The sequence below is a fragment of the Mustela erminea genome, chromosome 11 (assembly GCF_009829155.1).
Source record: "Mustela erminea isolate mMusErm1 chromosome 11, mMusErm1.Pri, whole genome shotgun sequence".
Lineage (NCBI taxonomy): Eukaryota > Metazoa > Chordata > Mammalia > Carnivora > Mustelidae > Mustela > Mustela erminea.
Window position 1 is genome coordinate 101,695,504 of NC_045624.1, and position 71,929 is coordinate 101,767,432.

Sequence of the window (71,929 nt, forward strand, 5' to 3'; positions counted from 1 at the left end):
TGGTGGCCATTCTCATATTGCAAATGGGACGCTCTTGAAAGGTTCTCAAGGATAGGCCATATGTCATGTCACAAATTAAATCTTAATAGATTTAGAAAGATGCTATCATGATATCTTTGACATTTATGGGGTGAGTTAGAAATGAATAACAACAACAACAACAACAAAACCAACCATGGAATGTTCACAAAATTTTGGAAATTAGACAAGAAACTTTTAAATAATTGAAGGAATGAAGAAGAAATCACAAGGGAAATTTGAATAGACTTAGAGATAAATGAAAAGGAAAACAGAACATTACCAGAACTTATGGTTGCAGCAGTGTTGCTGACAAGGGGAACTTTATAGCCATAAGGCTTATATTAATAAATAAGAACTGACAATGAATTATATGTCGGCTAATTGAATTTAAATTAAAAAAATACTATATAAAATAAGTAAATAAGGAAGATTTCAAGAAACAACAAGTGTTGGAGAGGTTGTGGAGAAAAGGAAACCCTCTCACACTGTTGATGGGAATGCAAGCTGGTGTAGCCACTTTGGAAAACAGTGAGGAAGTCCCTCAAAAAGTTGAAAATAGAGATACCCTACAACCCAGCAACTGTACTCCTGGGTATTTACCCCTAAGATACAGATATAGAGCCAAGAAGGGCCATATGCACCCCAGTGTTCATAGCAGCAATGTCCACAATAGCCAAACTGTGGAAAGAGCCGAGATACCCTTCAGCAGATGAATGGATAAAGAAGACGTGGTCCATACACACAATGGAATATTACTCAGCCATCAGAAAGGGTGAATACTGACCATCTGCTTCAACATGGATGGAACTAGAGGAGATTATGCTGAGTGAAGTAAGTCAAGCAGAGAAAGACAATTATCATACCGTTTCACTCATATGTGGAACAAAAGGAATAGCATGGAAGACACTAGGAGAAGGAAGGGAAAAATGAAGGAGGGGGATCAGAAGGGGAGACCAACCATGAGAGACTATGGACTCTGGGAAACAAACTCAGGGCTTCAGAGGGAAGGGTGGTGGGGTGATGGGTGAGCCCAGTGATGCGTATTAAGGAGGGCACGTACTGTATGGAGCACTGGGTATTATATGTAAGCAACGTATCATGGAACACCTCATCAAAAATTAACAACATACTGTATGGTGGCTAACATAACATAGTAAAATTTTTAAAAAATGAAAGATTTCAAATTAATTATTACTTTACAATGTACTTTTTTTAAGTTTTAATTTAAATTGTAGTTACTTAACATATACTGTAATATTGGTTTCAGGAGTAAAATTCTGTGATTCATCACTTATATATAAAAACAAGTGTTCATCACCAGTACCCGCCTTAATACCCATAACCCATTTATTTTTTCCAGTTTTTAAAATTTAAATTCAATTTACTTTACCTACACTGTGTTATTATTTTCAGAGGTAGGATTTAGTTGCATACTGATGCTATAAACATTGGGGTTAGTTGAAAGATGCTTTCAACACAGTGTTGTTTCATTGAGTATAAGGCATTTTCCTTATGAATCCACACATACCTTTGAACACTTGGTCGTCATGAAAGAAGATGTTAGTTGAAAGATGCTTTTACACAGTATTGTTGCATTAAGTATAGGGCATTTTCCTTTAGTTTCCATGCATACATTAGAAAACACCTGTATCTTCATATAAGAACGTTTGTGAAAACATACCTATATCATGAGAGAACAGGTTAGTTGAAAGATCCTTCCTACACAATGTTGTTTCACAGAGTATAGAGCATTTTCCTTCTGCATACACATAAACTTTTGAAAAACACATCTATCATCATAACATCAAGATGTTATTTGAGAGATGCTTTGTAAACAATGTTCTTTCATTGAGTTAATTATAGGGAGTCCCAGTTTTGAACCCCGCATCCAGGGGTTCAGCTGGGAGTCTGCTCCTCCCTCTGCCCTTCACCTGGCTTGTTTTGTATTCTCTTTCTCTCAAATAAATAAATAAATAAGGGGCACCTGGGTGGCTCCGTGGATTAAAGTCTCTGCCTTCAGCTCAGGTCGTGATCTCAGGGTCCTGGGATTGAGCCCCACATCGGGCTCTCTGCTCAGCACAGACCCTGCTTCCCCCTCTCTCTGCCTGCCTCTCTTGCCTACTTGTGACTTCTGTCTGTCAAATAAATAAATAAATAAAATCTTTAAATATAAATAAATAAATAAAATCCATATGTATATTAGAAATCACTTCCATCATTTTTTAAAAATTTTAATATATGTATTTTTATTTATTAATACATAATACATTTTATTTATTAATACATAAAATGTATTATTTGTTTCAGGGGTACAGGTCTGTGATTCATCAGGCTTACACAATTCACAGCACCCGTCATAGCACATACCCTCCCCAAAGTCCATCACGCAGCCACCCTATCCCTCCCATCCCTCTCCCCTTCAGCCACCCTCGGTTTCCTGAGATTAAGAGTCTCTTATGGTTTGTCTCCCTCTCTGGTTTCATCTTGTTTCATTTTCCCCTCCCTTCCCCTATGATCCTCTGTCTTGTTGCTCGAAAACCTCATATCAATGAGATTATATGATAATTGTCTTTCTTTGATTGATTTATTTCACTCCAGTTCCATCCACTTCATTGCAAAACCACAATTGCAAGGTTGTGGTTTTTTGATGGTTTTATAGTATTCCATTGTATATACATATATACCACATGTTTATCCATTCATTTGTTGATGAACATCTAGGCTCTTTCCATAGTTTGGCTATTGTGGACATAGCTGCTATAAACATTCAGGTGCCCGTGCCCCTTCGGATCATTAGGGTATCTTAAGGGTAAACACCAAATAGTGCAATTGCTGGGTTGTAGGGTAGCTCTATTTTCAACTCTTTGAGGAACCTTCATGCTGTTTTCCAGAGTGGCTGCACCAGCTTGCATTCCCACCAACAGTGTAGGAGTGTTTCCTTTTCTCCGCATCCTCGCCAACACCTGTCGTTTCCTGCCTTGTTAATTTTATCCATTCTGACTGGTGAGAGGTGGTATCTCACTGGTTTTGATTTGTATTTCCCTGATGTTGAGTGATGTTGAGCACTTTTTCATGTCTCTGTTGGCCATTTGGATGTTTTCTTTTGCAGAAATGTCTGTTCATGTCCTCTACCCATTTCTTCACTGGAGCTTCGTTTTTGGTGTTGAGTTTGATAAGTTCTTTATAGATGCTGAGTACTACCCCTTTATCTGATAAGATATTTGCAACTATCTTATCCCATTGCTGCCTTTTAGTTTTGTTGACTTTTTCCTTTGCTGTACAAAAGCTGTTTCTCTTGCTGAAGTCCAAATAGTTCATTTTTGCTTTTGTTTCTCTTTCTTTGGAAACGTGTCTTGCAAGAAGTTGATGCAGGTCTCTGCAGGTCAGAGGCTCTGCTTGTGTTCATCCCAAGGAATTTGATAGATTCCTGTGACACATTTAGCTCTGCCATCCATTTTGAGTTTGTTTTTGTGTATGGTGTAAGAAAGTGGACCATTTTCATTCTTTATTTTTATAATTTTAAAATCCAATTAGCCAACACATAGTACATAGTTTCAGATGTAGTGTTAATAATGTATCAGTTCTGTATAACATCCAGTGTTCATCACACAACATACCCTCTCTAATGCCCATTACTCAGTTACCCCATCCCTCCACCAACCTCACCTACAGCAACCCTTGTTTTGTTCCCTATATTTGAGTCTCTCATGGTTTTTTCCCCTCTCCGATAACTTTCCATTCAGTCCTCCCTCCTTTCCCCTATTGTCCTCTGAGATGTTTCTTATATTCCACATATGAGTGAAACCATATGGTAATTGTCTTTCTCTGATTGACTTATTGTGTTCAGCACAATACCCTCTAGTTCCATCCATGTTGGTATAAATATTTGTCTTTTCTATTGGCTGAGTAACAATCCACTGTATGTATGTGTGCATGTGTGTATATATATATATGTGTATATATATGTGTGTGTGTGTGTGTGTGTGTGTGTGTATGTATATACATACATACGCACACATACATACCACCTTCATCTGTCAAAGGACAGATTAATTCTTCTGCATGTGGCTTTCCAATTTTCCCAGCACCATTTATTGAAGAGACTGTCTTTTTTCCTCTGGATATTTTTCCTGCTTTGTTGAAGATTAGTTGACCATAGCATTGAGGGTCCATTTCTGGGTTCTCTATTCTGTTCTTTTCCTCTACGTGTCTGTTTTTGTGCCTTTACCATATCCTCTTGATGATTATAGCTTGTAATATACATTGAAGTCTGAAATTCTGATGCCACCAGTTTTGGTTTTCTTTTTCAACATTCCTTTGGCTATTCAGGGTCTTTTCTGGTTGCCTACAAATTTTAGGATTATTTGTACTAGCTCTGTGAAAAAGTTGTTGGTATTTTGATGGGTATTGCACTGAATGTGTAGATTGTCTAGGGAGCATAGATATTTTAGCATTATTTGTTCTTCCAATTCATGAACATGGAATGTTTTTTTCCATTTCCTTGTGTCTTCCTCATTTTCTATAGTGTTCTATAGTCTTTAGAGTATGGACCCTTTACCTCTTTGGTTAGGTTTATTCCTAGGTATCTTATGGTTTTTGTTGCAATTGTAAACAGGATTGATTCCTTAATTTCTCTTTCTTCAGTCACACTGTTAGTGTATAGAAGTGTAACTGATTTCTGTGCATTGATTTTATATCCTGCCACTTTGCTGAATTCCTGTATGAGTTCTAGCAATTTTGGGATGGAGTATTTAGGGTTTTCAGCATAGTATCATGTCATCTGTCATTCACTTTGATAGCAAATAAGTGAGAGTTTGATTTCTTCTTTACTGATTTGGATGCCTCTGATTTCTTTTTTTGGTCTGATTGCCGAGGCTAGGATTTCTAGTACGATGTTGAAAAACAGTGGTCACAGTGGACATTCCTGTCATGTTCCTGATCTTAGGGGAAAAGTTCTCAGGTTTTCCCCATTGAGAGTGATATTGGCTGTGGGCTTTTCATAGATGGCTTTTATGATATTGAAGTATGTTCCCTGTATCCCTACACTGTGGAGAATTAGTCAAGAAAGAATGCTGCATTTTGTCAAATGCTTTTTCTGCATCAGTTGAGAGGATATTATGGTTCTAGTCCTTTTTAGGTTATTTTACACTTTTAATTCAACTAGCCAACATCTACTATATCATAATTTTTTATGTAGTGTTCAATGATTCATTAGTTGGGTATAATACCCAGTGCTCATCACATCATGTGCCTCCTTTTTTTTTTTTTTTAAGATTTTATTTATTTATTTGACAGACAGAGATCTCAAGTAGGCAGAGAGAGAGAGGAGGAAGCAGGGTCCCTGCTGAGCAGAGAGCATGATGCGGGGCTCGATCCTGGGACCCTGGGATCATGACCTTAGCTGAAGGCGGAGGCTTTAATGCCCTGAGCCACCCAGGCGCTCCCATCATGTGCCTCCTTAATGCTCATCACCAGTTACACCACTTTTGTCAATTTGGTGTATCACATTGGTTGATTTGTGGATGTTGAACCACTCTTGCATCACAAGGATAAATCCCACTTGGTCATGATGAATAATCCTTTTAATGTACTGTTGGATCTTATTTAAGAGTTTATCTATTTGTTCCAGATTGCCTAATTTCTTTGGTGTTGGTTGTGATCTCTCCTCTTTTGTTCATGATTTTATTTATTTGGGTCCTTTCCCTTTCTTTTTTGATAAGTCCAGCTAGGGACTTAGGGATCTTATTAATTCTTTCAAAGAATCAGTTCCTAGTTTCATTGATCTGTTCTATTGTTCTTTTGGTTTCTATTTCATTAATTTCTGCTTTAATCTTTATTTCTCTTCTCCTCTAAGACTGAGGCTTTATTTGCTATTCTTTCTGAAGCTCCCTGACCTCTAAGGTCAGGTTATGTTTTGAGACTCTTCCTGGTTCTTAAGAAAGGCTTGTATTGCTATATGCTTTGTTGCATCCCAGTGGTTGAATTGTCATGTTTCCACTTTCATTTGTTTCCATGAATTTGTTTAATTCTTCCTTGATTTCCTGGTTGACCCATTCATCCTTTAGCAGGGTGCTGTTTAACCTCCAAGTGTTTGGGTTCCTTCTGAATTTCCTCTTGTGATTAAGTTCAAGTTTTAAAGCATTGTGATCTGCAAATATGCAGGGGATAATCCACTCTTTTAATACCAACTGAGACCTGATTTGTGATCCAATATATGATCTCCTATCCTGGAGAATGTTCCATGTGCACTCAAGAAGAATGTATATTCTGTTGCTTTAGGATGAAATGCTCTGAATATATCTGGGAGTCCATCTGGTCTAGGGTGTTATTCAAAGCCCTTGTCTCCTTGTTCATCTTCAGCTTAGATCATTTGTCCATTGCTGTGCATGTATATTACAGTCTTCTACTATTGCTATATTATTATCAATGTGTTTCTTTAATTTTATTATTAATTAGTGAATGTAATTGGCTACTCCTAAGTTTGGCATAAGTATTTACAGTTCTTAGATCTTCTAATTGGATAGACCCAGTATGATATACTGTCCCTCTTCATCCCTTACTACACTCTTTGGCTTAATATCTAATTTGTCTGATATGAGGATTGTTACCCTAGCTTTCTTTTGAGGTCCATCAGTGTGGTAAACTGGTTCTTTATCCCCTCACTTTCGATCTGGAGGTGTCTTTAGGTCTAAAATGAGTCTCTTCTCGACAGCATATGGATGGGTCTTGCTTTTTATCCAATCCGAAACCCTGTGTCTTTTGATAGGAAGATTAAGCCCATGTAAATGAGCTGAATGTAAATTCAGAGTAACATTGAGAGTAATGACTTTAGTGCCATTGTATTGCCTATAAAGTCCCTGTTCCTATAGATTGTCTCTGTTTCTTTCTGATCTATGTGACTCTTGGACTCTCTCTTCACTTACAGGATCCTCCTTAGTATTTCTTACAGGGCTTTGTTGTCCTATATTCTTTCAATTTCTGTCTGTCCTGGAAGCTCTTTATCTCTGAATGTCAGCCTTGCTGGATAAAGTATTATTGGATGCATGTTCTTCTCATAGAATACCCTGAAAATATCATGTCAGCACTTTCTGGCCTGCCAGGTTTCTTTGGATAGGTCTGATGTTAGTCTGATGTTCCTCCCTCTGTAGGTAAGGAGCCTCCTGTCTTGAGCTGCTCTCAGTATTATCTTGTTTTCTCTAAAATTTACAAGCTTCACTATTATATATTTGCCTGTTGTTGATCTATTTTTGTTGATTTGGGGAGGGGTGTTGGACAGGAATGCTTGTTTCTTTCCCCAGATTAGGGAAGTTCTCAGCCATGATTTGCTCAAATACACCTTCTAGCCCCCTCTCTCTCCACTCCCTTTAGGATCCCAATAATTCTGACATTGTTTCATTTCATTTCATCATTAAACTCTCAAAGCCTTTCTTCATGGGCTCTGAGTTGTCTTTCTCTCTTTTCCTCAGCTTCCTTCCTTTACATCAGCCTGTACTCTAGATCATTAATTCTTTCTTCTGCCTATTGACCCTAGCTGTTAGAGCACCCAATTTAGACTTCATCTCATCTATAGCCTTTTTAAGTTCAGCCTGAGTAGATCTTATTTCCACCCTTAGAGATTCTCTACTATCACTTATGTTTTTTTCAAGCCCAGCTATTAACTTTATAATTGCTATCCTGAATTCCATCTCTGACATCATACTTCTATCCATATAGATTAGCTCTGTGGCAAAGAACATCGCCTCTGGTTCTTTCCTTTGTTGTGAATTCCTCCTTCTAGTCATTCTGCCCAGAGAATGATGTGTGAGTGGGTGAGCAGAGTCCAAAATATCAATCATAACCCAAGCAAAATACACCCCATACAATCTGAAGCAGTTGGAAACCACAACAGAAAAGCACACCAAACCAAACCAAAAAACAAAAACAAAAACAAAACAACAACAACAAAAAAAACAAAATAAAAGGGGTTGGGAAACAGAGATTATAATCTCACAAAGCAGAGTGATCCACTTGTTCCTGATTGAATTTTGGTCTCTGTGTTAAGACACTATATCTGAAAATTGCAAAGAAAGCAAAACTTACCTATCTAGCTATAAAATTAAATAGAGTGAAAAAGAAAAAGACTAGGATGAAGCATAAATCTATAAAATGTAGATGTGAAAAAATGAAAGTTAAAAAGCAACAAAATCACAAGTTGGTAAAATAAGAATTCAGTTGAAATGGGGAAAAGCTTTAAAAAAAAAGAAATGGAAAATTTGAGACCGAAGGAAAATGAGTCATGAGGTAACATCTGGAGTTCAATATACTATTTTCCCCTGGTGCTGGAGTTTTGCAGTCTTGTGGGATGCCTAAGTTTGTCATTCACCTGTTCTTCCAGTCTGTCTTCTGAGGGAGGGGTCTGCTCTGCTGCTTCTCAGTGTCTCTGCCTGGGCAGAGTTGCTTCACCCCTTGTCAGGGGGATGGGCTCAAGGTAAGTGGTTCCTCTGTGTGGCTTTTGCTCTGGAGGCTTTCCATGCTTCTTCAGAGGGTCAGAGCAAACACTCTGAGGGTTTGTGTCTGTATCTCTAGCGCAGAGGCTCAAGATCACAGTTCCCCTCTGCAATACACCCCCCAGGTCAAACAATCTCTATTTCTGTGTGCACCAAACCCTGCAGACTCCCGTGGTTCATGTCCACAGCAATCCTCCTGGGGGAGTCCCAGAGACCTGCAAAGGTCACTGTGCTTTGGGTCTTTGAGATTGTGTGCAGTTGTGGGTTCGCACTTGCACCCTTCTCCACTGCTCCCAGGTCCTGGCTAGGTGCCACCCTACTGTCATTTCCAGGGCTACTGCCACCCTGAGAGTGCTGCCCAGTAGTGGGTGCAGCCATTTCATCCCTCTCAGTGGATGGTAAATGGCCTGCATGTTCAAGTCCTTTTCAGGGTGCTGAGGCAAAGAGCAGTCTCCCTACTGGCCTGGCTCATGGTTTATGGAAACCCAAGCAGAGTGTCCCCTCCTGGGCTTGCTGACCATAACCCGTTTCCCCACTCCACTGCTTGGGCACTACACCGGTTCAGGCATCCCCATTTGTTCTGTGTCTCCCAGAATCCTGAGACCACAATAACCTACCTAGAATTCTGCCCTTTTCATCCCCTGAACCTTTTTCAGAAAGGGACGACTCTCACTGGAGCAGATTTCTAAGGGTTCCAAAATTGCACTCTGGTGTTATATCACTTTCTGGTAGCCAGCTTATGGACGGCCACTCCCACCTCCATTTATCTTCCAATATCTCCCCGCTGATTTATGATTCTGCACCTCTTACCTTGCAAAAAGCAGTCATTTTTCTGCTTGTAGAGTTTCAGATATATTTTCTTACAACTCAGGGTGAATCCGTGGATATTCAGAATGGTTTTATAGATAACCAGCTAAATTTGAGGGACCAGATGAATGAGGTTCCCTTATCTGCCATTGCACCTTCCTCAGATCTGTATTTTTTAATTATTAAACTTATCTTTGTCACATTAAAAAGCAGGGCAGTATGTTATTATTTGAAAATAACAGTAATTTTTCTGTGTAAGGCAGTTTATGCCAAAACATTTTTATATGTTCGCAAGTATAATTTGCAGTGTTATCAGGTCTATATGCAGCTGAAGAAAGAAGAGAAATGTTATAAGATTTCAAAGGAATTTAGGAAGTTGAGTTCATATTAATGTCTTGCATTTGATTAGTCTTTTAAAGTTTAGAAACCCTTTCACAAACCTGTAGATCAGGCCTTCAGTGCATTCTTTAGGGAAGGCTTTCCGAACTTCTTGCCTAGAAAAACTCTCCCTAGCACAGGATTTTAAAATCCACTTTTTAGCATTCTTCATTGTTGTGCTTTAACATTTATTATCTGAGTCACATTTTTCTTCCTTACTTGTCCACAAGCGCCAAGAGACTGATATGCACATGAATCACTATTAAAATTGAATCCTATTAAAATGAAGATTCTGGTTCAGTAGGTCTGAGGTGGGTGGGCCTGAGATTTGCATTTCTAACAAGTTTCTAGGCCAAGCCAAAGCCAAGGGTGCTGGTCAGCATCCCACATTTTGAGTATCAAGGAGTTAGTTGCCTTGGGCCTTATTCCCCTCTTCCCATTAAATTCCTGTTAATTACTTTTGCAGAGAGATGTGTCTATTTTTTCTTTTCCTTTCTACCCATCAACCTAGGTCCCCAAGGCTTTCTCTTCTATTACAGTCTCTCCTTCTATCCCCCTCCATCTGCAAAATCAACATTCTTAATAGACTGGCTTAGCACACTTTCCCAAAAGAAGCCTCCTCTTGAGGAACTCTAGTGTCATTGACTAAAATGTTTTCTTTTTTTCTTTTTCCTTTCTCCACTTGATTCCTTCAGGCAATGGACCATGGGATTTAAGGGACCAGCAAGGAACATTCCTTATTCTCCCTTGCAGTTCTGGGGACCAATTCAGTTACAAATGCAGAACAAAGATGCTGTTGTGATTTTTTTTCCAGTTTTATTATGATAAAGCTGGTTGGGCAATGTGGCTGGGATCTATAGCCAGAAAAGTTTGCTACTCTGCCCTCTCTTAGAGTAACTTCAGTTTCTTTTAAAGCATCAGGCCACCCCACTGCAGAGGAAGCGCCTACCCCTGTCATCTACCACATGGACAAACAAGACTCAGGGGCACCTAGAGGGTGATTGGGTTTTGCTGCCTAGTCTCTTTCTCAGCTTTACCACTAAGGCAGATTGCTCCTACCACAGAACTGGGTCAGGAGCAGAGAGGGCTTGAGGGCACTACTGTTATTTTCCTCCTGGAAGACCCCCTAACACTTACAAACACAGTGGGATCAAGTACAGGTACAGTACAAGACCTCCTAGCACATACAAGTACAGTGGTATAAAGGGCTTTTTCTAGTTGGACAGAAAGCCAAATGTGTTCTGAAATCTCAGAACCCAAAACCCCTTTTTCCCACTAACCTTCCAAGGAAGTCAAGATCCCCTTAAAGCGAAGGAGAAAGCAAAGGTCACCAACTTTTGGGTCCTTTATACAAATGGAACAGATGCTTGTGGCTTCTTCAGTGAAACCCTGGAAGAGAGTTAGGCTTGGAGATGTGGTGGGGGCGGGGGCGGTGACCGGAGGAAGGAGTATTCGGAGTAGAGACAGGATGGCCCAGTAGCCCCAAAGGAAGACGAAGGCAGTTGTAAACAGCAGAGTACGAAGGCCTGCTGATCCCCGACATGGACGGAACTAGAGGGTATTAGGCCGAGCAAAATATGTCGGAGAAAGCCAAGTACCATATTTCACTTATATGTGGAATGTGAGAAACAAAACAGGTAAACATAAGATTAAATAAGATTAAAATAGAGAGGGAGGCAAACCTGAAGAGACTTTTAAATATAAGGAACAAATTGAGGGTTGCTGGAGGGGAGGCGGTGGGCAAATAGACAAAATGGGTGATGGGCATTAAGGAGGGCCCTTGATGTGATGAGCACTGGGTGTTAGATGCAACCAGTGAGTCACTAAATTCTACCCCTGAAACTGTAATACAGTATATGTTAACTAAGTTGAATTTAAATTAAAAAAAATTTTTTTTAAGGGGCTGCTGCACCATCTCTCTGGCGTTCTCTCTCCCCTCCCTTCTCCTTCTGCCATCCTTGCCAATTCGTAACACTGATGGTTGTTTCCATTTTCAATCTCTTGACCATGCATGAAACGAGCTTGAGATGAGTCGTCATCAACTGGTAACCACATATCCCGTGACAAAGACTATGAGCAAACTTCGTCAGGCTTCTCCGAACCCTCTTCTCAACGAGGCCTTGATCTTCGGACTTCCATGTCTGTCTTTGTAGTGCCTAATGCAGCAGAAATCCTACTAAGTCAGTTCTGTAAGAATCCCTCATCCTCCCCCCCTGCAATCGGATCATGCCGGCCGGCCTTTAGCAAGAGCCTTATCAAGCTCATTTAGACAGAATCCCCCCACCCCTGATGTTTCCTCTTAGTAATTTTCCATCCTGACCCCCACCCTGCCCCTTGGCTATGTTATGCCCCACTTGCCCATGTTGTATTCGGAACTGAGCCTGGTTCTGTACTGGGGTCTGTTTTCCGCTACTGCAGGAGTCTTGAATAAACCCAGCTTGTACCACTCTCCTGTAAGCTCTGGTTTTGACACCCATCCCCACTTCTAGTATCAAATATGGCCAACATTTTTGAAGCAGCAGAATTACCAGGCCCAAAGGGGAGTTGCTATTGCACTACATTTTAATCATATTTGATGTTTACCTCATGCTAGATGCTATATAGCACACAAAAATAGATATAGTATTTCCTGGCCTCAAGGAATATTTGATGTGAATAAAAAAACAAGAGAACTAATTGGCAAATATTCATCAAATTATTTTACATGGCAAAGAAAGGAATACCATAAAGGATTTTTGGTATTTTACATTTAAATTAATATATATATATCTGCTTTATCTTATGGTATATGGTGTAGAATAATGGAGATCGAGGTAGAAAATCAATGACTGCCTAGCTCTGGAACTGGTCAAACCTCACAATGGGGTGGTAGTAGGCAAAAAGCAAGAGGGAGACACTTACAAAGGCAAGAAATCTAACACAACCTTTGAAGGAAATGCAACAGGACCACCACTGAAAGGAAAAGGCAGCTTCTTGGGAATCAGCTCTGCCTCAAGGTCAGCAGTCTCGCAACAGGAGCAATGAGTGCAGACAAGCCAAGGACTGCAAATATGAACACGTTTGTTGGGTCTCTACTGGCTGCCTCCTCCTTAGTCTCAACTTCATTTCCTCCTGGCAGCCTTCTGAGTGCTTTACCTACATTGGAAACCTGACCCACCACTCGCCTTTTAAACAGCACTCTTCAGTGCCTCTGCACAAGACCCCAGCTCCTTCTGCTGGCTTCCCGGGATCCCATGATCAGACTGACCCCTCTGGACTCCCTCCTCCAGACACAATGCTCTGGCAACACTGCTCCAGGGACTCACCAGGCCGCCTCTCGTATCCTTTACTTTGCTCGGGTCAGTCCTCTGCCGGAAAAGCCCTCCTAAGCGTAACCTAGTTGTCAAGATGGATTTAGAGGCTTTCCCTGAACCTTCCTGCAGATGACAGGGGGCGTATCTCCTTTCCTAGACCCATGACTTTACAGTGACTGGTTGGCATGACTTGTTTCCTTTTGACACTGTGAGTTATCGAGGGCAGCGTCTAGCTCTTACTCATTTTCAGGATCCCCAGCACCTACCTTACTGACCCAGTGAAAGTTTGTTGGGGGAAATAAAATTCCTTCAAGCAGGGAGGCTCCAACACACTCCTCTGCAGTGGTTTCCAGGCATGAGTGGGGTTGAAAGGCTGGTTCTGCTTTTTCCTGTCTGGGTGACTTTAGACAAGGTTTTCCAAGGTACTACTGAAAACAAACCTGGCCACACCCATCTGGCAGGGCTGTCGGGAAGAGTGAATGAAATTAGGTGAAGCATTTAGCCCAGTTTGACCAAGCATGGTTCCTTCTTCACCCCTCCAACATGTGCCCCCAACTTGCAAATCTCACTCTCAACACAGCTCGGGACAGTAAACAAAAAGCCTGTTTACCCAAGACACGTTTAATTGTCAGACTCGAGATGAAGGCCAGCTCTTTGTAAAGAGGAAACTGTGGTCCCGCGTGTGTCCTCGGCTCACTTCTTGGAGGAGCAGTGCTTCTGGATTTCTTCTGCGAGCCAGAGGCAGTGCAGGATGCGCTTCTGCTCGGCCGCCAGCTCCTTTTCAGAGAACTGGCCCAAGAGTTTCTGGACAAATATATTTTGATCTTTCAGAAAAATATTCTTATTGACTCCGACATTCGGCATATTCTCCAGAGACCCAGATTTAAAATGGAAGCTCAAGTGTCGGTTTCGTTTTAGACCAGGCCCTTTCTCCTCGACCCAGGTGAGCGGACTGTGAAGAAAAAAGAATCACAAACGTCAGGTCACAAGGGAGAGCCAGCGGATGCTCGCGGGCACCTGAGGCCCTGGTGACAGGCTTTCATTTTGCTCCCATCTACCTGGGAGCTGATGCTCGAGGGAGTGGCCCCAGGGGGCATCTGGACCTCCACCGGCCTCCCCAAGGCCTCAGGCGATTGTTCCCAACTTTGCTGCCCAACGTCCTCTGCTGAATTTTGCCACCAGGCAAGGGAATTCGTTCAGTGATTTCTGTGTGAACATCACTTTGGCTTTTCCTTTTGTGACTGGCTTATCCGTAACTCTTTAAGACAGTTTTTAACTCCAGTTAGCTAATCGACAGTATTAGATTAGCTTCCGTGTACAATACAGTGATTCAACAATTCTGCACATCACCCCGTGCCCGTCACAGGTGCGCGCTTTCATTCCCATCACCTGTTTCACCCATCCCCCGCCCACCTCCCCTTCGCTCTCTCTCCCTTCCTTTCTCTCTTTCTCATTTGTCTTTATCCTGAATCTCATACATAAAGGGATCCAGATAAGGGCTACAGGGAATGTATATACCACCTGAGATGGTGTGCAAAACTGTTTTCTCCCGGGACACCTGGGTGGCTCAGTTGGTTAAGCAGCTGCCTTCGGCTCGGGTCATGATCCCAGCGTCCTGGGATCGAGTCCCACATCGGGCTCCTTGTTCAGCAGGGAGCCTGGTTCTCCCTCTGCCTCTGCCTGCCATTCTGTCTGCCTGTGCTCGCTCTCTCCCCCTCTCTCTCTCTGATAAAGAAATAAAAAAAAAAAAAAATCTTTAAAAAAAAAAAACAAAAAACTGTTTTCTCCCTGTGTTTGTGCATTTTAATGGAAAGCAGTGCTTTGGTCACATTCTCCCATCCAAGTACTAACCAGGCCCGACCCTGCTTAGCTTCCGAGATCAGACGAGATCAGGTGCATTCAGGGTGGTATGGCCGTAGACTGGTCACATTCTCAAAGAAGTCTATGAGCCCAGCGCACACTCCAGAAAACACCTGCCTCCTGACTAACAAAGCACCTGTTTCTGTTTCAAATCTGCCTCCCCCCCAGCTTCCTGCTACGGTCAGCAGTCACAAAACCTAAAATCCAAATAGGACAGACTCCACTTCTCCAAAGTCCCTCCTTTCTCTAGGATTAACCTTTCTGTCTTTGTAGTAGATCAAAGCTGTGTTATCTGCTTAATGAAACACAGAGAAATCTCCTAGGTAGGCTCTGACCTAAAGAAGTTCCACTGAATAAAATGACAGTAAAAGACACAAAATCTGCTTTTTAAAAATATATTCTAGGGGCACCTGGGTGGCTCAGTGGGTTAAGCCTCTGCCTTCGACTCGGGTTATGATCCCAGGGTTCTGGGATCGAGCCCTACATCGGGCTCTCTGCTCAGCAGGGAGTCTGTTTCCCCCTCTCTCTCTGCCTGCCTCTCTGCCTACTTGTGATCTCTGCCAAATAAATAAATAAAGTTTAATATATATATATATATATATATATATATATTCTAAAAACAATATGGTACTGATTTAGGGATATTTTGAATGGAAAAAAACATTCACAGTTCTTTCACCTAAAAACAATCTTCAACTTGAGATAATCCTTCCAAATCTTTGCCTATATGCAGATGGCATACAAATCATCAAGTGAAAATACTTTTTGATTATGCTGCTTCTACTTGTTTTACAATATTTGTATGATCCTATGGTGGTGTTTTGATTATTTTTTCGGCACATCATGCACAACTGATAATATTTTAATACTGCCAAATATTTAAGCCTCTTCAATTTTAAATTAACACGAACGCTCTGCATTCAACATCGTCGCACATATACATGCATATATAGTTCTCCCCTCTTTTTCTTAGAACAAAGTTCTGGGAATGAGATGGCTTGTGGTTGGCCTCTGGCTACTTCTTTTTGCTTTCCCCTCCCTTTTCTTTTCCTAAAGCAATGAGTCAGGGGGAAGGACAAAGCAATTTTGTTGAATAACTGTGCTGACAGTTTTCAGTGTGAATAGGGAAGGTGTTAAATCTTGAGTACACTTCAAGTTCTCTAGCCTTTTCCTCTCCTGTCACCGTTCCTCAGATGTCCTCTCTCTTCTTCCTTTGCTCTGCAATAGGTCAGGCCTGGGGTGGGCAGATTAGACCAGTGTCACTAAGGAAAAAGGGAAGCTACCTTTTGGGTTTTTCTGCCTCCAGACTGATGGTCCCTGGTACGGTTTAAGATTTAGGTGTGAGGTTATAGGAAAAGGAAAAGGACCCAAGCAGGTCACTCAAGAATGTTTTGGGTGTTGGACAGAACTCAAGGCTGCCTTTGAGCTGGGAAAAGGGGTCCTCCCCTTCAGCTAACCTAGCTGCCTAAGGCCTACACTACAGTGTGGAGGTGTGTGTTTAAGAGGAAGTACATAAAGGGGGAGCCAAGCCAATACCTATGTCTGTAGGGAGACATCAGGAGAGATGTTGACAGAAAAACTTCCTTATTCTGTGGTCCTGTCCGTGAAGAACTTGAAAAGTCCTGGTTTCCTAATCTCCTACTCACGTTTAAGTGAGAATACTGAATGTTGGCACTTTATTGCCAGCTGAGGATGGGACGTGGTCCGCTCAAGCTCTGAGCCTAGACAACAGTTAGCTCCAGACATCCCAAACAAAAACGCAAGCTTTAAACTCACAGACAGCTTCTCCATGCTTCCTCTTGGTGAAACCTTCATTTGCAAATATCTGCATTTGTCAACGTGGGCATGGACTCCCTACAAAAATGCTTCCTACTTCTCACCCTCTCCAGGAAGGTGTTCAACCACATCCACATCCCCAGTATCAGCACAGGTCTGCCGGCCCAGCGGAGGCGGTGATTTTTAATGGTGCTCTCCCCCAAGGCCCAGAAGGACGAGCAGGCAGGGAAATGCACGGCTTCCATAGCACTCCTGCCGGCTGGTCTCGACAGGACAGCTGAAACCTGTAACTGCTGTACGCTGACTATCCACATAGGGTTTGGATTAAAGAAGTATTTTGTATCTTTTTACAAAGTGTGAAAACCGCTGGCAAGATGGAAAGAACATGGGCTTGAGAATCAGCTGCACTGGGGTTTCCTGGATGACCTTGGGATCTAAGACGGTGACATCTGCCCCGCTGCTGGGTGAGGACTGCCATAAGGGAAAGACAAGGTCTGATGACGTTTTGTAGGGTGTAACTTTCTTGTGCCCTTCCCATGCATTTTTGGGGAGAAGGTGTGACAACTTGGAGACAGGAGATAGGCTGCCTAAGTGTGACTCTCACACAATCACTTAGTTCTGTGCCCTTAGCAAGTTTCTTAACCGCTCTGAGACTCAGTTTCCCAGATGTGAGTAATAAGGCCACTTCAGAGAGTTGGTATAAAGATTATATGAGAAACTCTTTGTTAAAGGGCCATGTGCCTCACACATATAGTAACTGCTGTAAACAGTAAACATCCACTAGCACTGGCACAATGGGGATTCAAGTAATGATCTGTCTTGCTAGTCCTTTTACTTTAATTTTTCAAGATCATGCCTCGTCTCCTAATGTGTAGTAACAACCCTGGAAGGACATTTTTTGCAGCTTTAGGAAGCTCTGGCCTGCAGACTGGGACAAGCTTACTTGACAAGGTACGGTCAGCAGCCAAGACCGCATTCACAGGATAAGCTGGCTTCTCTTTGTCACGGGGCACGCTCTACCAAGGGCCATGTAAGCTGAGCAGAAACCCATGTGCTTTGAAGAGCTGCAGGTCAGCCGAGATTTCTATTCTGAAAGTTACTGAAATGATTCACGTATGAATCAATGATAGCCTATAAATCAAAAATTCATATTCAGGTCAGACAGAGAATCTAAGAGACAGAAGTTAAATTAAGGTGTTAAGTTAAAACTAAGGTGTTGAACCGCTCATCTAAAAAAAATTTGGTTATGGGGCGCCTGGGTGGCTCAGTGGGTTAAGCCGCTGCCTTCAGCTCGGGTCATGATCTCGGGGTCCTGGGATCGAGTCCCGCATCGGGCTCTCTGCTCAGCGGGAAGCCTGCTTCCTCCTCTCTCTCTCTGCCTGCCTCTCTGCCTACTTGTGATCTCTCTCTGTCAAATAAATAAATAAAATCTTAAAAAAAAAATTTGGTTATGCCTCAGACTTTTAAAAATAAATAATTATTACAAACTCTTACAAAAAGTTGGTCTCCCTTTTTAAACATTAATTTCCATGGCCAGTTTTGTTGGTTTTAACTGAGGTTGACATTTAACATGATATGAGTTTCAGCCCCCAGCTAGTTCTTGTTTTTTTTGTTTTGTTTTGTTTTTAAGAGTTTTATTTATTGATTTGAGAGAGAGAGAGTGTGTGAGCAGAGGAGAGACAGAGGGAAAGGGAGAAGCAGGTTCCCCACTGAGCAGGGAGCCCAATCCGGGTCTCCATCCCAGGACCCTGGGATCACAATCTGAGCCAAAGGCAGACACTTAACCCACTGACGCCCAGCCCACGGCTAGTTTTAAAAGCACACAGGCTTTAAAACATTTCATAGTGTGATGACAAAAATTAACATTAATGCTGTTTATTTACTGCTTTAACACTGGATACAAACAAATTAGAGATATTCAAACCATTCTGATCCACCTACAAAAACTTCTCATGTCCTTCCATATAACGTGAAGTTTAAGGAAATGCAAAACCTCAGATGTTACCTCCACCATAATTTCCTAATCAGTGAACATGAATATGGAGCGTATCACTCTACCTCCGCAGTTGTGGTGGTGTGAGATTAAAAGTACAATCCGTGAAGTACAAAGTATTCTACGAAACTAAGAATTTATTATAATACGGCATTTGCCATCTGCCCCAGGCCCTCGCATGATGCTTGCCTCCCTTTGCAATAATGACATCTTATTCCCTGTCTGACTCCTACTCAGATTTCGAGGCTGAGCAAAGCAACTTTTCCTCTGAGAAGCATCCCCTGGCCTCTCCAGGTTCCCCTTTCCTGAGTTCTTGCAGCACCCATGTGACCTCTAGCTCTTGCTACACATGCTGCGGGGACGCTCAGACCACAGCCACCATTCTAACACTCACAACGTCGGCGTCAGGGCCAGGCCCCACCAGTGTGATTACCCCAAATGCGGTACTTCGAAGCTCTGCCTACTTTACCTGCATCTATGACCTCTGCCTTTCCCTTCCTTGCCAAGAGGAAACTCCTCAAACGGACACAGATCAGACTTCATTCAGGAACTCAAATACTTTTCTCATTTTGTCAAAACCCACCTGTTTCTCTTATTTCCAAGAGACCCAGCTACCTGGAAACACATACAGAAACAGTACAAAACACGTGCTGTTTTAAATATTTTACAAAGCCTCAATGCTTTTCAAGGAAAACTATGAATGTGCTTTTTAAAAAAAAAAAAAAAACACTTGGTATAAAAAAAATAAAGAATTAGAACATTTTGGGAACAGTATGGCAGTATGATATAAAGCTGAGAAACAAAACTTTAAATTTTGGTCACACTGAGGGATGCCATAGGAAGCAAGCAGGTAAAATGTCAAGGGCAAGATCTAGGTTGTAGTTTTGGGAATTCACTGCAAAATTCGTCCAACTTCACCATATGTCTGAAACTTTCACAATAAGATGTTGGAAAAAAAAAATTCAGGTCACAGAGGTCACTGGATTTCTGCCACTGGCTGTGTGTGGCAAGTACTGCTTACTTGTGTGGCTTACACAACCTGCCCGAACTCTGTAAGCCTCTAGTTCCTTCCTGGCAAAGGGGCTCACGTCTGTCTTACTTACCTTACTTACAAGGCTGCTGTGCGGATGAAAGGAGGCAACCGAAGTGAAACTCCAGCACCTGTTCTACCTACAAATGCAGACAGCCCTTCTAGAGTCGGGGGTCGGGGGCTTAGGCCCGCCCAGGCTTTGTCTAGGTTCACCTCTGTGGACACACAACAAGTTTCCTGCCCCTCAGTTTCCCACAACCTACCGTTTGTTCTCTGTCTCCAAGTACACAGTCATTTTCATATACTGATCTTCCTTTCGTTCTTCCAAAGTGGCAGAGACGAGAGAAAGCTCCCCGAAGAGGGAGACCAGCCAGGTCAGGCGAGAAATGCCACTGAACGCAGGGAAGCCAAACCGCTCTTCTTCCAACGGGCTAGCTGTGGGGAATGACAGGTACCGTGGGACTGGGAAGGAAGGTGGACGGCAAAGTGGGCTTGTGGGCAGAGGCCGCAGTGGGGCAAAGCAACCTCACTTCCCGGAGTGCTGCACAACGTGACCACTGATATTTAGTGCCCAAATGAAAACTCTTTCCTAGAAGCGTCTCTCTTCTGCCTTCTTTACTCAACTCCATTGTGTTAGGAGGAGAAGACATTTTATTGGAAACAGTCATTCATCTAGCCCACGGGATAATAAAAATATTTTAGGCTTCTAATATATATATGTGTGTGTGTATGTATATATATATATATATATATATATATATATATATATATATATATTCGATATCTCCAGATATGGATATGGATGTATAGCTTGCAGACAGAACATATACACACTTACATTTACAAACATCTACACCCTCTTCAGTTAGTGACTTAAAGGTTTGTAAAAGAAGAAGAATCAAGGTATTTTAGCCCAGGTCTATATTCCTATAAATACCATATAACTACCAGTATAAATGACAATAGGGTGAAGGCACCAAGATACCTATGAAGAAAACAACAATACTTATAAATATGTCAAAAATCAAGAAAATTGATATAGTGTTAAGTGTTTCCTTAGTCTTCATAATCTCCTATATAAAAGTACATTCAAAAGAATATTTGTGTGAGGGGCGCCTGGGTGGCTCAGTGGGTTAAATCCTCTGCTTTCGGCTCAGGTCATGATCCCAGGGTCCCGGGATCGAGTCCCACATTGGGCTCTCTGCTCAGCAAGGAGCCTGCTTCTCTTGTTCTCTCTCTGCCTGCCTCTCTGCTTGCTTGTGACCTCTGTCTGTCAAATAAATAAATAAAATCTTTAAAAAAAAAAAAAAAGAATATTTGTGTTAGAAATATGTGTGGCCAAGACAGTGTTCCTGACTATCCCTGGCCCAAATTTTAAACATAATCCAAAGCTAAAAGGCTACAGACCTGCTATGCTGTTTACAAACCACTGATTTCTTATAAATTTGAAACTGACTTGAAATCCCTAATTATGACTATGCTTTAAAAAAGGTAAGTTATAAGTAAAAGCCAACAAATTTATCTGTTTCATAGACAACACAGTTTGAAAACATGAGGACGTAAGCATCAAACTCATAAAAGCAAGACTTCTCCTCCTCAGTGGGTCACTCTCTGGTCTTATGCTTTGGAGAGGATGAGAGCAGCTGTCAGATGTCTGAGCCATGAAGTCAGAGGCCTGAGCCCCGGTCTGGCTCCACCACTAGGCTCCCCTTGTCAACTCTGTGAAGCTACTCACATCTCTGATCTTCCTTTTTTCCTGTATAATGCAGGTATTAATACCCACTTTATAGGATTTTCATATGAATTAACATGAACTAATGCATATCACATACTTAGCACAGTGCCTTGTATAGATGAATGGTTATTATTTGTTACAACGACTCTATTGTTAGTTAAACAATGAAGGTGGATTTCGAAATGATGTCCCACTGTTATTTTCTGGACCTGGACGTTCATAAGGAGATGAATGGTTTTACCACTTAACGCCTGGCCACATCAGGGTTTTGCTGAGGAGAGCCCTCAGGAGAGGTGGCCCTGTTACCTTAGGGTAGAGCCAGATAAGGAGTCCATACAAAGGAGCCTCAAGGATGCTCATTTCCTATTGCTAATGGAGCTACTCAAGTAATGACCAACTTTATGTAATCAAATATACAGTGGATCACATAGTCTGGCTGCAACCAATGTCCTTGTAACTTATTAGAGGCAGAAAGGGGCCATGCATATTCTAATTGCTCTGCAGAGAGAATAAAAATGTTCTCCTCCCCAAGAACCTGTCTCAGTCCATTTTGAACCTCCTATGGAAAAATCACCTCCAATTCGTTAGGATTTAACAAGGAAAATTCTACACCTAATAGATTCGGACGGTAGCATTGGTCAGTTTAAGATTTCTAACATACTTTTTCACCTAAGGCCCACCAAGCACTTCAGTCTCATTTCAAGAAAGAAGAAAAACAGGTATTTCTATTGTTTGTGGCCACGTGGGCAGATAACATTAAGTGGCCTTCAGTCAGAGAGTCTTTAGCGAAAATGAATCCAAACACGAGAGAGAACTAGGTAAGAGCCCAGTTAGCCTGCCGGCCTCACCGGTTCCACATGACCTGTGACCCCACCTTGAACTGACCTGTGAAGAGAAGAGACCCTTTCAGCAGATCCTTCCCCACCACTTCTTTTTTCAGGAACGCAAACTCCTCCATCAAGAGTTCAACGTGCTCCTCATGCAAGACCTTCCCTGTCATGACAAGAATGGGCGTAAAAAAGGCAGTCATCATCAGCTGTCGTACGTGCATCCCAGATTCTAGGTCTGTCTTTCCCCAGTGCAGGACACAGAGACCGCAGAACCAGCCGGGGGACCCCGGTACCCTTACATACCCCAGCTGAAGGCGGTGCAAGTTCTAGGCTTGCCACAGAAATGGCAACCTAAGAAACCAAGATGGTACCCACCTGTCCAAAGGCAAGATTAAGATCCGGGAAGCACTAACTTCAATTCTAGCCAGAAGGGGGCAGCACAGCATAAAAATATAAGAAACACAGAGCCGACAAGGAACTGGCTTATTTACTACTTGTTGCAACTTTGTACACTGAAACTTGAATATTACCCCCCACACACATCCTATCCCTTGTTAATCACCATTTCACTGGGTCTTTTTACAGGTTTGCCTCTCTGGGCTCCACAAAATAGTGATATCATATAGTGCTTATCTTCCTCTAACTTATCTTATGTAGCATATTTTGCTCAAATATTGTAAATGGCAGGACATCCTTCCTTCCCGTAACTGAGTATTCCATTTCGTGCATGGACCACACCTTTGTAAAATATTCATCTGTTGCTGGGCATTTGAGCTGTTGCTATTGGGAATAATGTGATAAATACGGGAGGGCAGAGACTATCTATAGAAACAATGACTTTACTGGCAACATGATGGCAATAAAATCATATTTTTCAAAGTGAATGACCTAAATGCTTCCATGAAAAGGTAAGGGTTAGCAGCCTGAATAAAAGGACATGACCCATCTATATACTGTCTACAACAGACTCATTTTGAACCTAACGATATATCAAGACTGAAAGTGAGGGGATGGAGAACCATTTTTCATGACAACAGACCTCAAAAGAAAGCTGTGGTAGCAATTCTCATATCAGACATCTTAGATTTTAAGCTAATCACTGTAGTAAGAGATACAGAAAGACACTATATCATTCTTAAAGAGATCCAACAAGAAGATATAACAATTATAAATATCTATGCCCCCAACATGGGAGCAGCCAAACTACATAAGCCAACTGTTAACCAAAATAAAGAAACATATTGAGAATACTACCTTCACAGAAGGAAACCACAACACTCACTCTCAGCAATGGGCAGATCATCTAAGCAGAAGATCAACAAAGAAACAAGAGCTTTGAATGACACACTGGACGAGATGGACTTCATAGATATATATAGAGAGAATATTCCTCCCTAAAACAATAGAATAGTCATTCTTCTCAAATGGACATGGAACTTTCTTCAGAATAGACCACATACTGAGTCACAAATCAGGTCTCAATTGATACCAAAAGACTGAGATTATTCCCTGCCTATTTTCAGACCACAATGCTTTCAAACTGGAACTCAATCACAAGAAAAAATATGGAAGGAATTCAAATACTTGGAAGCTAAAGACCATCTGCTAAAGAATGTCTGGGTCAACTAGGAAATTAAAGAAGAACTGAAACATTCATGAAAACCAACGAGAATGAAAACACATGGGTCCATAACCTGTGGGATACAGCAAAGGCAGTACTAAAGGGGAAATACATAGCCATCCAAGCCTCACTCAAAAAAGCAGAAAAATCCTGAATATACAAGCTAACCTTACACTTAAAGGAACTGGAGAAAGAACAACAAATAAAACCTAAACCATGCAGGATGAGAGAAATAATAAAGATCAGAGCAGAAATCAATGAATTAGAAACCAGAAATACAGTAGAGCAGATCAACAAAACTAGAAGCTGGTTTTCTGAAAGAATTAAGAAGATCGATAAACCACTGGCCAGACTTATCCCAAAGAAAAGAGAAAGGACCCAAATTAATATAATTATGAATGAAAGGGGGACTACGACTAACCACAACTAACACCAAGGAAATAGAAACAATTATTAGAAATTATTATCAACAACTATATGCCAATAAATTAAGCAACCTGGAAGAAATGGATGCCTTCCCGGAAACCTATAAACTACCAAGACTGAAACAGGAAGAAATTGACAATCTGAATAGACCAATAACCAGCAAGGAAACTGAAGCAATGATCAAAAACCTCCTAAAAAACAAGAGTCCAGGGTCTGATGGATTCCCCAGGGGAATTCTACCAAACATTTAAAAAATAAATAATACCTATCCTCCTGAAGCTGTTTCAAAAAACAGAAAGAGAAAGAAAATTTACAAATTCGTGCTAGGAGGCCAGCAGTACCCTGATCCCAAACCAGCTAAAGACCCCATCAAAAAGGAGAATTTCAGACCAATATCCCTCATGAATATGGATGCCAAAATTCTCAACAAGATCCTAGCTAACAGGATCCAACACACAGGATTACCCATCACGACCAGGTGGGATTTATTCCTGGGATGCAAGGGTGGTTCAACGTTCACAAATCAATGTGACAAAAAACATTATTAAAAGAAGAGACAAGAACCATATGATCCTCTCAATTGATGCAGAAAAGGCATTTGACAAAATACAACATCCTTTCCTCATTAAAACTCTTCCGAGTGTAGGGATAGAGGGAACATTACTCAATTTCATAAAAACCATCTATGAAAATCTCACAGTGAATGTCATTCTCAACAGGGAAAAGCTGAGAGCATTTTCCTTAAGATCAGAAACCTGACAAGGATGTCCACTCTGGCCATTATTGTCCAACATAGTAAACCATAAGACACCTAGGAATAAACCTAACCAAAGAGGTAAAGAATCTATACTCTAGAAACTACAGAATATTTATGAAAGAAATCGAAGAAGACACAAAAATTTGGAAAAAACATTCCATGCTCACGGAGTGGAAGAAAAAACATTGTTAAAATGTCAATGCTACCCAGAGCAATGTATACTTTCAATGCCATCCCGATCAAAATACCAATGGGATTTTTCAATCCCATTGGAACAACTGGAACAGCTGGATCAAACAATCCTAAAATTTGTATTGAACCCGAAAAGACACTGTATTGTCAGGGAAATGTTGAAAAAGAAAACCAAAGCTGGGGGCATCACAATGCCTGACTTCAAGCTATAATAAAAAGTTGTGATCATCAAGACAGCTTGGTACTGGCACAAAAACAAACTCATAGATCAATGAAACAGAATAGAGAGCCCAGATGTGGAACCTCAATTTTATTGTCAACTACTCTTCGACAAAGCAGGAAAAAATATCCAATGGAAAAAAGACAGTCTCTTCAATAAATAGTCCTGGGCAAACTGGACAGCTATGTACAGAAGAATGAAATCGACCATTCTCTTATTCCATATAAAAAGATAAACTCTAAATGGGTGAAAGATCCAAATGTGAGATGGGAATCCATCAGAATCCTAGAGGAGAACATAGGCAGTAACTTTTTCAACACTGGCCACAGCAACTTCTTTCAAGGCATGTCTTCAAAGGCGAAGGAAACAAAAGCGAAAATGAGCTTTTGGGACTTCGTGAAGATCAAATGCTTCTGCACAGCAAAGTAAAGGTCAACAACACAAAGAGGCAACCCACAGAATGGGAGAAGATCTTCACAAAGGACATTACAGATAAAGTGCTGGTACCTAAGATTTATAAAGAACTCAATCTCAACACTCAAAAAACATAATCACATCAAAAATGGGCAGAAGACATGAACAGACACTTATCCAAAGAAGACATACAAATGGCTAACAGACACATGAAAAAATGTTCAACATCATCAGCCATCAGAGTTTCAAACCACTTTACACAGTGATTCGAACCACTTTACACTGGTTAGAATGGTAAAAATTAACAAGGCAGGAAATAACAAATGTTGGAGAGGATGTGGAGAGAGGGGAACCTTCTTACACTGTTGGTGGGAATGCAAGTTGGTGCGCCACTTTGGAAAATGGTATGGAGGTTCCTCAAAAAGTTGAAAACAGAGCTACCCTATGACCCTGCAATTACACTACTGGGTATTTACACTAAAGATACAAATTTACCTAAGGAATTATGTAACATTCCTTTACATAAGCTTGAGAAAATACCTACCTCCAAGGGTTTCTAGGAAAATTAAATGAAATGACTTATAAAGTGCCTAGCAGAGTGCCAAATTGCTGGGATATAGTAAGTATTTAATAAATGACACTCCTCTTGAGAAACAGCACAAACTACAAAGTATGCAGATAAGACAATCAATTACTCTGATTTGGACATTTTTCCATTAGCAATGTAAATATCGCATGAATAACAGTGGAATAATATCATGACACTAGCGCAAGTCGAAGCTAATTCATGCTTCTCATTAGAGTAAAAGCCGTAAGTCTCTGACAAAAGTTTGCAAATCCCCACTCATCTCTCCACCTTCTTAGCCCTCCACACACACCCATTATGTCCACAGGACAGGGGACTGGGAGCCCACGGGACATATCTGGCATAGGGTTGAGTTTTGAAGGCATAAAGATGGTACCAAAGACATTTTACCTGCAGAAACTCTAAAAGAGGGTCCATGTTCCACAGACAAACTATACATTACCTTTCTGCTCTGCCAGCTTCCACAGGTCCCGAGCTGCTGCCCAAGACAGCGTCATGGGATATTCCACAAGGACATGCTTGCCAGCATTGAGGAACTGCCTTTGGAAAAAAGAGAGAGACAGAGAGAAAATACACTGCAAGTAAGTGTCAATAAAACACCCTGCATGACAGAGAACGGGCTGTGAAAAATACATGTAAGTCTCTGGGTCACGAAGGAATGCAGATGAGAGTGGGGGCCAGAGGCTAACCTGTACTTCCTGTCCCTTTCTCCTAAGCTAGAAGAGGCGTTCTGGTTATGTGTTCATTTGAACATTCATTCGTTCACTGACTATACTCATCATTCATGACTACACTCATATAGTCAACTAGGTACTATTTGCCTGCTACTCCAGAGGAGAAACAAATGACATTAACCTGTAAATTGCCTATTATCCCGTGGGAGCCATACACACAGCCTACCACACCCATGAACAGCCAGCGCTGCCTTGGTCAGTATGAAAAGGCTTCAGTATCATCTGACATGTGAGGAGGCATTTTCCAGGTGCGACCTACAAGATGAGGGTACGGAGATTTGTCCACTGGGGTCATGGCATGAGTTTCAGCACAGCTGGGGAGTAGACTACTGGCGGGAGAGGGAAACAAAGTCATAAAAGTAGCTGAGAGCCTGACTGTGCAGAACCTAGAATGCTCTGCTCAGAAGTTTGGATTTTATTCTCCAGATACTCCTAAGGTGCAAACATTTATAAACTGAGAACTACAAAATCACCTTTTTAAGGAAATACACTCTGGTGCCAAAGTAGGGTAAAGGGAACCAAGGAAAGGTATTTCTTTCTACACTGGAGCTGAAGCAGCCAGGAGGGAGCAGCCTATCCTGGGGAACAGCACGCTGGCAGCTGCAATTTAATGTAAGGACCGAAAAGGGAAGTGAGACTCAGGGGCGTGGCTGTCAGGTTGTGCATGGGGCTCCCCTTTCCAGGTGCAGTCCCCCCAAAGGCTCGAAGGGCTCTAGGCTTCACATCTGAAGGTACGGCAGGGGGACGTGTCACTTCTCTTGCTTTATAATGTCATCTGCCCTCTCCGATGTCACCACTACCTTCTTTCTGTCGCTCTCTCATGGCAAAAGCCGTTCCTGTTAAAGGAACTCTTGGAGATACTTAAAATGTTAAAAGCAACAAAGGATACAATGGTGACAGCTGATCCAAACTTAGAAAGGATTACGACAATTTGCCAAAGTGCCATGAAGATACTGGCTCCGCCTCCCAGTATGACAAGAGGAAGCACTATTCAATCTGCTGTCAATGAATTCTTTTACAAAGAACACCCTTCAATTCTTTGTATTGTTTTAAATTATAGTATACCAAATAAATATTAGTTTGACGTAGTTTTCATTTTCTTCCACATTTGTAACTCATAGTTAGAGTTTTTAGCATTTTGACCATTTTTTTAAATGGATTTTATATATTTATTTGACAGACAGAGATCACAAGTAGGCAGAGAGGCAGGCAGAGAGAGAGGAGGAAGCAGGCTCCCTGCTGAGCAGAGAGTCCAATGTGGGGCTCGATCCCAGGACCCTGAGATCATGACCTGAGCCAAAGGAAGAGGCTTTAACCTACTGAGCCACCCAGGTGCCCCTAGCATTTTGACAATTTTTAAAGGTGATGGCTCCACTGTGAATTTCCCCTTCAGTTATTAAAATTTCTTTGAGATTTCAGTTTGCCCCGTCATTTTTATGCTCCTGCTCTGCTGTGCAAGGTAAGGACCACCGACATTGAAAACCCACCTGATATAGTCTTCGTGGCTAGAGCTCTCACTGCAGATAAAAGCGACCTCAACCTCTTCACTGGAAAGAGCATCTTCCAAGGAAATCTGCCGGACTTCGTCAATGTTCCCAAGCTCTCGTCTATTTGAGAATAACAAAAATGCTACCCAAAAGTCCACAGCATATCCGATAAGTGAGCACCATCCTTTTTCTCGCCTCCCAACTATGTCCTGGTAACCAGCTTTTGGAAATGAAGAAATTAATTCCCTCCCTCCCTCCCACTTCCAGGATATTACCTGCCACAGAGTGAGAAATACAGGTTTAAGTCAAGACACCTGGCATTGAGTGCCGACACTACTGCTAACAGCTTGTAGGACCTGGCAGTCTTTGAATTAGTCCGTCTCTAAAATGAAAACAACTGCTCTCCTTTTATCACAGGAGAAGTGGTCTCGAGGACCACTAAACTTTAGGACTACCAGACTTCACTCACAGTCTAAGAGAAGAAGGAAGACACACATGTAAATATGTAAGCTCAACACTACACGAATATGAGAGCTGTCGTGCTTGGCGGTTCAGGTGGGAAGTTCAATTAAGGTGAGGAACATCTAATCTAGGGTTTTGGAGGAGGCTTCCTGGGTGGATGGTAGGACTTAGCAGGTAGCATGTGAGAAACAGAGCATGTGAGAAGGGGAACAGTGTGATAAAGGTAGGGGTGCAGTAAAGCAGGGGGTGTGAGCTGGCCATCTTCCCATATGACTTGAGTAGCTTAGAAGTCGTCACTATATCAGGCACAGCAGCCAGCTAGCAGAGGACTGGGGTTTCAGGGACAAGGAGAGGCCCCACTTCAGCCTTGAACCCAACTATTGTGTTCAATCCAGCTTCAGGTAGGGCTGTAATGGGAGTTACAGCGCTGGTGAATAGTCATTTTGATCTCCCGTTTATGTGCAAGTCCCTTCGACTCTTACTGAGGGGAGAAGACTGACCAAGGGCAGATTCCTACCACTTCCGGGTCTCTCTAGTGCCCCGGATGGTCTGTGTGGGCCATCACAGCAGTTAACCACGCTTTGTTCGATTTCTCTAAAGCATTAAAAAGCAGAGAGAGGTACCTAGGTTGCTCCCCATCCTCTCTCCTCAGCCAACACAGTGTCTACATCTTGTTCACAATTAACACGCATAAATGACCTTATACCGTGTGAGTTCGGTGACTGGCGTATGTAAGGAAGTGGTGAGTGGTGGAGGAAGGGACTGCGTGAGTGTGGGTCAGAGAAGAAACACAGTGAGAAGTTTGGTTTTGACTGAGTTACAGGGGATAAAAGTGAGGCTCAAAATTACCAAAGGGAAAAGAATACATGTTGCTTAGATGATGGGCTTTGGAATCAAACAGACGTGTATTCAAAGTTAGGCCTTAGACTTTCTAGCTGTGTGTCCATAGGCAAATTACATAACCTCTCTGTGGCTCAGTTTCTTTATCTGTAAAGCGGGGTTCATAATGCTATCTGTATCAAATAGCTGGTAAGGCTTGTAAAGCCCAGGGCCACTGCATGGATGGCTATGACGATAACTGATACAATGATTAAATGGCACACACCGATGGCCTTCTTTCAGGCCAAGCCACCATGTGTTCACTGTGCCCCTTGTGTCACCATCAGGCCCTACTCTCATCTTCCCTGCCTTTGTCTTCGCTGTATATCCCCACTGCAGGTCCAGGACTCCGGCTCCCAGACTCATCCCAACTTGCGATCTAGTGGGGTTGACCCTGAGCACGGTTCCCTGGAATGACCCCAGAGCTGGCTCTCTCTCTTCCTGGGTCTGGAGAATCTCTATGTCCCAAGCCCTAATTCACCTCATTGGTTTTGCCACGAATTACAAGGCACAGGATAAATGCCAGCCACCTGGACACGAAGCCAATCAGGTTCAGGAATGCTGAGGAAGGATGCGGATTCCGCAAGTCCCTGATCCGCACAGAGCCGGCTCTGCCAACGCCAACCACCACCACTCCGAACTTCCTCTCAGGCTGAAACACAAGGACCAAGGAAGGATTTTTAAAAACAGTCAAAGCCTCTAGCAGAGAACAGCAAAACAAAGACACATCAGCAGGACCAGTAGAGTCCAGACAAGGGAGAAAAGGAGCCGACCCAGAACACACATGAAGCCATAGCATATGAGGGGTGGGACTAAGACACTCCCTGAGCCGAGAGCCTGGGGAGCAGTGAGCTCCACCCAGCATATATTTCTTTCTTTCTTTTTTTTTTTAAGATTTTATTTATTTATTTGACAGACAAAGATCACAAGTAGGCAGAGAGGCAGGCAGAGAGAGAGGAGGAAGCAGGCTCCCTGCCGAGCAGAGAGCCCAACGCGGGGCTCCATCCCTGGACCCTGAGATCATGACCTGAGCCGAAGGCAGAGGCTTTAATCCACTGAGCCACCAGGCATCCCCCAGCACATATTTCTAGAGACGCTCTGACGGTGTCATCCGCAGAGAAGGCTCCTCACACTTGGCGTTCCATTTCCACCACCTCCTCTCCAACGATGAGAGATTTCCCTCTTTAAGACGTACCTCTGTACTCCCTGAATCCTTCCTCCAGGGGGCATGCAATCTGATACAGGAGGGCTCATTCTTAGAGAGATGCTGCCACCCAGGACACGGGGCAAGCCCTGAGTGGTCGGTCACCTTATTCAGACGCCCCACTACAGCTTCTGACTTCCAGCCAATTTCACTCCCACTCTCCGGGGAAAGCTTACCCAGTATTCGGGTGGACTGTGAAGGGCTGTATGCAAATAGTACCAGAGTGAAAAATCAAGTCGATTCTTAAAGTTACAGAGCCTCTCAATTCATCCAAACTGATAGAAATGACCTCTACCTCGAACCCAGTCCACCTAGGGTGTCTCCGAGTGTAGAAATGGGAATGTCATCTTGGATTCACCCATTCCTGCCACCCGTGATATGTGTCTGTCACCATTTCCCACTGATTCTGCCCCTCCCTGTGTCCGCAGCTCTAGGGCTGGCCCAGGATTTCTTTGCCTAAGTCAACTGGTCTCACTCCTTCCAAGCCCATCCTTCCCACGCATCGCCCACAGGCTTCCCAGAGCAGCTGCTTAAAATAAAACTGCAGTCCCTCCCCTGATTAAAGCCCTTCATTTCCCAGCTGTTACTGGCTGATGGTGTCCTCCCAAAATTCATATATTGAAACCCTAATCCCTAGTATGATGGTATTAGGAGATGGGGCTTTTGGGAGGTAACTGGGTTTAAATAGGGTCACGAGGCAGAAGCCCTCATGAATGGGATTAGTGCCCTTAGATGAGTCGTAAGAGACCTTGCTGCTTCTCTCTGTGCTCTGCCCAGGTGTCAGCAGTCTGTAACCAGAAGAGAGCCCTCAACCAGAACTTGACCGTGGAACCTGATCTCAGACTTCCAGCCTCTGGAACTGGAAGAAATAAATTTCTGTTTTTTATAAGCCATCCGGTCTATGGTACTTTATTGGCTTTGATAGCAGCCCAAACTAAGACACCGGCTAAAGACAGAAAAATACTTAAGTCCAAGTTCTTTAAAAAAAAAAAAAAAAATGCTGAATCATTATGCTGTATACCTGAAACTAATATATTATTCTATGTCAATTAAATCACAATTAAAAACATACTTTAAGATAGAAAAAAAAAAACCCTCTGCCCCTGGGTGTTCATGGAACAAAAACATTAAAAATATTTCATTCTCTACTCCAGCCCCTCACCCAAGGTGTAGTTCCCTCAGATTCTCCCATCTCGGTAAATGCCACACCATTCACTTAGCTGCTCGGGTCCCTAAACTTGGGAATTATCCTTGCTTTTTTCCTCTGTCCCCCATTCCATACCCAATTCATCAACAAGTTGTCAAGATCCATCCATAAGCCTTCTATCTACTTCTGTCCATCTTCATTGCTACCCCCTCACCCAAGTCACAATCTCATCCATTCGACAGTTCCAGCAAACTTTCTAACTGGTTCCTTTGCTTTACTCTTTGCCCTATTCTGTCTACTCTTCATACAGTAGCAAAATGATCTTTAGACTAAATATAATCAGTTAATTATCTGCCCCTCCCCACCCACCTCCCAGGTTTCAACTCTCAGGAAGCCACCTGTTATACTCAGAATTAAGCCCAAACCACTTGCTGTGGTCTACAAAGGCCTTTGTGATCTGGCCCCTGCCTATTTCTCTAAGCTCATCTCCTAGCCCTCTCCTTCTTGTCACATTGGCTGTCTTAAGTAAACCATACATGCAAAGGCCCTCTTTTAGCATGTCACAGTCATTTTGCACCTCAGGGCCTTTGCATGTATGGTTTACTTTGAAAAAGTGTCAGACTCCAGGGATGTACTGTGGACAGACCCTGCTCTTAACAGAGACCTTAAAGAAGGAAGAGAGCAAACAAGTCAACACATGAATAAATGTCAAGTGATAGTGTGCACTACCAAGATAATGAAGTGGGGTAAAGGGCATAGAGGGAGATTATAGGAGGGGGTGCTTTGGTTTTGAAGGGGTGGTGAAGGAAAGCCTCTCTGAGGAGGCAGCTTTGAACAAAGACCTGTATATACTGAGTAAATGACCCACACAGTTACATGGGGGCAAATGAGGCAGAAGGAAGCATTCTTTCAAAGGCTTCAAGGGAGGCAGATACCTGCAGGGCTTGGAAATAGTGGATATAATCATAAAACATGCAACAACATACGTCTTGTACTTAAATATGAAAGTCTTAGGGTAACTGGGTGATGGACATTAGGGAGGACAGGGGATGTAATGAGCACTGGGTGTTATAAGACTGATGAATCACTGAACTCCACCTCTGAAACTAATAATACATTATATGTTAATTAATTGAATTTAAATTTTTTTTAAAAGGCAATTTAAAAACAAGCAAGCAGAAAGGCCCGAGTATTAAAATAAAAACAACCATTTTGGTTGACTGCATTAAAAAAAAGAAGAAAACATAAAGCTGTCTGGTATCTCCCATCTCTCTCTTATCTTAAAACTTTTCTTCTTTATATAATACTTATCACTTAAATATTTTAAAACCACTTTTGTCTATAAAATTTAAAAACAGATATTTAATAAATAAATAAATAAGAGGGTAGGAAAATCTTTACCAAAGACTTCTTTACCAAACATTGAGGACTTCCAAACTTGGCTCTGTCTACTACTTCTGGTCACCTCTCCCACTGCGTACCTTTAGACTTCTAACTTTCCAAACAACTGGAAAGTACGTAAAACTTTGTACGTTTGCTACCTTTAAGCCTTTGCAAATCCTGTGTCCCTTGAGCTCCTCCCTACTGCCCACCTGCAAATCTTCAAAGCTTTGAAGACCTGGGCATCTTATGAAGTCCTTTCTGATGCTATTGGTTAGATTATTTTTTTTTTTTTGCATCTAATAAAATTCACCCATTTTAGTAAATGTCTATGAGTTTTGACCAACATACAGTCATATTACCACCACAAATCAAGATATAAAATAGCTCTATCATCCTCCTCCAAAATTACTTATGCTCCTTTGTAGTCAAACCCGACTCCCACTCCAGGCAACCGCTGTTTGCTTACTCTCTCAATAGTTTTGGCTTTTCCAGAAAGTCATATAAATGAAGTCATACAATATGTAGTGCATAAAAAATGCATTTTTTATCTACATTGTTACATGTATCAGTAATTTCTTTCTTCTTCTTCTTCTTCTTTTTTTACTAAGTAGCAGTAGTTTACCGTATGAATATACAGATATGTTTATCCATTTGACAAATGAAGAGCATTTCTCCTGCTCCCAGTTTGAATGAATTCATAATTTATTCTATTATGAATAAAGCTGCTATAGTCGTCATTGACTAGTTTTTGTGTAAATTAAACATGGTTCTTATTTAACTTGGGTAAATACCTGGGTATAAGAGTGCTGGGTCATATATTTAAGTGATTTGTTTGAGACTTACAGTAAATCATATGTTATGTTTGCTGGGTTTTATGTCACGCGTAGATTTAACTTTATGAGAAATTGCCAAACTGTTTACCAAAGTGAATCCTGGAATGACTCTATGTACTATTGTGCATTCTCATGGCGTTCCACCAACATCTAGTTCTATCAGGTTTTCTTCTCACCAACATCTAGTACTATCAGGTTTTTCTCCTCCTTTTCATTCTAGCCATTTTAATTGGTATGTTGTGGTATCTGTGGCTTCTACTTACATTTCCATAATGACTAGTGATGTTAAGGGCTGTTTCATGTGCTTATCTGCTATCTGTATATCTACACTGGCGCTGTGTCTATCCAAATCATTTGCGAACCTCTATTCGGTTGTTTTCTTATAGTGAGTTTTTAGAGTTCTTCATATATTTTTGATACTGAATTCATTTGTCAAATTTGTAATTTTCAAACAGCTTCCAGTCCGTAGCACGTCTTTTCATTTTCTTAAGAATGTCTTTCTAGGAGCTTGAAGTCTTAATTTTGATGAAGTCCAACTTATCAAAAAAATTTAATGTATCATTCTTCTGGCTAACACAAAGACACAAAGACTTTCTCCTATGCGTTCTCTCAGCGATTTAACAGTTGAAGGCTTAAAGTTTCAGTTACTTTATGTTCTCATTTGAATTAGTTTTTGTATATGGTGTAAGGTATGAATCAAGGTTCTTCTAAAAAAATTTTTAGGTAGAGAGGCAGCCTCTCGAATGTGTATTCCACAGGCTGAATCAATTGCTCACAGTGAGGCAGAGGTATGCCAGGCTTGTATGTAAATATACCCAGACTTCACGCCCAGCTAATGTACCATCTGCTCTGGAAGCCATAATGAGCTTTTCCCCCTCTTTGCGTATGATATCCAATTGTTCCAACAAAAATTTATTGAGAATAACTTTTTTTCCCACTGAAATCCCTTTGTACCTTTGTGATATTGTCTCAATTGTTGCAGTTTTATAGTAAGTTTTAAAATCAGCTACTGTCAACCTTCCAACTTTTTTCCCTTCTTTTCCAAAACTGTAGTTCTGCCTTTACATAAAAGTTTTACCATCAACTTCAATTTCTAACAAAAAGAAAAAATCTGCCAGGATTTTGAATGGGATTACATTGACTCTATAGATTAGTTTGGGAAAAAAAGAAACAACTTGGGATAGTGAATCTTCACATTCATGAACATGATATATATCTTCATATGTTATTCTTTGATTTCTTTTATTCTGTCATTTTCAGTGTATGAATCTTGTTTTGTTAAATTTATACCTAAGTATTTTGTGATTTTTAGTGCTGCTGTAAATAGTATTTATTTTTTAGCTTCCACTTTTAAACTGTTTATTGCAAATATATAATTGATTTTTGTATACTGAGTCAGATTTTCTACATAGACCATAAGTCAAACATAAATAGAGATGGTTTCACTTCTTCCTTCTCAATCTAAAGTGCTTTATTTAACTTTCTTGCCTTATTGCACTGGTAGGTCTTCCACTATGATTCTGACTTAGATTAGTGGGAACAGGCATTCTTGCCTCATTTTTAATCTCAGGGAGAAAACACTGGGTCTTTAATATGAAAAATGATGTTAAATGTAGATTTTTTTTTTGTAGATACCCTTTATCAGGATGTGAATATTTTCTCCTATTCATATTTTGCTGAGATTTTAAAAAAATTATAAATGGTCTAGTTTTATCAAATGCCTTTTCTGAGTCTACTGATGTGATCGTTTAAACTTTTCTTAAACTCTATTAATACAGTAATACCTTTCATTCCTAGGATAAACCTCACTTGGCCTTGCATTATCTTTTTTATATACTGATGATTCTAGTTGCTAAAATCTTATTAAAAATGTTTGCATTTATGCTCATGAAAGTTACTGGTAATTTTCTTATAATATGAAATGATTCCTAGCATAACTAATTTTATAAAAGTATTGTCTTTTTTTTTTAAGATTTTATTTATTGCTAGAGAGAGAGAGAGCATGCACGCAGGCTCAAGCAGTGGGGAGAGGCAGAGAGAGGAGACTCCCCACTAAGCAGGGAGTCTGATACAGGACTTGATCCCAGGACCCTGAGAGCATGAACCAAGCTGAAAGCAGACCCTTAACTGACTGAGCCACCCTGGCACTACACTGAGCATTCCATGCTCATGGATTGGAAGAATAAATATTGTTAAAATGTGTATACAGCCCAGAACAATCTATACTTTCAATGCCATCCTGATCAAAATTCCACCGGCATTTTTCTAAGTGCTAGAACAAACAATCCTAAAATTTGTGTGGAACCAGAAAGGACCCCAAATTGCTAAGGAAATGTTGAAAAAGAACAACAAAACTGGGGCATCACATTGCCTAATTTCAAGCTTTACTACAAAGTTGTGATCACCAAGACAGCATGGTACTGGCACAAAAACAGACACATAGACCAGTGGAACAGAGTAGAGAGCCCAGATATGGACCTGCAACTCTATGGTCAAATAATGTTCGATAAAGCAGGAAAAAATATCCAACAGAAAAAAGACAGTCTCTTCAATAAATGATGCTGGGAAAATTGGACTCAACCATTCTCTTACACCATGCACAAAGATAAACTCAAACTGGAAGAAAGACCTCAACATGAGGCAGGAATCTATCAAAACCCTAGAGAAGAACATACGCAGTAACCTCTTCTACATCAGCCACAGCAACTCCTTTCAAGAGGTGTCTCCAAAGGCAAAGGAAACAAAAGCTAGAATGAACTTTTGGGACTTCATCAAGATCAAAAGCTTTTGCACAGCAAAGGAAATAGTCAACAACACAAAGAGACAATCCACATAATGGGAGAAGATATTTGCAAATGACACTAAAGACAAAGGGCTGATATCCAAGATCTATAAAGAACTCCTCAAACTCAACACTCAAAAAACAGATAAATCACATCAAAAAATGGGCAGAAGACAGGAACAGACACTTCTCCAAAGAAGACATACAAATGGCTAACAGACACATGAAGAAATGTTCATCATCACTAGCCATCAGGGAGATTCAAATCAAAACCACATTGAGATATCACCTTATACCAGTTAGAATCGCCAAAATCAACAAGACAGTAAACAGCAAGTGTTGGAGAGGATGTGGAGAAAGGGGAACCCTTTTACACTGTTGGTGGGAATGCAAGTTGGTGCAGCCATTTTGGAAAACAGTGTGGAGATTCCTTAAGAAATTAAAAATAGAGCTACCCTGTGACCCTGCAATTGCACTACTGGGTATTTACCCCAAAGAAACAGATGTAGTAAAAAGAAAGGCCATCTTTCTTACCCCAATGTTCATAGCACCAACGGCCACAGTCACCAAACTGTGGAAAGAAACAAGATGCCCTTCAACAGATGAATCGATAAAGAAGATATGGTCCATATATACAATGGAGTATTATGCCTCCATCAGAAAGGATGAATACCCAACTTTTTGTATCAACATGGACAGGACTGGAGGAGATTATGCTGAGTGAAATAAGTCAAGCAGAGAGAGTCAATTATCACACTGTTTCACTTACTTATGGAACATAAGGAATAACATGGAAGACATTAGGAGAAGGAAAGGAAAAGTGAAGTGGGGGAAATGGGAGAGGGAGACAAACCATGAAAGACTGTGGACTCTGAGAAACAAACTGAGGATTTTGGAGGGCAGAGACATGGGGAGTTAGGTGAGCCTGGTGGTGAATATTAAGGAAGGCACGTATTGCATGGAGCACTGGGTGTGGTGCATAAACAATGAATCTTGGAACACTGAAAAAATAAAATTAAATTTAAAAATAAAAATAAATAAATTAAGTAAAGTAAACATAAAATAAGTTAAATAAACTATAAAATAAAATAAAATAATTTTGGAGGAACTTCAGAGGGTAAGGACATGAGGACAAGTGATGGACCACCACTCTGGGAGGGGAAAAGGAGATTCCAAATAGGAAGAATAACCTAATGTTTTTTAACCACTGTTTACAAGGATCAAAAAATTTAACAACACATTGGTGAGTATGGAAAAACAGGTGTATTCATACAATGCAAGAGGGAGAGAAAAACGGGCAACTTTTGTGGAGAACAACTTGGGAAGTACTTATGCAAATACTCTGTGGTCTAGTAAATCTGTTTCTAAGAATGCATCCTACATAGATACACAATGAAAAGACTTAGGTTTACTGCAGCCTTACCTGTAATAGCAGAAAATCGCAAATAAGATACATATTGTTAATGCCTGGCTATGTACATTATGGTATGTCCTTACAATGAAATATCACACCACTATAGAAAAGAATAAGGAAGTTCTTTATGTATTTAAAGGGACTGAGCTCCAAGATAGATTTGTTAGGTGAGAAAAGCAAGACACAGATCAGTGTAACACAGTTTGTGCAAAAGAAGGAGGGGACAGCTGGAGAGAAAAGAAATATTTGTGGTATACATTTAGAATCTCTCTAAAAGGACAGCCAATAAACTAGTTAACTCTGTTTGCCTGGGAGCATGAGAACCGGAATAGCTGGGAGGGAAGAAGACTTTTCAGAAATCTTCTCCCCCACCACCAAATTCTTTAAAATTTTGAATCATGTGGATATATTAGTTATCCAAAATAAAAACACTTAAACTAGATACATATATCCAAGGGATGCTCCAAGCAGACTGGAACTCTACAGCTTGTGGACTCTTTGCTTACTCCTATCTCCCTACCTGGGGGTCTCTCTACAGTGCCCAGAATCTTCTGCTGCCCCACCCTGAGGACCTCCTGCCCCTGACTGTCCAGTCCACTGACCCTAATCGTTTTGACTCCTCACCCCTCCAGGCTACAACTCCTGCTTCCACTCCCACTTTCTGGCCGAGCTATAATCCGGTTTCCACTGCCACGACTCTCTGCTTCATCACAGACCATCTTTTCATTGATAAATTCAAGGCCTTTTTCCCAGCTGCATTCCCCTGGACCTCAGACATATTTAAAACTTAATTGGACTTTCCCTCCTTTCTTGGCTTCTCTCATCTCGTACTGAGGTTTTCTTTCTTTCTTTCTTTCTTTTAATTAAAAGATTTTATTTATTTATTTGACAGAGAGGTCACAAGTAGGCAGAGAGACAGGCAGAGAGAGAGGGGGAAGCAGGCTCCCTGCTGAGCAGAGAGCCCAATGCGGGGCTCGATCCCAGGGTCCTGGGATCATGACCTGAGCTGACAGACATTTAACCCACTGAGCCACCCAGGCGCCCAAGGTTTTCTTTTCACACTTCACCACTTTCCTTCTTCACTCTGCCCTCTGGATGTACGTACTTCCCAGGATCAATCCTGGGAATTAGAACAGAATCCTCTGTTCTTTTCTCTTCCCCATATCCCTGGATTTCAGGGACAGGGGATCCCTTCATTCCTAAGGTTTCCATGACCACCTTTATGCTGAGGACTCCAAAATCCCGAGCTGTGTGAGCCATCCTTTCCTCCAAGCTCCAGCTAAGAAGAAATGCCAGCTGGTCATTTTCAATTTCCACCTGGCCATCTCACTGTGACCTGGATCACAATCTTCTGTGCCAGGTGCTAACCATCCACCCCACCTGGCTGGCTCTGCTTTGATCTTCTGGGCAAAGGCCAGTGGCTCCTCGAATTCCCTAAGGGACCCAGCTTGAAAGTCTCGAAGTCCTTGGAGTCGTTCATGTATTCAACAGACTTCCTCTGAGATCAGACTAGCTGAGGCTGAAAATCCCTCCCCACCCTTCTACTCCAGCTAGACTCTGACCCACAGTAAGTCTTCCCTGAAATTTTCTGGCGTGTGATTTCCTTCTTCTGTATTTTAACTAGTCCGTCTAAGTTCTGGATTGCATGACAAGACTACTAAACAGTTTCTGAACCATCCGCTCACTTCACTAAATGATGACCACCATTTGCTGAGTACAAACAACGTATGAGGCATCACACCAGGTGCTGCGGGTATGCTAAGATGAGTAAGATACACAGAGAGCTATATTAGATGTCAGAGAATGGCAAGTAACAAAAAAAGAGGAGTTAATGAGAAGGAGGTATCACTTCCAGAAAGAAAGACCTGAGAAACTTTTCATGTCTTAGAAATGAACTGCATTGACAACATTAGCTGAGCTGGGCGCCTGGGTGGCTCCGTTGGTTAAGCCATTGCCTTTGGCTCAGGTCATAATCCTGGAGTCTTGGGATCGATCGAGTCCCGCATCGGGCTCCCAGTTCTGCGGGGAGTCTGCTTCTCCCTCTGACCGTCTCCCCTCTCATGTTCTCTCTCACTCTCTCTCTTTAATAAATAAAATCTTTAAAAAAAAAAAAAGATTGGCTGAACTTCTTATGCACAAGAAGACGGGCATTAAGAGAGTCAGACATCAGTGCTCGCACGACCATTCTGCCCCCAATACCCCATGCCTTGAACAAGCTACTTAACCCTCATTTCCTTCATCTACAAAACAGAGGTGATAATAGCATCTTGCTCATAGGTGTCTTGTGAGGATTCAATTATGCACAGCGTGGGGTACTGTGCAGCAGATTAACTCTATGTTTTATCTTGAAAATGTAGTCCTGAATGGAAAAAATAAGAACGAGAACAAGCTAAAACCATAACACAGTAATACAATTAGTGAAATTAAAAGTATACTACACCGTGGTTGCCAGGGGCTCGCGGTGAGGAGCAACAAAAGCAAGGAGTATTTCGGAGTGAGCGTCTAAATGCTGATTGTGGTAATGGCTATGCAAACTGATACATGTGCTTTAATTCACACAACTTGTGCACCAAAAACAAAAACAAAAACAAAAAACACATTTTATGAAATGTAAATGTAAAGAGTATTTGTACAAAAACAGTAACATATACTTTCATGAATACACGGAAACAAGAAGGTAATCATTTAATCCAATAGGACAATAGCATAGTTGTCTTGGGAAGGGGAGAACAAGGATAAAGACCACAAGGAATCAGAAAATAAACACAAGAGAGGAGCCCTGCACACACCAGCAAGGACCACACGTCACAAATCGGGGCTGAGGAGTACCTTCTATGCTTGAGGTGTCCTCCTCTGCCCCCCAAGAGGGAGAGAGAATGACCTAGAGGAGGGTAAGGAAAGGAAAGGAGAGTAAGTACTGGAAGTGAAGAAGGGACAAGGAGGCAGGAGGTCAAGCAAGAAAAAGAAAAATTTGGAAGGTATTATGGTCTCACTTACCGGCAAATCCCATGAGTACAAGCACTGTATCTATAATTTTTTTTGCCATTAAAGCCATCAAGCCGAGTCTAAAGTCTGGTACAGTGTACTGTTACACTTCCACGTTAGTGACTAAATCAAGAAAACAGGATTTACAACATGGAGCTTGGGAAAGGAGGGAGGAGGAGGTCAAGCTTCCAGGCCACGCACACAGGTGACTGTGGTGCCATTCCTGAGAAGCCTATTTGGGGCAGCCGAAAAATAGCAGGTCCACTTGTTTTGGAAAGAGTTGGAGCACCTGGAGAACCTCTCAGTGGAGACGAGCAATCCAGGCTTCTCATGTGCAGATCTGGAGGTGGGGAGTAGGGCGTGGTCGAACAAATCCACTGGGGACATTCCTGAGCATACAACTAACAAAAACTGTGGGATCAGATGAGCAGCCCGGGACGATGGGCGGGAGGAGGAGTATCCTGGGAAACACAAAGTTTTCAAAAGCAGACAGAACACAAGCCTAAAAGTCTGAGAAGTGAGTAGAGAGCTAGGCAGAAACCCTGGGACGACATGGGAACTACTTGAAGAACACGGCCAACAGGATCAAATGCTTCAAAAGGGAACTTTCCACCAAATATGGCAATAGGGATGCTACTGGTGACCCTTCCTTGCAAAGTTTTGGTGGAACAGTGAGAACCAAGTCGGACTGCAATGAAGCTGACATAAAAGGGAAGTGAGAAAGTGGTCACAGACACTGAAGGATGGGTGTATAAGGCAGAAGAGGAGTCGGGACAGTTAAAGGGGAACCCAAGGCCTAGCGATGTTTTCAAAGGTTCAGAGGAAAAAGCCATCCAAGAAGGAAGGGTCAAAGTGACAGGAAAGAAGGGGTAACTGATGAGTGGGGGGACTGTTACCAGGCCAGGCTGTATAAGCTTCTATCAATGCAAAGTTTCTAATTTTTCTTCAGAACTCCTAAGACCATGAGAATTTGAGTGAGTCACAAGGCCCTTCACATAAGGGGTCAGAGGCACCAGAAAGTGCTTAAAAGAAGTCAGCCCTAAAGTGGGGAAGGCCAGTAGGCTAGTTGGATCAGTCAGTAGGAGACTCACTTTGGACTTTTACCATTTTGTGGCTTTTGAGCTTTGTACTATGTATGTGTATTGAGATTATTACAAAAATAATTTCTTTAAAAATTATTATTTAAGATGAATTTCACTAAGAAAGACACCTGACTGCAGTAGTTTGAGAATGACTTGGAGAGAGGAAGATATGGAGAAATTACCTACGGACATCTCTTTCAAGAAGCCTCCCTTTGAAAGACACGAGAAAAACAGGATTATAGTAGCTTGACAAAATGTCACGTGTGGTTTTTTCTGAAGAAAGTAAGAACTAAAGCATTTTGAGGGGAGCCTGCATGGCTCAGTTGGTTAAGCAGCCGACTCTTGGTTTCAGCTCAGGTCAGGATCTCAGGGTCCGGGGATCAAGCCCCACGTCCGGCTCTGTGCTCAGTGGGGAGTCTGCTCGAGAATTCTCCCTCTCCCTCTTCCCCCACCTGTGCTCTCTCTCTATAAATAAATAAATAAATAAATAAATCTTAAAAAAAAAGAAAATAAAGCCTTTGGAAATATGAGTCAGAATGAGTCAGCAAAAATGAAGCTAACAATGCAGCTGGTAAAGGAGATAATGAGGGAGGCAGGGTGAGGTCTGCAGAGGCAACAGAATTTGCCATTCGGAGTATGGACAGGGGTTTCTAGGGACACTGGATACGACAGGCCCACTCTCCTTTCTTCTTCCTCTATCCAGCCCAGGCATGGGGGTAAGGTGCTTCAAGGGCGACCTGATTAGTCCAAGCCAATTGGTAAAATCTTAGCTCCTCTAACCCAATAACTAGTCCAGGAGTGGGCATGTGGCATAATTCTTGCCCCTAAGACCTATGCCACTAAGACCTAAGGAGGCATTAGGTGTTACTTCACAAAACAGAGGTCCCTGCTTATCTGGGAGAGCTGCAGGAAGCTGTCTCCTTCTCCTGCTCAAAGTGAATGAGGAAGCACGTCGCCTCAACTGTGGCTGGCAGCCATCCTATAGCCCTCAGGGGCATCGTCTCCAGAGGAAAGCTAACATCTGGACGAAGAGCAGAGAGATGACATGATCCTAGATCATGAGGATCGCCGGGCCAGTGGATCAGCTGGCCCTGAAGCCTGCCCTCCACTGGGACTTCCCAGATGAAAAACACATGACGTTGGGTTTTTCTACACTCACATCCTGGAGCTCTCTCACTAATAAACATCCCTTTCACTGTGACAAGAGGAGTAAGGTGAATGGGAAGGCAGGAATTGAGAGAGATGATGTCTGATGGTTCTCATTTTTCTCTGTAAAGTAGGAAGTGGTCCAGGTACTAAGGGTGAGGAGGGAGCAGGGAGGAATGAGAAGGCGGGAGCTGGCCGTTCAGGGCAATGGGAAAGGGGGCCGCCTGCAGCTCCGCGGAGGCCGGGGGTGCTGTGCTGAGCACCCCACGAGGGTCTGGACACATTCGCCAGCTGTCAACAGCACGAAGCTGTGCCACTCACCCAAGACCACTGTCCTGGGTCCGCCATGTGGCTCAACGGGAGAAGAGGAAAAGCAGTTGGGGACATCGGACCAAGGGTGATCCTCTCCTCTTGGAGAGGAGTAAAGGCAGGACGGAGCTGATCAGTCAGGGAAAAACAAAAGGGCAAAGTGACTGGAAATCTCAGCAGATCAAAGAACAGGGATAGTACAACTGAGAGCCCCTAGGAGACAATGCAGAGAATGTCGTAGTAAGCAGACGTTAAATGTCCCCAGAATAACACAAAGTAAGGCTCTAGGCCCAGCACCCTTACACCCTGCTGCCCACTCAAGCCCCAGCCCTTCAGTGTTATTTCAGTTTGAGGTACAATCAGTAAATTCCAATCTAACTGAAGCCGGTCAGACACAGATAAGAACGCAGAAGGGCCCAATTTTTCCATATCGCCCAGAGCCATGTACACGTTGGCAGGCGGGAAGGGAAACGTTTTCAAGTCTGTGCCAATGTTTTTGAAAGTTGTGTAGGGAGAGAAGAAACTCAGTGAAGGAAGAATGAGGAAAAATGCAAGAAAAGCATTCCTTACACCGGTCCTTTGAAAGCACTCACCTCTGCATTCATCTTGTTCTCCTACTTCCGTGGCTGTGAAGACAAAAGCAGAGGTTAGGACACCTGCCCCAGACTCCATGCAGACACTCCCTTTGCCATCCCACTTTCTCCCACACCTTGTTTTTTTTTTTTTTTAAGATTTCATTTATTTTAGAGAGAAAAAGAGCGCACGAGTGGGAGGGGGAGGGGGAAAGAGAGGGAGAGAAGGAGAATCTCAAGCAGACTCACAACTGAGTACAAAGCCTACCATAGAGCTTGATCCCATGACCCTGAGATCATAACCCCAGCCAAAACAAAGAGCTGGACGCTTAACCCACTGAGCCACTCAGGCGCCCGTCTCCCACACTACCTATCATCCCACTGGCCCTATCGTCCCCAAATGCCTCCACCACGTTTACCCCTCCAGTAATGGTACCCAGGCCAGTGTCTGATTCTGAGGCTGGTGGAGGCTGGGATGTCATATGCCAATGATGTTTCTAAAGAAGGACATTTCCAACCCTGAAGGTCTGTCCCCTATATTGGAAGAGTGACTGTAACTATAATGCCTATGTGTACTTAAAAGAATGGTGCTCGTCCCAAAGTTGGTGCTTGGAAGGGATAGCTTTGGATCTGCCTTTCTTTTTTTTTTTCCCCCATGAGGCTCAAACTCATGACCTCCTGAGATCAAGAGTTGAATGCTTAACTGACTGAGCCACCCGGGAGCCCCAGATCTGCCTTTCTTGTATAGAGACAAGCAAGGCAGTAGGAAAAACATCTTTTTCTTCCTCCTAGCTGACTTTCCAGAGGACTTAAATGTATTATGTTAAAAGAACAGTTTAACAGGCTACTTTGAACCCACAGCATGAAGGAGGAGGAAAGAAGGAGCAAACAGGCACATAGGAGAGACATGAGAACTCAGAGTAGAACCGAGAGGCCTATAAAAATGAGCCTTCTCATTCACTTGTCACCGCTGTTAGAACTGCCCCTTCATTTCAACTAAGACTGGGCAGGCAATGGCAGGGTGACTGCATGACTAGAGGTGACAGAGAGAGAACTAAAGCTTCTCCAGCCCCTCCATCAGAGTGGGATGTCTAGGAAGCCGACACACAGGATGTCCAGAGCTGGAGGGGAGGGAAGAGGGCCCTCCAGGTCCTCTGGGAAGGGAAGGCAGGGGTGGCCTCGGTCCTTGGACCCATCCTTGCATTTGATCTTATTCTGCTTCAAAATATAGAAAGGGGTGGACATCCTGATGATAACCACAAATGAGAAGAACAAAATCAAGAACACCCGTTATTAAAAAGAACAAACACAAACAAACAAAGAAATTGACTCCTGACAGCCCTAGGAACATTTGGGATGGTCACCTGGGCTGTGTGTTGAAAATAACCCATTTTCAGTTATTCCCTTCCCTTCCCTCTTCTCGTTCCTCCTTTGTGCTTTGAGATGGGGCCTCATGACCTAACCGACCCGGCACGCATGCCGTCTTTCCGTTAATAACCCAGAGCCTTTTCATGATTCCTGAAAAACATGAAAAGGGAACCTGTAGAAGACAGACCTAAAAAGGAGGGAGTTACAAAGCAGGTAAGCTTTCCTCTCAGATCTCAGGAAGTCAGGATGTATGTAATGTCTTCCTATGCATTAAATATCTCAGAAGGACAATGAAGACACTAATAGCAAAGACAGGGGGGAAAGCTAGAACTAGGTGAGGATGTGTGTTAAGCAGCAGCCTGGACATAGGATGTCCCCAAAAAACACCCCCCTGGTTGCTCTCTCCTGCAGATGCCCTACCCAAAACTCTATAGTGTTTTACTCATATTCTTAAGAACTTAAAGCTTCCCTTAGAGCTTACATGTGGGTGGTAAAGTCAGGTAACAAAATGCACAAATCCAAGGAGGATAATAACAGCTGTGAGCCTACTTGTATCAAACTACTTGATATCAACACTAACCCAAAGACGCTCTGCAAAAAAGCTAACACCAATTCTATTTTCCAGATGGGATCCCTGAAGTTCAGAGTGGGTAAAAGCATTTGGTCTTCCAGTCTCAGCACTGCAGCACTCCACTGTGATTTTTCAGACTTTCTGGTTCTAGAGCCAAACCCCCGAGTACTCCAGAGACCTCTACAGATCCTGTCTTACACTCCCTCAGACAGTGACTATGACAAACAGGAGAACTGGTGTTGGTCCTGCTAAGGGACCATGTCCAAACAGCTTCCTCACCTGTAGGCTGAATGACTGGATTTTGTCCGTAAGGTCCGTTTCAGCTCTAAAATGTTCTCTGATTTCCACAAAAGGGAATTCAGGAGACTCTTAAAACAAGAACAACGCTCAACCTCATTTATGATCGCAGAATGCAAATTATTATTTCACAAAGACGCTCCCATCAGACTTCCAGAGATCAAAATGTTTGCCACGGTGCGGCGGTGGTGAAAGGGTGGGGAAGAACACGCTCTCTGACATTATTGGGAGCCTACAGATGGGGATCGGCTCTGTAAGAGGGCAGTCTGCATCTATGACAATTCCAAATGCACACAACCCCTGACCCAGCAATTCTGCTGCTTCCAATTATCTCCAGTGCCCACATCACATTCAAGAGAAATCATTAAATTGTCCTGAGTCCTTTGTCCTTGTAGAAACATTGCTACTTGCCTTTCCTTTGAAATGAGAACTTCCAGGAGAGTTTTCCTATCAAAAACGTCTACAAAACACTGTTTATAAACTGCTTCCCCACAGAATCCGGGAAAGCGAAACAAAAGAAGACATAGAATGACCTGGAGAAATGCGCGTGTGTGAGACAGAAGCTCACTGAGAAATCCTATCTCACAATCATCATATGATCTCTCTGATATGAGGAATTTGAGAGGTGGGTGGGGGGTTGTGGGGGGTAGGGAAGGGAAAAATGCCTGCTTGTGATCTCCATCGAAAAATAAATAAAATCTTTTTAAAAAATTAATTTAAATATCTAAGACCTAATCCTATAGCAAGAAATTTAGGTTTGTTTGTTTCAAGGGTTTAATATTTAAATGGTCAAACACTAAAAACCTTTACGTTTCTGACTGTTGATATTATGTTTAGAAACATTTATAGACACACTTTTATTTTTTAGATTTTTAACCTTTTTATTTTTGTATTTTAATCCATCTAAGTTGTATTTTGGTGTATGGCATGAGATAAGACTCCATCTGTATTTTTTCCCTTTTCCCTCAAATAGTTGAGTTGTTCCCAAATCATTAATGGACTATTTCACCATTTCCCCCATGACTCATTCATAAGATCTTATGATCTTATTCTTTTTTTTTTCACTTTTTCTGCTGTGTCATTGACCTTTAGTCCCATGCCTATAATACATTGTTTATATGACTATGGCTTAACAATATGTTTTTGTTTTCCGGTAGCTCAAGTTCTCTCATTAACTTGTGGAGTATTCCTATCTATTCTTGCTTGCTCGGGCTTCCAGATTAATTTTAGAACATCTTTGTCAAGTTAAAAAAAAAATAAAAGCAAAAAAATCCAGTTTTACTGGGACTGTGCCTATAACTGTATCAAACTTGTATATTAATGTGAATTCATTGGTCTTCCCATCCAGAAATATATGGTATTTCTGTCTAGGATCAAGTACTTAAAAAAAATAAAAAACAAAAAACAAAAAAAAAACAACCAGAAGAATCTTGAGTGAGTTCCTGAATTACCACATAATGACAAATGATAGTTCAGGCTGCAGTGGTTCACTAGACAGCTAAAGAAAAAGAATCAACACTTTTGCATAAAAACCCTGCTTAAAGCAATTTAAAGTAGGTTTCTCCTTTCCCCACATCTACTGCAGCAGATCTACCAAACAGTGCTGGAGTTTGAGCTTTGACCCCAAAATATGATGCACTAATGTCCCTTCAGACAAGCTATCATTCTGGGAGATAACAGCCCGCCCATGACTCAAGAACCCAGAATCCTATACCTGGCATGGGCACCCACCACCAACCTGACCAAGGCCAAGGTACATGCGTTGGTTTCTGCACCACAAAAAGAAAAAAAAGAAAGGGCACAGATGAACTTAGACATAGTTAGATGACCCCTAGGCTCTTTTTTGGTGCTGACATGCTGTAATTCTAACCCACTTTACTTCTCCTTTTTTGTTCTCCTTTGGTTTAGCTTTCTCAGTGTTTATCTTGGTTCACTGGAGGTTATTAACTTTTCTGGTTCTCTCAGGGGCACCGACACAAGGAAACTGGGACAAGGCTGGAGTTGTCAGAGCCAGGGAAGCAGCTGCCATTGAAACTAAAACATACAAAAGGGCTGAAGAGGGAAAGCTTTCCTGGACACTCTCTCCAAATCTAAGCTACTCTCTTCCCCTCCCAACCTTCCTGCCACTACTACTTGCTCTGTTCCTCTTTATCAGCATTTTGAAACATTCTCCCTTTTCTTGAAAGTACCACTTTTCAACACTGTAGTCATGATGACTAATACAGATTATTTGTGGTGTTTTAAGATTTTATTTTTAAGTCATCTTTACACCCAACATGAAGCTTGGGCTCACAATCCCAAGATCAAGTCACATGTTCCACTGACCAGACCAGCAAGGAGCCCTTATTTGTGGTTTTCTATGATCCGCAATTCTGTTTTCTATTGGAATTCATGATAAATGATAAAGCGTTAATTACCGAAAAAAAAAAAAAAGAAAGTGATCTTGGTGTTGATAGATATGATAGGAAAAAATGAGATAACAGGAGTCAAAAATATTCTTATTAAGGAACAAATCTCTAGTGTACTCAAATTTATAAGGGTATGCTTCTGGGTTTTTTTTAAAGCAACTTAATTAATTCAAATAATTACAAACAGTGTGCAACTCCGTTTCAAAACTGGGTTGAGATCAGAACATTCTGGGGCCCGTAGGTGTTGTTAGACATTGATCTCCCAGAAAGACGGGAACCGTGGTTCCCTGTTACTGAAAGACTGGTTCTTCCTGCTGGAGAGCTACAGGAACCCATGAACTCCACAGCATGACTAACAAGTCAGGGAGGAGAACTGAACACAAACCTTCCACACAAGAAGAATGTGTAGGAGTAACCTGTGTTTCTAACAAGTTAAAAGCTCTTATAAACAGAGAATAAAGTGATGGTAGCCAGAGGGGAGGAGGGGAGAAGTCTCTAGCATGCCCTACTTTCCAAATGACCAAACTATGTAACTAACCAAGTTTACCTTCCTAAAAACAAATATGAGACCCATAGAAACCTGTGCTGTGCTATCAGATAGCCACAGACACATATGGTTATGGATGCTAGTTAATTAAATATAGAACGTTTCCACTATCACAGAAAGTTCTGTCGGACAGCACTGACACACTTACTCTTTTTTGTGCCCAGAATTATTTTCTGTTCTTACATTCTCTGTTCCCAGTAACTAGACAGGTATATGTATATGTATATGTATATGTATATGTATATGTATATGTATATGTATGTATTTCTGACTATTCTACGCGGTTTTGTTGTGAACTTCCTTAATTCCTTCGTCCAACAACTCAGGGTTATCAGCACCTGGAAAGATCTTTGTATATATTTAACCCTGCTGTTGCTGGGAGCTCAGCCTTAGTTTTTTAGTGTCCTTAATTCATGCAACTCTCACAAGGGTCTATGAAATACCCGTACTTTCCAGCTTCCCAAGAGGAAAGCGCCGCCAGGAGAGGTTCAGGGTCTTGCGCATGATTCGTACTCAAGGAGCAGAACCCCGGCCACGCACGAGTCGCGTGGACCGAGCTGTCAGCCCACGTTCGCGCTACCGCGACAGAACCACGGGCTCAGCCCTGGCCCTTTAGACTGCGCTGTGCACTTACACAGCTCCGGCCGACTTACGTCTACATTGCAACTGAAACCATAAACACTTTTAAAATAAAATAGATTTAATTTTTTTGAACAGTCTGCTTTTTGGCTATTTGAGGGAGGCCCTTCCCGGGAGGGCTTGCCCCGATCCCCGGCCAGCCAAGCCTCGGGACGGCCCGCTCCCCTCCGGCCCCAGTGGAGCTGGAGAGGAGGCGCCCAGGAGGCGCCTGGGGGTTTGGGCCTTGGGCCTTGGGCCCGAGACCGCAGGGCGGAGCCCGATCTCCCGCTGGCCAAGTTTTCCAAGCTCCTGCTCAAAGGTTTTCTTAAAAGCTGCCCGCGACCCCCATTCCCTCCTCCGCCGCGCGCCTTACCTGCCGCTGGGACAACGCTTGGCTCCCCGCAGTCTCCGAGCTGCCGCCAGCCCGGCCCCTGAGGCAGGCGCGCGCTCCGATTGGGCGAGGCGCGCGAGGCAGGAAGAATCGCTGGGGGGCGGGGAGAGCGCAGGTGGGGGGCGGAGAGAGGAGAGCCCCGCCCCAGAGTCCGGCGCCGCAGGGCTGGCTGTGAAGCGGACTGGCGGCGGAGGGACTCTTCTTGCTCCGGGATGGGGAAGCTGGGGAAGACTGTAGCGGCTGATTTGTGAGGCGTCTGCGCTGGGGTCCGGGGAGGGGGGTGGTTTGGCCCTCTGTGCTCTGCGCCTTTTCTGGGCCGCACCCCCAACAGGCGAATCCGCGCCGTCCTCTTTGGCTCCAAATCAAAGAGCAGGCAAAACATTTTTTTGTTTTTGTTTTTAATTTCTTTTTCTGTCGGTGAGGTAATACACATAACATAAAATTTACCATCTTAATAATTTTAAGCGCACAGTTCAGTGATATCAAGTATTCACATTGTTGTGCACTGATCACCACGATCCCTCCATCGTGTTCATTTTGTGAAACTGAAACTCTCCACTCGTTAAACAGTAAGTGCCCCTTATCCCCTGGCAAAGTATAGTTTTTGCCTTTACGATCCCATTGCTCTTAAGGACTTCCTATAAGTGGAATCACACAGTATATGTCTTTTAATGACTGGCTAATTTTAATGACTGGCAAAATTCATCCATATCACCTAGTTGCAGAATTTCCTCCCTTTTAAAGGCTAAACACTTAAGGTTTATCCGTTCATCCACTGATGGACACTTGAATTGCTTCCACAGTTTAGCTGTTGTGAATAATATTGCTATGAAAAGGGGTGTGCAAACACCTGAGACCCTACTGTTTTCCATGACTCTACCACTTGACATTTCCACCAGTAACGCACAAAGAGTTCCCATTTCCCCGAGAAAACACTCCTTACACTCATTTTCCCTTTTCTTGATGGTAACCGTCCCGATGGGTATGAGGTTGCATCTCACAATAGCTTTAATTTGCATTTCCCTGATAATGTTGGACACCTTTTTGTGACCATGTTGGCCATTTGTATCTCTTTTGGAGAATCTTCAAGTCATTTTGAATCAAATTGGATGGTGTTGAGTTCTAGGAGTTCTCTATATATTCTGGATATTAATCCGCTATTAGATATATGATTTGCAATATTTTGTCCCATTCTGTGATTTACGTTTTTACCCTGATAATGGTGTCTTCTTTTTTTTTTTTTTTAAAGATTTTATTTATTTATTTGACAGAGAGAGATCACAAGTAGGCAGAGAGGCAGGCAGAGAAAGAGAGGGAGAAGCAGGCTTTCTGCTGAGCAGAGAGCCCGATGCGGGACTCGATCCCAGGACTCTGAGATCAAGACCTGAGCGAAGGCAGCAGCTTAACCCACTGAGCCACCCAGGCACCCGATAATAGTGTCTTCTGATACAAAATATTTTTACATTTTCATGGAGTCGATTTCTCTAATTTTCCTTTTGTTACCTTTACCTGTAATGTCATATCAGAAATCATTGCCAAATCTGATATCACAAAACTTCTCTCCTATTTTCTTCTAGAAATTTTATTGTATTAGGTCTTGGTCCTTGACCCATTTTGAGTTAATGTGGATATCCCATTTTCCCAGCACCATTTGTTGAACAGACTATCCTTTCTCCATGGAATGGACTTGGCATTTTTGCCAAAAATCATTTGACCATATATGTGAGGGTTTATTTCTGGGGTTCCTATTTTATTCCATCAGTCGATATATCTGTCTTTTGGCCAGTACCACAGTTTCAATTGCCTATAGCTTTATAATTGAGTTTTGAAATCAGGAAGTGTTAGTCCACCTCCTCTCTTATTCTTTTTTTAGATTGTTTTGGCAATTCATGGTCCCCTGAAAATCTATGAATTTTAGGATGAGTTTTGTTATTTCCCTAAAAAAAAAAAAAAGCCATTGGAATTTTTGTGGGGACCGAATTGAATCTGTATATTAGTTTGGGTGGTATATAATGATATTAAGTCTTCTAATACATGAATATGGGATGCATTTTTATTTATTTATGTCTTCATTAATTTCTTTTGGCAAGGTTTTATAGTATTCACTGTGCAAGTTTTTCACCTCCGTAGTTAAGTTAAAGTCCAAGTATTTTATTCTATTTAATGCTGCTGTAAAATTACATTTTTTGTCATTCTTTGCAGATTATCCATTGTTAGTGTATAGAAAGTGATTTTTTTGTGTGTGTATAGAAAGTGATTTTATCCTGCTACCTTCCTGAATTCACTTATTAGTTCTCATAGTTTTCTGTAGGATTTAAAATTTTCTACATATTTAATCATATCATCCATGAACAGAGATAATTTTACTTCTTCTTTTCCAATTTGGATTTTTATTTCTTTTCCTTGTCTAAATGCTTTGGCTGCCACTTTGGACTCTGTGCTGGATGTGGAACCTGCTTGGGATTTCCTCTCCCTCTGTTTCTCTCTCTCTCTACAATAAATTTTAAAATAATAATAATAATAATAATAATAATAATAATAATAAATAAATAAAATATAAATAAATGCACTGGCTAGATCTTCCAGTACTATTTCAAAGAGAAGTGGTGGAAGTAGGCATCATTGCCTTGCTCCTGATCTTACAGGAAAAGCTTTCAGTCTTTCACCATTGAGTATGCTGTTTGCTATGAATTTTTCATGTATGGCCTTTATGAAGATGAGGTAGTTTCCTTCTGTTCCTAGTTTTTATCATGAAAATGTTTTGAATTTTGACAAATGCTTTTCCTACATTAATTTGAAGTGATCATATAGTTTTTTTCCTTTAATCTCTTAATTTGGTACATTAAATTTACCAGTTTTTATGTTGAACCATCCTACTTGATCATGGTGTATATGCTTTCAGTATGCTGCTGAATTATTTTCTAGTGAGTGAGTATTTTTTCATCAAGGCTAATGGGGATTTTTATCTGTATTTTCCTTTCTTATAGTGTCTATGTGTGGCTTTGGCATCAGGGTAATATAGGCCTCAAAATGACTCAGGAAACATTCCCTCCTCTTCAATTTTTTGAAAAATTTGAGGATTGGTACTAGTCCTCTTTTAATGTTTGGTAGAATTCACAAAGTGTAGCCAGCAAGTCCATGGTTTTTCTTTCTGTGGGGATTTTTGATTATTGGTTCAATTCAATCTCCTTACTAGTTATAGTTCGCTTCAGATTTTCTATTTTTCCATGATTTAGTCTTTTTAGCTTTTGTGTTTCTAAGAATCCGTCCATTTCATCCAGGTTATCCAATTTGTTACTGTACAGCTGTCCCTTAGTACTCTCTTAGAGTCCTTTTTATTTCTGCAGAATAGATAGTAATGTCCCTACTTTCATTTCTGATTTTAGTTATTTGCATCTTTTTTATATTTTTCCTTAGTTCATCTACCTAAAGGTTTGTCACTTTGCTGATGTTTTTAAAGAATAAAATTTAGGTATTCATTTCCTCTATTATTTTTCTCTCCTCTCTCTCATTTATTTCTGCTCTAATCTTTTATTATCTCCTTCTTTCTTCTAGCTTTGAATTTAGTTTGTTGTTCTTTTCTATTTCCTTAGGTTGTAAAGTTAGGTTGTTGACTTAAAATCTTTCTTTTTTAAATTTTTATATATTATTTATTTATTAGAGAGATGCAAAGTATGCAAGCAGAACAAGCAGGGAAAGCAGCAGGCAGAAGGAAAGAGAGAGGCAGGATCCCCACTGAGCAGGGGACCCGATGTGGGGCTGAGTCCCTGGATCCTGGGATCATGACCTAAGCCAAAGCCACACACTTAAAACAACTGAGCCACCAGGTGCCCCTCTTTCCTTTTTTAAAATATAAGTTTCTTTAGCTATAAATTTCCACCTTAGTACCATTTTTTGTTGTGTACCATAAATGTTTTGTTTTTGTTTTCATTAATCTTTAAGTATTTTCTAATTCCCCTTCTATTTTCTTCTTTAATCCATTGGGTATTTAAAACATGCATTGTTTAATTTCCATAATTTTGTGAATATTCCAGTTTTGTTTTTGTTACTGACTTTTAATTTCTTCCCATTGTAGTCAAAGAAAATACGCTGTATGATATCTATCCTTTTAAATATATTGAGACTGAATTTGTGACCTAACAAGGTCTGAGAATTGTCCAGTGTGCACCCAAGAAGAATGTGTAATGTTATTGTTGAGTATTCTGTGTATGCCTATTATATCTAATTGGTTTATTGTGTTCTTGAAATTCTCTAGTTCATTATTTATATTTTGTTAGGATGTCTTATCCATTATTGTCATTGGGATATTAAAGTCTTCAATAATTATTGTAGAATTGTTTGTTTTCCCCTTCAATTCTCTGAGTTTTTGGTTCATATATTTTCATGGTCTATCACTAGGAAATTTTTATAATTATTCTATATTCTTGCTGTATTGAAACTTTCATTAATATATAATGTCATCTTTGCCTCTTGTAAACTCTCTTGACTTAAAGTCTCTTTTGTCTGATATTAGTACACCTACCTCTGCTTTCTTTTTTTTCTTTTTTTTTTTAAGATTTTATTTATTTATTTGTCAGAGAGAGAGTGAGCACAGGCAGAGTGGCAGGCAGAGTCAGAGGGAGAGGCAGGCTCCCCGTGGGGCAAGGAGCCCGATGTGGGACTCGATCCCAGGACGCTGGGATCATGATCTGAGCCAAAGGCAGCTGCTTAACCAACTGAGCCACCCAGGCTTTCTTTTGATTACTGTTTGCATGGAATATCTTTTCCCAACCATTTACTTTCAACCTCTTTGTGTCTTTGGCTCTCCTGTGAGTCTTAATAGAAATCATGTGTTTTTGTTTTTGTTTTTGTTTTTTTTAAAGATTTTATTTATTTATTTTACAGAGAGAGATCACAAGTAGACAGAGAGGTAGGCTGAGAGAGAGAGAGAGGGAAGCAGGCTCCCCGCTGAGCAGAGAGCCAGATGCGGGACTCGATCCCAGGACCCTGGGATCATGACCTGAGCCAAAGGCAGCGGCTTAACCCACTGAGCCACCCAGGCGCCCCGAAATCATGTGTTTTTATCCATTCTTCTAATCTCTGTCTTTTGATTGGAGAGCTTAATCCATTTACATTTAAAGTAATTACTGATGTGGACTTACTTCTGTCACTTGCTATTTGTTTTCTACATGCCCACTAACTTTTTTTGGTCCCTCATCTCTGCTGTCTTTTTTTAGTTGACTTTTTGTAGTGCAAAGTTCAAGTTCCATTCTCATTTCTTTTGTAGATATTCTATAGCTATTTTCTTTGTAGTTACCATGGGAATCACATTTAATATCCTAAAATTATAACACTGTAATTTGAGTTAAGCTATCAGCTTAAGTTTGATAACACACAAAAAGCTATTCTCCTTTACCGTTCTGTCCCCTTTCCTTTTGGTTGATGTCACAAAATTATTTCTTTATACTTTGTGTGCCCTAAAACATAAACTAATGATTTTTAAAATCCACTAGTCTCTTAAATTATCTGGAAAATGTAATTTGGACTTAAAAACCAATGTTAGATGGTTAGATGAAGGATGTTCATTGCTATTCAACATGGTACTAGAAGTCCTAGCCTTAGCAATCAGACAACAAAAAGAAATAAAAGACATCCAAATTGGCAAAGAAGTCAAACTATCACTCTTTGCAGATGTTATGATACTTTATGTGGAAAACCCAAAAGATTCCACTCCAAATCTGCTAGAACTTGTACAGGAATTCAGTTAAGTGTAAGGATATAAAATCAATGCACGGAAGTCAGTTGCATTTCTATACACCAACAACAAGACAGAAGAAAGAGAAATTAAGGATCCCATATACAATTGCAACCAAAACCGGAAGATACCTAGGAATAAACCTAACCAAAGAGGCTAAGAATCTATACTCAGAAAACTATAAAGTACTCATGAAAGAAATTGAGGAAGACACAAAGAAATGGAAAAATGTTCCATGCTCCTGGATTGGAAGAACAAATATTGTGAAAATGTCTATGCTGCCTAAAGCAATCTACACGTTTAATGCAATCCCTATCAAAATCCCATCCATTTTTTTCAAAGAAATGGAACAAATAATCCTAAAATTTATATGGGACCAGAAAAGACCCTGAATAGCCAGAGGAATGTTGAAAAAGAAAGCCAAAGTTGGTGGCATCACAATTCCAGACTTCAAGCTCTATTACAAAGCTGTCATCATCAAGACAGCATGGTACTGGCACAAAAACAGACACACAGATCAATGGAACAGGATAGAGAGCCCGGAAATCAACCCTCAACTCTAAGGTTAACTAATCTTCAACAAATCAGAAAAGAATGTCCAATGGGAAAAAGACAGTCTCTTCAACAAATGGTGTTGGGAAAATTAGAAAGTCACATGCAGAAAAATGAAATTGGACCATTTTCTGACACCACACAAAAAATAGACTCAAAATGGATGAACAACCACAATGTGAGAAAGGAATCCATCAAAATCCTTGAGGAGAGAACAGGTAGCAACCTCTTTGACCTCAGCAGCAGCAACTTCTTCCTAGGAACATCGCCAAAGGCAAGGGAAGCAAGGGCAAAAATGAATTATTGGGATTTCATCAGATCAAAAAGCTTTTGCACAGCAAAGGAAACAGTTAACAAAGCCAAAAGATAACTGTCAGAATGGGAGAAGATATTTGCAAATGACATATCAGATAAAGGGCTAGTATCCAAGATCTATAAAGAACTTATCAAACTCAACACCCAAAGAACAGATAATCCAATCAAGAAATGGGCAGAGGACATGAACAGACATTTCTGCAAAGAAGACATCCAGATGGCCAACAGACACGTGACAAAGTGCTCCACGTCACTCGGCATCAGGGAAATACAAATCAAAACCAAAATGAGATACCACCTCACACCAGTAAGAATGGCTAAAATTAACAAGTTAGGAAATGACAAATGCTGACAAGGATGCAGAGAAAGGGGAACCCTCCTACACTGTTGGTGGGAATGCAAGCTGGTGCAGCCACTCTGGAAAACAGCATGGAGGTTCCTCAAAAAGTTGAAAATAGAGCTACCCTATGACCTAGCAATTGCACTACTGGGTATTTACCCTAAAGATACAAATGTAGTGATCCAAAGGGGCACGTGCACCTGAATGTTCATAGCAGTAATGTCCTCAATAGCCAAACTATGCAAGGAACCTAGATGTTTGTTGATGGATAAGATGTGGTACATATATACAATGGAATACTATGCAGCCATCAAAAGAAATGAATCTTGCCATTTTCAATGATGTGGATGGAACTAGAGAGTATTATCCTGAGTGAAATAAGTCAGTCAGAGAAAGACAATTATCATATGATCTCCCTGATAGGAGGAATTTGAGAGCCAAGGTGGGGGTTTGGGGGATAAGGAAGGAAAAAATGAAACAAGATGGAATCAGAGGGAGACAAACCATAAGAGACTCTTAATCTCACAAAACAAACTGAGGATTTCTGGGAGTAGGGAGGTAGGGAGAGGGTGGCTGGATTATGGACATGGGGGAGGGTATGTGCTATGGTGAGTGTGTAAGCCTGATGATTCACAGACCTGTTTCCCTGGGGCAAAAAATACATTACAAGTTAATTTAAAAAAAGAACCCAATGTTAGAATAATACTAATTTTCACAATAATATTTTCTTTAAATATCTTAGTCTCTTAAATCATATAGAAAACAAAGTACAATTATAATCCATTGTTATAATAATAGTAACTTCTAGAATTTTGCATGTATATACCATTATTGATCATTATATCTCTCTAAGGCTTCAAGTTACTATATAGTGTCCTTTTATTTCACTTTGCAGGACTCCCTTAACCATTCCTTGCTGAGTTTTTTGGTGGTTACAATCTCCCTCAGCTTTTGTTAATATGTCAGGCGCGCGTGCTCCACTCCGAGGAAGGAGTCTGGGCAAAAGGTAGGCCTGTCCTGTGCCTCTGGGCCCAAGAGGACAGCAGCTCCTTGGCCACCTGTCCATAGGGCAGACGTGGGCTTGCCACCAGGCACACGACCCTGAACTCGCTGAAACAGCTCCTAGAGGGACGGGCAGTCAGATGCCGTTTTCCTCCAGGATGTTGCGGCGTTGGCGGAGGCAGGGGGTGTCCTGGGGAAGGAGGGGCAGTTACCCATTACTTCCCATTCCAGGGCGCGGGCGGTGTTCAGTGATCCTGTCGCGTCTCCTCTGAGCTGGGGGAGGCACTGGCCTAGTCCCCTGTCCACCTGAACGCCAGAGCAAAAGGGCAGGCCTTGCCTACGCCAGGAGATGGCATTGGGAACAGAGTGCCATCCTATGCCACGCACGCTACTGCAGGGTAAAGGCTATGTCTGCTTAATTCGGCTTGGCAGGGTGAACGCAGGGCACGAACATAGAGCCCGGGAAAGAAAGGCCCAAGAGGCACAAGCTCTCCCACAGCTCTTCTTCCATGACACGACAGACCAAACGCCCAAAGCCTTGCTGAGGAAGCAGCAGCAGAGTGCGGTTCACTCTAAGCCCAAAGCCTCTGCAAAAGCACAGCATTCACGGAGAAATCAGAGTCGGTTCTGCAGGCTGCTGCTGCTGCTTGTCTGAGCCCAGTCTAACAGTGGGAGAAACCCGCATACAGCGAAAGGCTCTTTGCCCCGGTATCTCCTCTGGGAAAGCACAGCATTCCTTGGGAAATCAGAGTTGGGTTTATGGGATACTGCTGCTGCTTGCCTGAGCTAGTCTCCGAAGCACGGTGGAGGAACCAGCATGGAACAAAATTCTCTTTGCCCTAGCATCCCCTCTGCCTGAGAGAGAAGCGTGGGTGCACGCTTGGAAAGGGCCTTAAGGAAAGGGAATCGTCTGTCACCTCGCTCCCCAGGCGCAGCAGGCCGCCCCGGGAGAAGAGAAGGAGCCCTTGACCTTGTTGTTGGGAAACGGTAGCAAAGCATGAGAGCCTGCCATGGCAGGCACAGCGGGCGGGTGGTAAGCCAAGTGTCACCCTCTCCCTGTGCAGAGAGAATGAAGCCTGGCTTCTAAGGAGACACGAGCGAAGGACTAGCGCAGGGGCATGTACTCTACTCTGAGGAAGGAGTGTGGGTAGAAGGCAGGCCTATCCTGGGCCTCTGGGTCCAAAGGGACAGCAGCTCCTTGGCCACCTGTCCATAGGGCAGACGTGGGCTTGCCACCAGGCACCCGACCTTGAACTTGCAGAAACAACTCCTGGAGGAACGGGCAGTCAGATGCCGTCGTCCTCCAGGATGTGGCAGCGTTCGCGGAGGCACGGGGTTTCCGGGGAAAGAGAGGGGACAGTCCCCCACAGCTCCCCATCCCAGTGTACGGGTGGTGTTCAGGTATCCTGTCGCCTCTCCTCTCCTGTGAGGAAGGCACTGACCTAGACCGCGAGTCCGCCTGAGGTCCAGTGCCAAAGGCCAAGCGTTGCCTACACCGGGAGATGGTAGTGTGCATAGAGTGCCATCCTAGGCCACGCACGCTGCTGCAGGGTTGTGACTGTGTCTGCTTAGTTCGGCTTAGCAAGGTGAACCCCGGGCGCGAACTTGGAGCCCGGGAAAGCAAGGCCCAAGAGGCACCAGCTCTCCCGCGGCTCTTCTTCCCTGCCGCGACAGAGCGAACGACCAAAGCTTTGCTGAGGAAGCAGCAGCGAAGTGCGGTTCGCGCCAAGCTGAAAACCTCTGCGAAAGCATAGCAGTCGCTGGGAAATCAGAGTCGGTTCTGTGGGCTGCTGTTGCTGCTTGCCTTAGCCTAGTATTCGCAGCAGGGTGGGAGAAACCCGCATAGAGCGAAAGCCTCTTTGCCCGGGCATCCCCTCTGGGAAAGCACAACATTCGCTGGGAAATCAGTGTCGGTTCTGTGGGATGCTGATGCCGCTTGCCTGAACGTAGTCTCCGAAGCACGGTGGGAGAAACCCGTATGCAGCGAAATCCTCTTAGCCCGGGCATCCCGTCTGCCTGAGAGACAAGCGTGGTTGGGCCTGTGCAAAGAGCCTTAAGGGAAGGGACACGTCTGTCACTGCGCTCCCCGGAGCATATCTGGGGAAGGCACACCACACCGCTCCAGGAGAAGAGAAGGAGCCGTTGACTTTGCTGTCGGAAACGGTCGTGAAGCAGCAGAGCCTGCCATGGAAGGCACAGCGGGCGGGTGGCAAGCCAAGTGTCACCCTCTCCCTGTGCAGAGATAATGAAGCCTGGCTGCTAAGGAGACATGAGCGGACGACTAGCACAGGGGCGCGTACTCCACTCTGAGGAAGGAGTTTGGGCAGAAGGCAGGCCTGCCCTGGGCCTCTGGGTCCAAGGGGACAGCAGCTCCTTGGCCACCTGTCCATATGGCAGACGAGGGCTTGCCACCAGGCACCCGAACCTGAACTCGCAGAAACGGCTCCAGGAGGAACGGGGAATCAGATGCCGTCATCCTCCAGGATGTGACAGCGTTCACGGAGGCACGGGGTTTCCGGGGAAAGAGTGGGGACAGTCCCCACAGCTCCCCATCCCAGTGCACGGGTGGTGTGCAGGGATCCTGTCGCCTCTCCACTCCTGTGGGGCAGGCACTGAGCTAGTCCCCGAGTCAGCCTGAGCTCCAAGCAAAAGGCCAAGTGTTGCCTCCACCGGGAGATGGTAGTGTGCCTAGATGGCCATACTAGGCCACGCACGCGGCTGCAGGGTTGTGGCTGTGTCTGCTTAGTTCGGCCTGGCAGGGTGAACCCAGGGCGCGAACATAGATCCCGGGATAGCAAGGCCCAAGAGGAACCAGCTCTCCCCCAGCTCTTCTTCTTCCCTGACGCGACAGAGCGAACGCCCAAATCCTGACTGAGGAAGCAGCGGAGAAGTGCGGTTGGCGCCAAGCCCAAAGCCTCTGCGTAAGCCTAGCAGGCACTGGGAAATCACAGTCGGTTCTGCCAGCTGCTGCTGCTTGCCTCAGCCCAGTCGCACGGTGGGAGAAACCCGCATACATCGAAAGGATCTTTGCCCGGGCATCTCCTCTGGGAAAACACAGCATTCGTTGGGAAGTCAGAGTCGGGTTTGTGGGATGCTGCTGCTGCTTGCCTGAGCTAGTCTCAGCAGCACGGTGGAAGAGACCCGCATGGAGCGAAATTCTCTTTGCCCTAGCATCCCCTCTGCCTGAGAGAGAAGCGTGGTTGCACATCTGGAAAGGGGTAGTGGGGACAGTCCCCCTCAGTTCCCCATCCCAGTGCACGGGTGGTGTGTAGGGATCCTGTCGCCTCTCCTCTCCTGTGGGGAAGGAACTGGCCTCGTCCGCGAGCCCTCCTGAGCGCAAGAGCAAAAGGCCGCGTTGCCTACACCGGGAGTTTGTAGTGTGCTTAGAGGCCCATCCTAGGCCACGCACGCTGCTGCAGGGTTGTGACTGTGTCTGCTTAGTTCGGCTTAGCAAGGTGAAGCCCGGGCGCGAACTTGGAGCCCGGGAAAGCAAGGCCCAAGAGGCACCAGCTCTCCCGCGGCTCTTCTTCCCTGCCGCGACAGAGCGAACGACCAAAGCTTTGCTGAGGAAGCAGCAGCGAAGTGCGGTTCGCGCCAAGCTGAAAACCTCTGCGAAAGCATAGCAGTCGCTGGGAAATCAGAGTCGGTTCTGTGGGCTGCTGTTGCTGCTTGCCTTAGCCTAGTATTCGCAGCACGATGGGAGAAACCCGCATAGAGCGAAAGCCTCTTTGCCCGGGCATCCCCTCTGGGAAAGCACAGCATTCTTTGGGAAATCAGAGTCGGGTCTGTGGGATGCTCCTGTTTGCCTGAGCTGGTCTCCACAGCACGGTGTAATAAACCCGCATGGAGCGAAATCCTCTATGCCTGGGCATCCCCTCTGCCTGAGAGAGAAGCGCGGTTGCGCCTGTGGAAAGAGCCTTAAGGAAAGGGACAAGTCTTTCACTGCGCTCCCCAGGAGCATGTCTGTGGAAGGTGCAGCATGCTGCCCAGGGAGAAGAGCAGGAGCCGTTGGCCTTCTGGTCTGGAAACGGTTGCGAAGCGAGAGCCGGCCCTGGCAGGCACAGCGGCCGGTGGCAATACAAGTGTCACCCGCTCCCAGTGCAGAGAGACGGAAGCCTGGCTGCTAAGGAGACAGGAGGGGATGAGTAGGGCAGGGCGCGTGCTCCACTCTGAGGAAGGAGTCTGGGCAGAAAGCGTGCCTGTCCTGAGCCTCTGGGCCCAAGGAGACAGCAGCTCCTTGGCCACTTGTCCCTGGGGCAGACATGCGCTAGCCACCAGGCGCCTACGCTGAACTCGCAGAAACAGCTCCCTGAAATAACGGGGAGTCAGATGCCGTCTTCCTCCAGGATGTGGAAGCTTGGAGGAGGCACGGGGTTTAAGGGGAAGGAGTTGGGACAGTCCCCCAAAGCTCCCCATTCCAGTAACGGGCGGTGTTCAGGTATCCTGTCGCCTCTCCTCTCCTGTGAGGAAGGCACTGACCTAGTCCGCGAGTCCGCCTGAGGTCCAGTGCCAAAGGCCAAGCGTTGCCTACACCGGGAGATGGTAGTGTGCATAGAGTGCCATCCTAGGCCACGCACGCTGCTGCAGGGTTGTGACTGTGTCTGCTTAGTTCGGCTTAGCAAGGTGAACCCCGGGCGCGAACTTGGAGCCCGGGGAAGGCAAGGCCCAAGAGGCACCAGCTCTCCCGCGGCTCTTCTTCCCTGCCGCGACAGAGCGAACGACCAAAGCTTTGCTGAGGAAGCAGCAGCGAAGTGCGGTTCGCGCCAAGCTGAAAACCTCTGCGAAAGCATAGCAGTCGCTGGGAAATCAGAGTCGGTTCTGTGGGCTGCTGTTGCTGCTTGCCTTAGCCTAGTATTCGCAGCAGGGTGGGAGAAACCCGCATAGAGCGAAAGCCTCTTTGCCCGGGCATCCCCTCTGGGAAAGCACAGCATTCGCTGGGAAATCAGTGTCGGTTCTGTGGGATGCTGATGCCGCTTGCCTGAACGTAGTCTCCGAAGCACGGTGGGAGAAACCCGTATGCAGCGAAATCCTCTTAGCCCGGGCATCCCGTCTGCCTGAGAGACAAGCGTGGTTGGGCCTGTGCAAAGAGCCTTAAGGGAAGGGACACGTCTGTCACTGCGCTCCCCGGAGCATTTCTGGAGAAGGCACACCACGCTGCTCCAGGAGAAGAGAAGGAGCCGTTGGCTTTGCTGTCAGAAACGGTCGTGAAGCAGCAGAGCCTGCCATGGCAGGCACAGCGGGCGGGTGGCAAGCCAAGTGTCACCCTCTCCCTGTGCAGAGAGAATGAAGCCTGGCTTCTAAGGAGACACGAGCGACGGACTAGCGCAGGGGTGCGTACTCTACTCTGAGGAAGGAGTCTGGGCAGAAGGCAGGCCTGTCCTGGGCCTCTGGGTCCAAGGGGACAGCAGCTCCTTGGCCACCTGTCCATATGGCAGACGAGGGCTTGCCACCAGGCACCCGAACCTGAACTCGCAGAAACGGCTCCAGGAGGAACGGGGAATCAGATGCCGTCATCCTCCAGGATGTTGCAGCGTTCACGGAGGCACGGGGTTTCCGGGGAAAGAGTGGGGACAGTCCCCACAGCTCCCCATCCCAGTGCACGGGTGGTGTGCAGGGATCCTGTCGCCTCTCCACTCCTGTGGGGCAGGCACTGAGCTAGTCCCCGAGTCAGCCTGAGCTCCAAGCAAAAGGCCAAGTGTTGCCTCCACCGGGAGATGGTAGTGTGCCTAGATGGCCATACTAGGCCACGCACGCGGCTGCAGGGTTGTGGCTGTGTCTGCTTAGTTCGGCCTGGCAGGGTGAACCCAGGGCGCGAACATAGATCCCGGGATAGCAAGGCCCAAGAGGAACCAGCTCTCCCCCAGCTCTTCTTTTCCGATGCGACAGAGCGAACGCCCAAAGCTTTGCTGAGGAAGCAGCGGCGAAGTGCTGTTCGCTCCAAGCCAAAGCCTCTGCGAAAGCACAGCATTCGCTGAGAAATGTTCTGCGGGCTGCTGCTGCTTGCCTGAGCCCAGTCTCGCGGTGGGAGAAACCCGCATACAGCGAAAGCCTCTTTGCCTGGTTCATCTCCCCTGGGAAAGCACAGCATTCGTTGGGAAATCAGAGTTGGGTTTGGGGATGCTGCTGCTGCTTGCCTGAGCTAGTCTCCGCAGCACGGTGGAAGATACCCGCATGGAGCGAAATACTCTTTGCCCTAGCAACCCTTCTGCCTGAGAGAGAAGCGTGGTCGCACACGTCTGTCACCGCGCTGCCCAGGAGCAAGTGTGGGGAAGGCGCAGCACGCCGCCCCTGAGAAGAGAAGGAGCCGTTGGCCTTGGGGTCGGGAAACGCTCGGGAAGCAGGATAGCCTGCCGTGGCACGAACAGCAGGCCGGTGGCAAGACAAGTGTCACCCGCTCCCTGTGCGGAGAGACGAAGCCTGGCTGCTAAGGAGACATGAAGGGACGACTAGGGCAGGGACGCATGCTCCACTCTGAGGAAGGAGTCTGGGCAGAAGGCAGGCCTGTCCTGTGCCTCTGGTCCCAAGTGCACAGCATCTCCTTGGACAACTGTCCATAGGGCAGACTTGGGTTTGCTACCAGGCACCATACCCTGAACTCGCAGAAACAGCTCCCTCGAGAAACGGGCAGTCAGATGCCATCTTCCTCCAAGATGTGACAGCGTTTTCGGTGGCAGGGGCTGTGCCGGGAAAGGAGTGGCGACAATCCCGAAAGCTCCCCATTCCAGTAACGGGCGGTGTTCAGGTATCCTGTCGCCTCTCCTCTCCTGTGAGGAAGGCACTGACCTAGTCCGCGAGTCCGCCTGAGGTCCAGTGCCAAAGGCCAAGCGTTGCCTACACCGGGAGATGGTAGTGTGCTTAGAGAGCCCATCCGAGGCCTCGCATGCTGCTGTAGGGTTGTGGCTGTGTCTGCTTAGTTCTGCCTTGCAGGGTGAACCCAGGCGAGAACATGGAGCCTGGGAAAGCAACGCCCAAGAGGCACCAGCACTCTCAAAGCTCTTCTTCCCTGACGCGACAGAACGACCTCCTAAAGCCTTGCTGAGGAAGAATCAGCAGAGTGTGGTTCGCGCCTAGCCAAAGCCTCTGCAAAAGCACAGTATTTGCGGAGAAATCAGAGTCGGTTCTGTGGGCTGCTGCTGCTGCTTGCCTGAGCCCAGTCACACGGTGGGAGAAACCCGCATATAGCGAAAGGATCTTGGCCCGGGCATCTCCTCTGGGAAAACACAGCATTCATTGGGAAGTCAGAGTCGGGTTTGTGGGATGCTGCTGCTGCTTGCCTGAGCTAGTCTCCGCAGCATGGTGGAAGAAACCCGCATGGAGCGAAATTCTCTTCGCCCTAGTATCCCCTCTGCCTGAGAGAGAAGCGTGCTTGCACGTCGCAAGGGGCCTTAAGGAAAGGGAATCGTCTGTCACCTAGCTCACCAGAAGCAGCAAGCTGCCCCAGGAGAGGAGAAGGAGCCGTTGACCTTGTTGTCGGGAAACGGTAGCAAAGCATGAGAGCCTGCCATGGCAGGCACAGCGGGCGTGTGGTAAGCCAAGTGTCACCCTCTCCCTGTGCAGAGAGAATGAAGCCTGGCTTCTAAGGAGACACGAGCGACGGACTAGCGCAGGGGTGCGTACGCTACTCTGAGGAAGGAGTCTGGGCAGAAGGCAGGCCTGTCCTGGGCCTCTGGGTCCAAGGGGACAGCAGCTCCTTGGCCACCTGTCCATAGGGCAGACGTGGGCTAGCCACCAGGCACCCGACCTTGAACTTGCAGAAACAGCTCCTGGAGGAACGGGCAGTCAGAAGCCGTCGTCCTCCAGGTTGTGGCAGTGTTCGCGGAGGCACGGGGTTTCCGGGGAAAGGAGTGGCGACAATCCCCGAAAGCTCCCCATTCCAGTAACGGGCGGTGTTCAGGTATCCTGTCGCCTCTCCTCTCCTGTGAGGAAGGCACTGACCTAGACCGCGAGTCCGCCTGAGGTCCAGTGCCAAAGGCCAAGCGTTGCCTACACCGGGAGATGGTAGTGTGCATAGAGTGCCATCCTAGGCCACGCACGCTGCTGCAGGGTTGTGACTGTGTCTGCTTAGTTCGGCTTAGCAAGGTGAAGCCCGGGCGCGAACTTGGAGCCCGGGAAGGCAAGGCCCAAGAGGCACCAGCTCTCCCGCGGCTCTTCTTCCCTGCCGCGACAGAGCGAACGACCAAAGCTTTGCTGAGGAAGCAGCAGCGAAGTGCGGTTCGCGCCAAGCTGAAAACCTCTGCGAAAGCATAGCAGTCGCTGGGAAATCAGAGTCGGTTCTGTGGGCTGCTGTTGCTGCTTGCCTTAGCCTAGTATTCGCAGCACTATGGGAGAAACCCGCATAGAGCGAAAGCCTCTTTGCCCGGGCATCCCCTCTGGGAAAGCACAGCATTCTTTGGGAAATCAGAGTCGGGTCTGTGGGATGCTCCTGTTTGCCTGAGCTGGTCTCCACAGCACGGTGTAATAAACCCGCATGGAGCGAAATCCTCTATGCCTGGGCATCCCCTCTGCCTGAGAGAGAAGCGCGGTTGCGCCTGTGGAAAGAGCCTTAAGGAAAGGGACAAGTCTTTCACTGCGCTCCCCAGGAGCATGTCTGTGGAAGGTGCAGCATGCTGCCCAGGGAGAAGAGCAGGAGCCGTTGGCCTTCTGGTCTGGAAACGGTTGCGAAGCAAGAGAGCCGGCCCTGGCAGGCACAGCGGCCGGTGGCAATACAAGTGTCACCCGCTCCCAGTGCAGAGAGACGGAAGCCTGGCTGCTAAGGAGACAGGAGGGGATGAGTAGGGCAGGGCGCGTGCTCCACTCTTAGGAAGGAGTCTGGGCAGAAAGCGTGCCTGTCCTGAGCCTCTGGGCCCAAGGGGACAGCAGCTCCTTGGCCACCTGTCCATATGGCAGACGAGGGCTTGCCACCAGGCACCCGAACCTGAACTCGCAGAAACGGCTCCAGGAGGAACGGGGAATCAGATGCCGTCATCCTCCAGGATGTGACAGCGTTCACGGAGGCACGGGGTTTCCGGGGAAAGAGTGGGGACAGTCCCCACAGCTCCCCATCCCAGTGCACGGGTGGTGTGCAGGGATCCTGTCGCCTCTCCACTCCTGTGGGGCAGGCACTGAGCTAGTCCCCGAGTCAGCCTGAGCTCCAAGCAAAAGGCCAAGTGTTGCCTCCACCGGGAGATGGTAGTGTGCCTAGATGGCCATACTAGGCCACGCACGCGGCTGCAGGGTTGTGGCTGTGTCTGCTTAGTTCGGCCTGGCAGGGTGAACCCAGGGCGCGAACATAGATCCTGGGATAGCAAGGCCCAAGAGGAACCAGCTCTCCCCCAGCTCTTCTTCTTCCCTGACGCGACAGAGCGAAGCAGCGGCGAAGTGCTGTTCGCTCCAAGCCAAAGCCTCTGCGAAAGCACAGCATTCGCTGAGAAATGTTCTGCGGGCTGCTGCTGCTTGCCTGAGCCCAGTCTCGCGGTGGGAGAAACCCGCATACAGCGAAAGCCTCTTTGCCTGGTTCATCTCCCCTGGGAAAGCACAGCATTCGTTGGGAAATCAGAGTTGGGTTTGGGGATGCTGCTGCTGCTTGCCTGAGCTAGTCTCCGCAGCACGGTGGAAGATACCCGCATGGAGCGAAATACTCTTTGCCCTAGCAACCCTTCTGCCTGAGAGAGAAGCGTGGTCGCACACGTCTGTCACCGCGCTGCCCAGGAGCAAGTGTGGGGAAGGCGCAGCACGCCGCCCCTGAGAAGAGAAGGAGCCGTTGGCCTTGGGGTCGGGAAACGCTCGGGAAGCAGGATAGCCTGCCGTGGCACGAACAGCAGGCCGGTGGCAAGACAAGTGTCACCCGCTCCCTGTGCGGAGAGACGAAGCCTGGCTGCTAAGGAGACATGAAGGGACGACTAGGGCAGGGACGCATGCTCCACTCTGAGGAAGGAGTCTGGGCAGAAGGCAGGCCTGTCCTGTGCCTCTGGTCCCAAGTGCACAGCATCTCCTTGGACTTATAGGGCATACTTGGGTTTGCTACCAGGCCACCATAAAACTCGCAGAAACAGCTCCCCCGAGAAACGGGCAGTCAGATGCCATCTTCCTCCAAGATGTGACAGCGTTTTCGGTGGCAGGGGCTGTGCCGGGAAAGGAGTGGCGACAATCCCCGAAAGCTCCCCATTCCAGTAACGGGCGGTGTTCAGGTATCCTGTCGCCTCTCCTCTCCTGTGAGGAAGGCACTGACCTAGTCCGCGAGTCCGCCTGAGGTCCAGTGCCAAAGGCCGCGTTGCCTACACCGGGAGTTTGTAGTGTGCTTAGAGGCCCATCCGAGGCCTCGCATGCTGCTGTAGGGTTGTGGCTGTGTCTGCTTAGTTCTGCCTTGCAGGGTGAACCCAGGCGAGAACATGGAGCCTGGGAAAGCAACGCCCAAGAGGCACCAGCACTCTCAAAGCTCTTCTTCCCTGACGCGACAGAACGACCTCCTAAAGCCTTGCTGAGGAAGAATCAGCAGAGTGTGGTTCGCGCCTAGCCAAAGCCTCTGCAAAAGCACAGTATTTGCGGAGAAATCAGAGTCGGTTCTGTGGGCTGCTGCTGCTGCTTGCCTGAGCCCAGTCACACGGTGGGAGAAACCCGCATATAGCGAAAGGATCTTGGCCCGGGCATCTCCTCTGGGAAAACACAGCATTCGTTGGGAAGTCAGAGTCGGGTTTGTGGGATGCTGCTGCTGCTTGCCTGAGCTAGTCTCAGCAGCATGGTGGAAGAGACCAGCATGGAGCGAAATTCTCTTTGCCCTAGCATCCCCTCTGCCTGAGAGAGAAGCGTGGTTGCACATCTGGAAAGGGCCTTAAGGAAAGGGAATCGTCTGTCACCTAGCTCACCAGAAGCAGCAAGCTGCCCCAGGAGAGGAGAAGGAGCCGTTGACCTTGTTGTCGGGAAACGGTAGCAAAGCATGAGAGCCTGCCATGGCAGGCACAGCGGGCGTGTGGTAAGCCAAGTGTCACCCTCTCCCTGTGCAGAGAGAATGAAGCCTGGCTTCTAAGGAGACACGAGCGACGGACTAGCGCAGGGGTGCGTACGCTACTCTGAGGAAGGAGTCTGGGCAGAAGGCAGGCCTGTCCTGGGCCTCTGGGTCCAAGGGGACAGCAGCTCCTTGGCCACCTGTCCATAGGGCAGACGTGGGCTAGCCACCAGGCACCCGACCTTGAACTTGCAGAAACAGCTCCTGGAGGAACGGGCAGTCAGAAGCCGTCGTCCTCCAGGTTGTGGCAGTGTTCGCGGAGGCACGGGGTTTCCGGGGAAAGAGTGGGGACAGTCCCCCACAGCTCCCCATCCCAGTGTACGGGTGGTGTGCAGGGATCCTGTTGCCTCTCCTCTACTGTGGGGAACGCACTGGCCTAGATGCGAGTCCGCCTGAGCGCCACAGCAAAAGGCCAAGTGTTGCCTACACCGGGAGATGGTAGTGTGCCTAGATGGCCATACTAGGCCACGCACGCGGCTGCAGGGTTGTGGCTGTGTCTGCTTAGTTCGGCCTGGCAGGGTGAACCCAGGGCGCGAACATAGAGCCCGGGAAAGCAAGGCCCAAGTGGAACCAGCTCTCCCCCAGCTCTTCTTCCTGACACGACAGAGCGAACGCCCAAAGCCTAGCTGAGGAAGCAGCAGCGAAGTGCGGTTCACGCCAAGCACAAAGCCTCTGCGAAAGCATAGCAGGCGCTGGGAAATCAGAGTCGGTTCTGTGGGCTGCTGTTGCTGCTTGCCTTCACCTAGTATTCACAGCACGTTGGAAGAAACCCGCATAGTGCAAAATCCTCTTTGTACGTGCCATCCCCTCTGGGAAAGCACAACATTCGCTGGGAAATCAGTGTCGGTTCTGTGGGATGCTGATGCCGCTTGCCTGAACGTAGTCTCCGAAGCACGGTGGGAGAAACCCGTATGCAGCGAAATCCTCTTAGCCCGGGCATCCCGTCTGCCTGAGAGACAAGCGTGGTTGGGCCTGTGCAAAGAGCCTTAAGGGAAGGGACACGTCTGTCACTGCGCTCCCCGGAGCATTTCTGGAGAAGGCACACCACGCTGCTCCAGGAGAAGAGAAGGAGCCGTTGGCTTTGCTGTCAGAAACGGTCGTGAAGCAGCAGAGCCTGCCATGGCAGGCACAGCGGGCGGGTGGCAAGCCAAGTGTCACCCTCTCCCTGTGCAGAGAGAATGAAGCCTGGCTTCTAAGGAGACACGAGCGACGGACTAGCGCAGGGGTGCGTACTCTACTCTGAGGAAGGAGTCTGGGCAGAAGGCAGGCCTGTCCTGGGCCTCTGGGTCCAAGGGGACAGCAGCTCCTTGGCCACCTGTCCATAGGGCAGACGTGGGCTTGCCACCAGGCACCCGACCTTGAACTTGCAGAAACAACTCCTGGAGAAACGGGTAGTAAGATGCCGTCGTCCTCCAGGATGTGGCAGCGTTCGCGGAGGCACGGGGTTTCGGGGAAAGAGTGGGGACAGTCCCCCACAGCTCCCCATCCCAGTGCACGGGTGGTGTGCAGGGATCCTGTCGCCTCTCCACTCCTGTGGGGCAGGCACTGAGCTAGTCCCCAAGTCAGCCTGAGCTCCAAGCAAAAGGCCAAGTGTTGACTCCACCGGGAGATGGTAGTGTGCATAGAGTGCCATCCTATGCCTCGCACGCTGCTGCAGGGTTGTGGCTGTGTCTGCTTAGTTCGGCCTGGCAGGGTGAACCCAGGGCGCGAACATAGATCCCGGGATAGCAAGGCCCAAGTGGAACCAGCTCTCCCCCACCTCTTCTTCCTGATGCGACAGAGCAAACGCCCAAACCCTGACTGAGGAAGCAGCGGAGAAGTGCGGTTCGCGCCAAGCCCAAAGCCTCTGCGTAAGCCTAGCTGGCACTGGGAAATCACAGTCGGTTCTGCCAGCTGCTGCTGCTGCTTGCCTCAGCCCAGTCGCACGGTGGGAGAAACCCGCATACATCGAAAGGATTTTT

At 44.8% G+C, this 71,929-nt stretch overlaps 1 protein-coding gene across 2 annotated transcripts; it reads right to left on the reverse strand.

Moving 5' to 3' along the window:
• Positions 1-13,587: 13,587 nt before the first annotated feature.
• On the reverse strand, positions 13,588-51,131 carry BLVRA (biliverdin reductase A). 2 transcript variants are annotated; one of them, XM_032305187.1, is made up of 8 exons: positions 51,027-51,131; positions 44,866-44,898; positions 30,518-30,639; positions 28,647-28,766; positions 26,868-26,965; positions 22,265-22,372; positions 19,908-20,079; positions 13,588-13,937 (listed from the first exon to the last, which is right to left on the reverse strand). In XM_032305187.1, exons 2-8 carry the CDS (start codon positions 44,875-44,877, stop codon positions 13,679-13,681), a joined length of 891 nt encoding a protein of 296 aa, XP_032161078.1. In that variant the 5' UTR covers positions 44,878-44,898; positions 51,027-51,131; the 3' UTR covers positions 13,588-13,678. The 2 variants fall into 2 exon arrangements, with proteins under 2 accessions (XP_032161078.1, XP_032161079.1); XM_032305188.1 differs by lacking the exons at positions 44,866-44,898; positions 51,027-51,131 and having other exon boundaries at positions 30,469-30,583.
• Between the last annotated feature and the right edge of the window lie 20,798 nt (positions 51,132-71,929).

Bases quoted from the DNA above. Each gene is read 5' to 3' on its own strand.
- BLVRA (XM_032305187.1), bottom strand. The intron at 26,966-28,646 runs GTGGGTTTTCAA...TTTTTTCCAAAG, and splicing joins AGCCACGAAGACTATATCAG to GCAGTTCCTCAATGCTGGCA. The intron at 20,080-22,264 runs GTCAGTTCAAGG...CATTCCCCACAG, and splicing joins AGGGTCTCTTCTCTTCACAG to CTAGCCCGTTGGAAGAAGAG.